This window comes from Hibiscus syriacus, unplaced genomic scaffold (assembly GCF_006381635.1).
Source record: "Hibiscus syriacus cultivar Baekdansim isolate YM2019G1 unplaced genomic scaffold, ASM638163v2 tig00110122_pilon, whole genome shotgun sequence".
Classification (NCBI taxonomy): domain Eukaryota; kingdom Viridiplantae; phylum Streptophyta; class Magnoliopsida; order Malvales; family Malvaceae; genus Hibiscus; species Hibiscus syriacus.
The window spans coordinates 588,557-660,645 of record NW_024062598.1 but is presented as its reverse complement, the minus strand read 5'-3'; the positions used below and the strand labels follow the sequence as shown (position 1 = coordinate 660,645).

Here is a 72,089-nt window from a genome sequence, read left to right as displayed (position 1 = left end):
CGCCGCAATAATGATAATAAATAGTGGTGTTTTTAGATAAACGCCGCAATAGTGATAATCAATAGTGGCATTTGTAGAAAAACGCCGCAATAGTTTAAATCAATAGTGGCGTTTTTTAACAAACGCCACAATAGTGTAATCAATAGTGGCCTTTTTTTGTATAAACGCCGCAAAATGTTAAATATATAGTACTCATTTTCTCCTACCCAAACCCTAAAATCAATTAAACTCTTCTTCCCTCAAAGCTTCTTCTCTAGAACAACAATATCTCTCAAACGATTCCTACCGACGTCGTCGTTTGTATGTCCCGGTGACCAAATCGGGCCTCTCACCGATGAACTATAACACAACTGCACGGTTTGATCTCTCTTATCATTAATGATCTTTTTCATTTTTTTTGGTCTTCTGAAAATGGGGAAAACCCAAAAAGCTAACGTATTTGAGAAAAAGAGAGCAGGTGTTGCCTTGAGTAAGAGAAATTATCGTCGACGGAATGTCTAAGTGGCGTATTTGCTCTAATGATAGATGGAATTATCGTTGGGAGGATGTCGGTCCGGTCTCGCCGTCGAAACTGGATGATGACCCGAAAGGAACTCCTATTGCTCCATACCCTTCCATAGCCGATCTCCTTCTTGAAGGTAATAATCTATGAATCTTTCAGCAGCTATAATTTGTTTTTCTATGCTCAGTCAAATTTCATAGATTGTATGCATATAGGATCTTCGAAGCTTATTGAGAACGATGATAGAGGAGTGGATAAATACCCGATGTTTAGAACTGAATTTGGTAACTCTGTGGCGTTGAAAGAATCTTCAATTGCAAAAGCAGTATCTATCCTCAATGAAGATGAAGTTGCCTCTACTGTTACTCCAAGTAAACATTTATATCATCTATTTTAATTTATTTTAATTTTTATTTAGTTCCAAACCACCTACAATCAAGTTTAATACTGTAGGTGAAAGGTCGTTATATGTTTCAAGTGAAGCACTGAAGCGCGCAAGGACTCTTCTTGGTGAATTGGAGGTAGGAGATTTATTTGGTGAAATGAATGAAGAGTTTCTCCATGTAGAGTTTACACGGAGGAAAAACTTAACGATACGTCGTCAAACAAGGAAAACAGATTTCCTACGTCATTTCCCCACGAATGAGAACAACTAAATTATACTGAACAATATGGTGAAGACTGTTTATGCATAACTTTAATGTTTCTAAACTGTAATGTATTTTGTTGCTAAGTATTTTTATCCATAACTTATGTCTTAATTAAAATGTATTGTTGTTGTTAATATGTAAAATCAACTAATGTTTCTCCATATACTGTTTATACATATATTAGTCAATTCAGTTGATGTACATTAGAAATGAAATATGTAAAATAACTAATATGTTATTTGTTCATGTGTTTGATATGTTCATAGTTGTATTAGGTGGTGGAAAATGCATCATCAGCCTCTTCTTTATGTTTAATGATTTAAAGGTCTGTTCGAGTAGAGCTTCCACCTTGTCTTTTTCAGCGTGTATGTTGTCTGCAAGGTTTGGTTGCTTTCAGATATATAGTACATCAAAGGATTGCTCTTTATTTTCTCGATCTTACATCGATTTGTAAGAGAGCGTGTGTGTTGTATGTTATTTGTTCATGTGTATGCTGTTTTTTTTATTCTAGCGAACAATGTTTTTTTTAATTGAAAGAGAAATATAAAATAACTTCAGTGACCGAAAATGCCTTATAATATACGATTTTAACCAATTTTTTTGGATTTGCGAAAATGACCAACAAATTCACAACGCGAACTCCAATTTCGCAACACATGTTCCAAAATCGCAACGTGAATATGTAAATCACAACGATAATATGTAAATCGCAAAGCAAATATGTAAATCGCAACGCGAATTTGTAAATCGCAACACAGAAGTCAATTTCGCAACACGAAATTTCAAATTGGCAACGCGAATTTATTTTTCATAACACAAGTTTCCTTTTCGCAACAAGATTTTCTAAATCGCAACATGAATTTTGATTTCACAACTCGATTTTCGAATTCACAACACAAATTTTAATTTCGCAACAGCTTTTATTTTTGCAACACAAATGTTTTGGGTATATAAACTACGCATCAGCAGCAACTCATAACCTAAATCCCTAAATCGTAACTCATTCCATCTCCATCTATCACTCTCTCTGGCGACATCCGTTCCAATATCCAACGACATTATTCCCCATCTCTAATTTTTTTTTACATAATTTTATTTCTATATAATTTTTCAATGATTTCTCTCCTAAATTATCAACTATCAATTTAATAAAGGTATGTTTTTTTCTCAAAGTTAGTGATGATATCTAGTTTATAGCTCGTTTGTTTAGTAAATTAATTTACAATTTGTAGAATGAAATCACCTAATATTGATCATGTTTGGATAGATTTGTGTTTTGGAGGGTCATGGGAGAATTTTCATGGTGTTTTACAATATATGCCTTTACACATGAATCTTCAACTAAAACTATCATTAAAAAAGTTAACTTATGAAACTCTTATGTTACGTGTTGCAAAGAAATTGAATTTAGAGACTCTAAGTGGATTTAGGCTATCTTATCAGAGAAAAGGTAAATTTTATTTGTTAACCGACAATAAAGATGTTGAACGATTCATTGCTTACATTAGTGTTTCACAAGATGATGTTACATTGTATGTTGTTGAACCTAAAAGTAGTGAAGTTGGGTCACTAGCGGGTAGTAATAACTAAGTGCTTCAACCCCAGTTTATGGTGCTCACAATGTATAACGTTGTTATCAACCTCAAAATTTAATAGTTCCACCACAATTTCATCACCAAGAAAATTTTGTTTCACCACATTTCCAATACCAAACACAATATCAAACACAATCTCAAAACCCACAACCTTTCCCTAATCTAAATCCTAATCAACTTTCAGCACCAAATTCCGGTTTTCGTATTGACCAGTTAGACGATGATGAGCCAATAGAAAAAATTGTGAGTACTAGTCAGTATTCGAAATTTGATCTTGGTCAATACCCAGACTTTGATCTTGGTCAATACTCGGGTTTTGATGATGTTTCAGAAGAAGAAACAGACATTGCATGTAATGATTTTGATATTGGTCAATACCCACATTTTGATGATGAAACAGTTGCTGTCTTCGAAGATGTTGGTTATGATAATGAGGAGGAAGTTACGACTGTGAATGAACATGTTGAACATCCATTCTGTAATTCATATAACCCTGAATAAGAAGAAGAAGAATAAGAAGTCCCCGGAGAAAAGAAAAAGAAGAAAATACCACGGGAGTATATCTTGAATATGCCATAATTTCTTCAGATACCGGAAGAAGAGTTGGTAAAGATAGCAGTTGATTGTTACACAAAAGTTATTCGTATCAAGAAAGATGATTGTTTTGATACAAAGGAAGACTTGAAGATAACTTTGTATATGAAATGTGTGGAAGATGGCTATCAACTAAAAGTTAACAAATCAAGCAAAGATCATTTCGAAACAACGTGTATGATTGACAAAAACTGTACGTGGCGTATGATTGCAAATATGATAAAAGATTGTGAAATGTTTCAAGTTAGGACTTTTATTGATAAACATACATGTTCAAGAACTCAAGTTTTTCCTCACCATAGACAGGCAAACAAAAAGGTGTTGGGTGATTTTCTGTCTGAGTTAATGTTTTTGAATGACAGGGTATATCGGGGACATGAAATTATGACAGACATGAATGCTCGGTTCAAGATTAGTATCTCATATTCTCAAGCTTGGAGAGCCAAATGTTATGCCTTGGAATTGTTGAGGGGGTCGCCAGAAGCATCGTTTGCCCAACTGTCGGCTTATTATCACAATTTAAAGCTGAAAAATCCTAGATCGGTAACTCATATCAAAACAGATAGAGATAGACGCTTTGAGTTGCTGTTTATCACCATTGGTGTTGCGGTTAGTAAATCAATATAATTTTGTTGACTCATTTTTGTTAGTTACATACATTTCACATTTAAATGATTATATTTCTTGTTTATATTATTTTGTAGATTCGTTCGTTTATTACTTGCATGCACCCAGTTATTATAGTTGACGCAACACATTTGAAAGGTCGATACCTTGGAGTAAACTTATTAGCAGTAGCAATGGATGCTAACAATGAGATACTGCCAATAGCTTACGGGGTTGGCAAATCTGAAACCTCTGATTCATAGACATGGTTTATGGGGCATCTTAGGGATTGCATAGGTTCTACTAGAAATCTAATAATCATATCCGATAGGGCAAACTCAATTGACAACGTTGTTAGAAGTTGTTTCCCAGATGCTTTTCATGGACTTTGTGGTGTTCATTTGTACAGAAATCTAAAATCAAGGTCTGCTGGTATAAAAAATCACAAATGGACATACTGGAAGGCTGTAAAAGCTTATCGGGAAGTGGATTTTAATAAGCATATAAATTGTTTAAGACGTGTTTTGCCTCAATGTGCTCAAACACTAGAAGATTTTGGGTTTGAAATATGGTCAAGAGTACATCAACTTGGAGCAAGGTATGGTTTCATGACGTCTAAAAGTGCATAATCAATCAACGCTCTAAGTCGGCATTCCCGAAAATTACCCATTAATATATTAATGGAGTTTTTTCGAACCTCTATTCAACAGTGGTATTACAAGTAAAGAAACCATGCAGGTATTATTTCTTTAAATTCGTAACTTATCATATTTAATTTAAATATTTTACTAAGTATTATTTATTTAAATTTACAGGAACATTTCGTGCTACACCATGGACTAAAAAAAAGATAACGAAACGTGTTGTGAAGTCAACGTCATGGAGAGTTAAACCATGTTCAAACACTTTGTTTGAAGTATTGGATAATAACTTAAATGGGCTTGTCGATCTAAATGCAAAGACGTGTAGTTGTATGAAATGGCAAACATCTGGTTATCCGTGTGGCCATGTTATAAAAGTTGCTTTTCATCTAAACCAAGATGATTCAAGCGCATACGCTATGGATTGCTACACTACAGAAGTATATCGACAGACTTATGCCGAGATTGTCTACCCTATTCTACATCCTTCTGAGTGGGACATACCAGATGACTTACAAACAGTTTTGCCACCATTCATGGACATCAGGCTACCTGGCCGACCAAAAAATCACGATCGTATACCGTCTAAGGGTGAAGAGAAGAGGATATCAACATGTAGTCGGTGCAAGGAAAGTGGTCATAAAAGGTTGACATGTGGATCACCAGTGCCATCACAATCATCTTTTCCTCTAGCAAAATATGGATCCTCATCAAAATCCAAAGCTCATATGGTACCAAGCAAAAGGAAATCAAAATCGTAATCAAAATCAAAATCCCAATCACAACCGACTTCACCTTTTGAGACTTATTAACTTAGGTGATTTTTAAAAGCAAACGTTGTATTATGTGTATTTTATGTGTGAATGCATACATTTTCAGTTAGACATGCATTAGTAACTTGAGTTTGAACATTGCTATGATCTGTTCAGTTGTTATCACTTATCAGATTGTTGTCTGTTATCTTTTTGAAGGTGTTTTCCTTGAATTCGCAACGCGAAAGTGTACCTTCTGGTCTTTTTTGCCTTCAACATAATGCATATTGAAATTAAACAACAAATCAATTAAACAAAAAAAAAAACAATTCTTATTTACACTTATCAGATTGTTGTCTGTTATCTTTTTGAAGTTGTCTTCCTTGAATTCGCAACACAAATGTCAAATTCGCATTGCGATTGTTGCGAAAGTGTACCTTTAACAGGTCTTTTTTGCCTTCAACATAATGCATATTGAAATTTTCTTAAACAACAAATCAACTTTTACAAATCAATTAAACAAGCAAAAAACAATTCTTATTTACACATCTAAAAAAACAAATCAACAGCACATTTAACCCCAGACAACTGGTTGTTTATGCACAAATACATCAATTTCACGCAGCTCACTTCAGGATCAGGATTAACCTGCAGAAACCAAACATTTGCTCAAACAACACTTTATACACATCTAAAACCAATAAACAACAAATTATTGAATTCTAGGTACTTAACCAAACATTTTCAAACCAACAAAGAGTATATATGTTAACAACACTTGCTCAAACTTACCATTGTTTATGCACACTTTCAGCAGGCGGATGCAGGTAGACAACGTCTCGCATATATTGCTCTAGCCATAAAATACCAAAACCACAACCCTACTGCACCTCTATCTCTATCTACAGGAGGTAGAAAATATTTACTTCCTGTCGTCAAACGTTCCAAGCACATGCATACAAGAGGACCACAATCCTCTTTGTCTCCCTCCATTTATTGTGGCGCTGTCTCGTCTCTGATCATTGTAACTTTGAACTTTTTTGGCTTTTTGTTTCCAGATTTAGTCCAATAATCAATCGCATCCAAGTATTTATCCAAATGAGCGCTTCATCTCTTACAAATAATATCTCTCAAATCAGACAATGGTATGTAATTCAACATGCTATCATATACAATCGTCTTCAGGGATGGGAGCTGAAGCTCGATGACAAGCCAATGACGACGTTCCATAACAGGGATAAACACTGCAATCATAAATAATAATTCAATTGTGCACATCAAATAAAATTTATGAACACCTTTAAAATATTCAAACATAAATACTAACCTTATCGACCTCCTACCAAGCAAGATAAAGTTTAGCTTTTCTATTACCCAACACATATGAAGCGTCTCTCTGGTTCTTCAAGTGAGCTACGTGAAAAGAAGAAGGCATAATAGTCCATCGCGCATTTTTTATTTTCTTCAATTTCCTTATTATCAGAAGATATGACACTCATGCATCAATATGTTGTTTTATAAAAAATACATATATTAGTGAATTTAATAAATAAATTTAAAAAAAATTAATCAAAATGCAATATAAGAAGAATATAAGACGTACCTCCCATTCGAAATAGCCATTGTCTTCAACCCCTAATAACACACCCCACCAAGACCGATCAAGAAACAAATGCATATCATCGTCGAGTTTGCATATGTCAGCGTAAAACCCTTGGCTCCGCTCATGTAGATAAAAATCAACTACGGTCTTAGCCCAAAGGGTAATATCCAGAATTGTGTCCGGTAGTATTCTCCTCTCCACTTCAGATACCGGAATGGTACTGACCGATAACTCATACAAAAATCAACTCTCATTCATCATGTCGGGCACGTGAGGGGGTTTATCAATATGTCGATATATTATGCCATGTGAATCGGGCTCTTGAACGGTGGGAATGACCTATTGAACGATGGCAGGGGCCTCTTGAACGGTGGGAGGGGCCTCTTGAATGATGATAGGGGCCTCTTGAATGATAGGAGAGGCCTCTTGAACGATGACAGGTGAATCGGGCTTCTTCTTACGGAGTCTTGGCACTATTGGGGTGAACGGAGACGTAATGGCACGTGTACGATGTCTAATATGTGAACCCCGTCGTGCAAGAAAAACCCGACGTAAATCATCTACCTTATCAGGCCACTAAAAATAAATTAATACATAAATCAGTAAATAAACAAATAAATAATGCCGAAAAATTGTTATTTGCATTTTTAGTATAATATTAAACAAACTTACCTCATTGCATAGAGTATGAACCTCATTCTGCAACGATGCAACAATCTCACGTAGAGCGGCTACCTGATCACGTAAAGTAGATACCTCACCACGTAAAGCACCATTGTCATCACATAAAACCTCTACCTCACCACGTAAAGACCGTACCTCATCACGCCATGCACCATTATCGTCACGTAAAGTACCGACCTCCTCACGCAAAGCACTGACCTCATCACGTAACTTCCCTAACTCATCCGGTAGAGGTGGAGAACAGGGAGATAAATGTCGTGGCATCTTTTTCGGTTGCCTATCATGAGGTGACGGTGGAGAAAAGGCTCGATGATGTGATGGAATAGGTGATGGCTCTCGTTGTGGAGGTGTATAATCGGCTCGATCATGTGATGGCTCTAGGTGTCGAGCTGTAGAATCGGGTCGATCAGGTGATGGCTCTCGAAGTGGGGGTGCTCATCATCATACCCATAAAAAATGCTTACTAGCTTGCCACCAATCAGTGGCAAGCTCAGCCTCTGTGGGTGTCAGCCTCTGTAATGGATAGTTAGCCTCCTAACAATATAAAAGCTCAAACAAAGTTAAACGTCTACTAGTAATAACTTGTTTATATATGGTAGTATTTGTGTTAACTTACATCATTCATCGTCGTATATGGTAGTAACTCTTCCCAATCCAACAGTTGGATCCTCATCCAAGAAATAGCCCTAGGAATATCATTTGAATTTTTGATTGCATATGTCCGCATGTTGGGAAAAGCCTCAAATATCCAAATCTACAAACAATATAATACACAAACATTAGTAATTGTTAAATAATTAATTATAATTTTGGAAACAATATATAGAAATTCTTACCTTAAAGGCCCAAATAAAGCCTGCCAAAGTGTATTTGGAACCATGGCCACGTAAACTTTTTCGGTCCTCAAAGGCAGACGAATAATATTAGGTCCTCAGAAATAGGTTGTCTGCCTCTTTGCCTAAAAAGTCGGCATGCAAAAGTAATAAAAGGCATACTCGGACAACATCGAGGTCATCCATCCGAGTAAAACCATCTTTAAGAAGTAATCTTTTCAAGTCGTCGACGTGTAAACTGGGCTTCACCTTTGCCAGCTCAGGAAAAACCTGAGATAACCATGATGGGCGGGCGATATGACTAGTGTACCAACCTACTTCATCGTGTCCGAAGCATAGACCAGTGATTAAGCAAAACTACTCCCGCCCAAAACAAGTATACACCAGTGGAAAATGAAACCATATCTCTTCATCACCACGTTGTATCCTCTCGGGTAGATCGTTAGTCATGGTCTGAAGAAACAAATGGGTCAACATAGCATCTCCACTTGGATGTTGTACTTTCATCCATGGCCCGAAGCAAGTATCCTCAAACAATTTTCTTTGTACATGTGTAAGTGTCGACGCAATTGTAGTGGCTAGGCTTAATTTATTCCTTAGAGTCAATGAAGCCGAAAAAAATTTCTAACAAAAACAATAAACATACCAAGTTAGATATACCAAAAACTACAAATTATACACTATAAACAGATATGATATTAAACATTGAAAACAAAGCCAAATATATTTCAAACTAGCACGGTATTCACCCAAGTCATTATTCTATCATAGTGAACAAAATGCATCAGATAACATTCTAGAAGTAAGCACTTATATAAACATTTAAAAGGACAACATATAGGTTTAGTGCAGGTTCAAGGACAATATAAAGAGTAGTAGTTTATTCTTGAAACTTAAATTCACAACACTGTGAAGTTAGTATTTGTCTTTGTTTTTTGGTTGAAGTAATGCAATTCATTCAAGTTTCAATTTGCAGAAGAAAAGTAGTTTATGAAACTTAAAATCGCAACGCGAAACTAAAATCGGGTTGCGATTTTCATTTTTGCGTTGCGATTTTCATTTTCGTGTTGCGAATTTAAGTTTCAAAAACTATTCTTCTTCAAATTGAAACTTGAATGAATTGCATTACTTCAACCAAAAGACAAAACAAAGGCAAATACTAACTTCAAAGGGTTAAAGACTAAACAGTTTAGCAGTATTGGCAGCAACCGAATGAATTTACTAAGCAATCTAAGTGAAATGGTTAATCTATTATTGAAATTACCAGTAAATTTATCATCAATTTAAATATGAAAAATCTAATAATAATACAAAATTTTCAAAATAAAAATAATTAAAAAAAATAACCCTCGGTGGTTGATGTGGCCGTGAATGGTTGTGAGGGTGGCTCAAAGAGATGGAGATAGAGGGGGGTCGCCAGATATGTGGATGGATTTCGTTGGAGATGGGAACGGATGTCGTCGTAGAGAGTGAGAGATGGAGATGAGATTGAGTTATGATTTAAAGGTTTTAGGTTATGATTTGTGATTATATTGTTTACATTTGTGTTGCGAAATTAATATTGTGTTTCGAATTCGAAAATAAAATTCGAGTTGCAAAAATAAACGCGTTTTGCGAATTTGACTTATGTGTTGCGAATTTGACTTCTGTGTTGCGATTTACAAATTTGCGTTGCGATTTACAAATTTGCGTTGCGATTTACATATTCGCATTGCGATTTTGGAAAATTGCGTTGCGATTTACCTATTATCGTTGCGATTTACATATTCGCATTGCGAAATTGGAGTTCGCGTTGCAAATTTGTTAGTCATTTTCGCAAGTCCAAAAAAATTGGTTAAAATCATAAATTATAAGGCATTTTCGGTCACTGAAGTTATTTTCTCTACATTTTAATTTAATTTTATAAATTTTGATTTATTTTTCTACATAATTTGTGTCGTAATTAAATTTTTTAAGTTTATTGTTATTAGATAATGCTATATAATATTAAATTTGCGTAATATAAAGTAGAAAATGATATATACGAAATCAGTTAACTATAGTGGCGTTTATAAATAAAAGCCACCAGAAGTCAGGTTCTTTTGCGGCGTTTTGTGAAGAAAATGCCACTAATGACCACACATTTGCGGCGTTTATAAAAAAACGACACTATATACATAGTTAATAGTGGCATTTTTACCACAACGCCGCTAAATATCATAACATGTAGCAATATTTTTCTTAAAATGTCGCTATAGATCTTGACCTTTTACGGCATTTTTTGTTCATAAACGCCACTATATTTTGCGCCGTTAGTTTTAGCGGCGCTTCTTGTGGTGTTTTTACATATGTCGGGAAAGTTTTTAGCGACGCTTAAAAATGCCACTAAAAACCTATATTGATGTAGTGTTATAGCGAAGAAGAAGAAGAAGAAGAAGAAGAAAAGTTAAAGGGCCAGTCAAACGTGCTGAGCTAGCTGATTTAACATACCACGTCAGTATTCCGTAACGATTGTTAACGGTTGTTAAGGTCGAGTGACCATTTTGTAACAAACGATAACGTTAGTGATCGATTTGTAATTTTTAAAACATTTGTGCTGAAAATGAACATTAAACTAAACATTAGTGATCATTGACGTAGTTTACCTATTTTTGTTGCTTTTCAAGTCGGTTTGTGACAGACGTCAATGTTATAAAATGTAATAAATATTTAGATAGAAGCATTAAGGTATGAACCAAAATGATCTAAATGGTAGACAAATTTTTGTTATTTCTTGAGGTATTGAGTTTGAGCATAAAAATACTAAAGGTGTAAGTGTTAAATGTCAAGTGGTACTTCAATAGTTAAAAGATGATTGTTATCTCTAGAGGTCTCACGTTCGAGCATTAGAGATTGTAAGAATGTTTGAACTTTCATTATCAAACGTTTAGAATATTTAGAAAACAAGATTGTCAAAATCAATCATGAACTTGAATTTTGGAAGAGATCAACCACGAGGGGTGTGTGTATATATATATATATATATATATATATATATATATATATATCGAAGTCAAAACATCATCATCTTTTTCTTTGTTAGATTTATTAATAGTTTATTCTGAGTTGAAATTATATAAATCCAACCATTGTAAATAGGCACTGCAGCATGATGAATTGTAATATATTATCATTCTGAATATAATTCACTATTCTACTTGTGTTATATTCCTCCTAAGAAATAATACAATTGTTGTTCGCCATCCTATTATCTTTCGATCATCATGCCTATTTTTTCACACATATATATTTATTAATTTATAATGAATTATATTTTCTACACTCATATATTAATGACAATATTTTATCATTTATCAAGAATTTTATCATTGTGAGTTTGGATAATAATAATATGTTAATATTAATGTGTATTTGATTTATGACAAAATGTTGTTATTGATATAAGAATGTCAAAATCAATACATGGGTATGTGTTAGAGAACAACATATCAGACTCATGCACTGTGAATATATTTTTTTGTATTCTTATGTAATAATCACAACGTTACTCATAAAGATAACTATTTATACAGTCCTTCGACTTGAAATCATTATGCCAGCATCATGAGTCGTATAATTTTATTCAATAAACAATTTATCATAATTGATTGTACTATAAAGATTGATATTGTATATACTATAATTTATATAGTGGGATATAATTATTATATGGTTTACTTTTAGGGAATTATATCTTTAATCACTTGATATAGTAACAAATATGTCTCCAACATTTTCGGGCCCCTGAGCGAAAACTCAAAAATAGATCATTGTAGAACGAAAGTATATTCTATTGCTTTAAACAATTAATTTAATTTCGTAGAAAAATGATTAAACTTTTTCGAACATTAGATCCTTTTGTTACGAAAACACCTTAACTACGACTAAGAGAATAGAAAATCGAATGTGGGTATGAATTATGTTACTGATCTTGATTTTGAATAATAAATTAAAAAAAATCAAGAATAATGTATTATTTTATCGTTAGATTGAGATTGGAGAAGACTAAGAGTTAAAAATTATTTGGTAAATTGAAAAATAATTTTTTTTAAAAAAAAGAGACAAATGTGATTAGATTTAGTTCAAAATTAAATGAATTAACAAGAGAGATGGATAAAGGATGAGAAATTGAGAATTTTATTAAATTGAAAAAAAAATAGAGGCCTTAATTATAAAGGTAGAAATTGAGATTGAAAAAATAGTGGCCTCAATTATAAAAGTATAATTGAGATTGAAAAAATAGGGGAATCAATTATAAAAGTATAATTGAGATTGAAAAACTTAGGGGCATCAACTATAAAGGTAAAGATTAAGATTTAAAAACCTTAAGGGCCTCAATTATAAAGGTAGAGAGTGAGATTGAAAAAACTTAAGAGTCTCAATTATAAACTTAAAGAGCGGGGTTAAAAAATTAGGGGCCTAAATTATAAAGGTAGAAATTGAGATTGAAAAAACTTAGGGGCCTCAATTATAAAGGTAGAAAGTGAGATTGAAAGAACTTAAGGGTCTCAATTATAAAGGTAGAAAATATAGAAAGTGAGGTTGAAAAAAAAAACCTTAAGAGCCTCAATTTTAAAGTTAAGAAGTGGGATAAAAAAATTATGGGCTCAATTATAAAAGTAGAAAGTGAAATTGAAAAAAATTGATATCCTCAATTATAGAGTTAAAAAGTGAGATTACAAAAATAAGAGCCTCAATTATAAAAGGTAAAAATTTAGATTAAAAATAGATACTTCAATTATAAAGATAAAATGTGACATCGCATAAAATTAAGACCTCAATTATAAAGATATAAAGTAAGATTTAAAAAAATATGGGTCTAATTATAAAGATTAAAAAAATAAAAACTTAATCACAAAGATAAAAAATAGGGTCCTAAGCAATCGCTCAAGGCGCTTCTCCAAATAGTCGGCTCTGTATAATGAGACTAAATATACATAGTCATATACAAATAAATTAATATATCATAACATATTTATTTATATGTTGTAGTCTATTTGAAATATACAAAACATATTATAACTATATAGATATAGTATTATACAATTTTTATTTAAATTTCATAAAAAAATGAATAATGATAGGAAAATTGCATAAATTATATTATATGTCATCAAATAGAGATAAAAATTGAATTTAACTCGATTTTTTTTATTTTAAATTATTCAAGTTAACTCAAATTATCAATTCAATTTTTTAGTACAATTTGAAGTTTAAAAATTTCAAGCCACTCAAAAAATTTAAAAAAAATAACTTAGTATTTTGATAATTTTACAATTTAGTCATTAATTTCCTTGTTCCTTCAATTCTTCATTCATTTAAAGTCTACTTTTACCAATTTAAGCCATGTATTCTTAAACCATAGTAGATATCTATGTACTTTTAATTACTCTCTTTTATAACAATTTTTACATTTTTATTTTAGTAGCTCAATTTTTCATGATTTATTTATTTATTTATTTAATCCATCATGATTTATTTATTTAATCCATCATGATTTATTTATTTATTCAATCCATCATTCATTTGAAATATGTTTCAATCAAATTTGAATCACATGATGATATATTACTATAGAATATATGTGTAATTTTAATCTCTGTTTTTTTATTAAAAATGTATTTTTCTTTGATTTAGTCTCTTAATTTTGGATTTCACTCCATTGTTCTTTCCATCAATTTATTGACTCATTTATGTTCTAGTCAATTCTTTATCTTCAAAAAACATTCTTTAAAATGAAATATTATAAAATATATTTTATAATCTAAAATTATATTGAATATAATAAATAATATTATAATATAAAAGAATATAAAAAATATTTTTTATATGATTAGAAAAAATCAAAAAAAATTAAAACTAATTTGTATTATAATACTATAAATAATTATAATTAAATGTATATACAACGTCAAACAACTCAACTTGAATTACTATAAATAATCATAATTAAATTTGTATACTATAAATAATTATAATTAGATTTGTATACCACGTCAAATTTAATTTCATAAATTGAAAAAAATTGAAGTTAAATTCAAATCACAAAATACAAAAACCTCAAAATGTTTAACTCAAACTCGGTCAAATGGATTCCTATGATCAAACATTTATTTTACTTTTAAAGAAGTAACTCGATTATAACTTTTAAAATTAAATTACTCATTTGCAATATAATTAATAATTGAGTGGTTTTAAGTATAATTTACTCCTTATAAAAATAAATTTACTCAACTTACAAAAATTAAGTTAAATGTGTTCTTTTGATTTGTTTGTAACCTTGGCTAGTGGTTTGACATGTGTTTTCGAAATCAATTTTGTTTGATAATCTAATTTCGTATTGTTATTATTTTTTAGACTTTATCTTCTTCTTGGCTGCCACCACGCCCAACTGGCTATGGCTCTGTTGTTGGAGTTTTAATGGGAGATAAGGTATGTGCATCTGGTTTCTCTTGGATGAGCTTTTTTGAGACTGGTTATATAATATTTGACATGTAAGGTTCCAGTCATTATATTGAAGCAGATACAAGGTCCATCCAGAAGGTATGGTTACCTTTCTAGTTTATTTCTAGCTTCCACAGGCATACGAATCAGAAGATGCGATTTGGTATATGTATGTTATTTGTTCATGTGTTTGATATGTTCATAGCTGTATTAGGTGGTGGAAAATGCATCATCAGCCTCTTCTTTATGTTTAATGATTTAAAGGTCTGTTCGAGTAGAGCTTCCACCTTGTCTTTTTCAGCGTGTATGTTGTCTGCAAGATTTGGTTGCTTTTCAGATATATAGTACATCAAAGGATTGATCTTTATTTTCTCGATCTTACATCGATTTGTAAGAGAGCGTGTGTGTTGTATGTTATTTGTTCATGTGTATGCTGTCTTTTTTATTCTAGTGAACAATGTTTTTTTTAATTTAATTTTATAAATTTTGATTTATTTTTCTACATAATTTGTGTCGTAATTAAATTTTTTAAGTTTATTGCTATTAGATAATGCTATATAATATTAAATTTGCGTAATATAAAGTAAAAAATGATATATACGAAATCAGTTAACTATAGTGGCGTTTATAAATAAAAGCCACCAGAAGTGAGGTTCTTTTGCGGCGTTTTGTGAAGAAAATGCCACTAATGATCACACATTTGCGGCGTTTGTAAAAAACGCCACTATATACATAATTAATAGTGGCATTTTTACCACAAACGCATATCATAACATGTAGCGACATTTTTCTTAAAATGTCGCTATAGATCTTGACATTTTGCGGCGTTTTTTGTTCATAAACGCCACTACCTTTTGTGCCGTTAGTTTTAGCGGCGCTTCTTGTGGTGTTTTTACATACGCCGGGAGAGTTTTTAGCGACGCTTAAAAATGCCGCTATAGAGCTAAAAATGTCACTAAAAACATGCTGAGTGAGCTGATTTAACATACCACGTCAGTATTCCGTAACGATTGTTAACGGTTGTTAAGGTCGAGTGATCATTTTGTAACAAACGATAATGTTAGTGATCGGTTTATAATTTTTAAAATATTTGTTCTGAAAACGAACATTAAACCAAACATTAGTGATCATTGACATAGTTTACCCATTTTGTTGCTTTTCAAGTTGGCTTGTGACAGACGTCAATGTTATAAAATGTAATAAATATTTACTTTTAGGGAATTATATCTTTATTCACTTGATATAGTAACATATATGTCTCCAACATTTTCGGGCCCCTGACCGAAAACTCAAAAATAGATCATTGTAGAATAAAAGTATATTCTATTGCTTTAAACAATTAATTTAATTTCGTAGAAAATGATTAAACTTTTTCGAACATTAGTTCCTTTTGTTACGAAAATACGTTAACTACGACAAAGAGAATAGAAAATCGAATGTGGGTATGAATTATGTTATGGATCTTGATTTTGAATAATAAATTAAAAAAATAAAGAATAATGTATTATTTTATCGTTAGATTGAGATTGGAGAATACTAAGAGTTAAAGATTATTTGGTAAATTGAAAAATGACTTTTTTTTTATAAAAAAAAGAGACAAATGTGATTAGATTTAGTTCAAAATTAAATGAATTAACGAGAGAGATGAATAAAGGATAAGAAATTGAGAATTTTATTAAATTGAAAAAAATAGAGACCTTAATTATAAAGGTAGAAATTGAAATTGAAAAAAAATATGGGCCTCAATTATAAAAGTATAATTCAATTATAAAAGTATAATTGAGATTGAAAAACTTAGGGGCATCAATTACCTTAAGGGCCTCAATTATAAAGGTAGAGAGTGGGATTGAAAAAACTTAAGGGCCTCAATTATAAACTTAAAGAGTGGGATTAAAAAATTAGGGGCCTAAATTATAAAGGAAGAAATTGAGATTGAAAAAACTTAGGGGCCTCAATTATAAAGGTAGAAAGTGAGATTGAAAGAACTTAAGGGTCTCAATTATAAAGGTAGAAAATGTAGAAAGTGAGATTGAAAAAAAAAACTTAAGGGCCTCAATTTAAAGTTAAGAAGTGGGATAAAAAAATTATGGGCCTCAATTATAAAAGTAGAAAGTGAGATTGAAAAAACTTGATGGCCTCAATTATAAAGTTAAAAAGTGAGATTAAAAAAATAGGAGCCTCAATTATAAAGGTAAAAAATAGATTAAAAAATAGATACTTTAATTATAAAGATAAAATGTGACATCGCAAAAAATTAAGATCTCAATTATAAAGATATAAAATAAGATTTAAAAAAATTATGGGCCTAATTATAAAGATTAAAAAAATAAAACCCTAATCACAGATAAAAATATAGGGTCCTAAACAATCGCTCAAGGCGCTTTTCCTAATAGTCGGCTCTGTATACAACAACAACAACAACAAAACCTTATTCCCATATGCAATGGGGTAAGGGGGAGGTGGGGTGGTAGGCTGCCCCCAACGCCAGGTTGAGAGCAGCTTCCATGGAAGACCTCCGGCAGTAAGAAAATTATAAATAAAGATAAAATATAATGCATAGATAAATAAGTCAATAAATACATAGTTAAAATAGTTGAACAATTTTCATACGTTGTCTCCATATGCGTGTATGTTATTTGAAGTAATCCAGATTAAAACTGGTACTTCATAAGAAACGGAGTTGAGGTTTTCAGATCTGAGAATCCAGTGAAGAGATCAGCTTAGTATCAATATGGTATTTAACAGTTAACAAAATTTCTGAAGCTTAAAGAAGAAAATTCCTTCGGGTAAAAGCATCCTTCGGATCTGAAACACACACACAGAGGGAGAAATCAAGCTACTTGCTATGATCGAGTCAGAAACCTGCAAGACAGGAGAAGGAGAAAAGCAACACCAGAAAATGACGTGATTGCCTGAAAATCAAAACAAAGCAAGCTTTTACTATCAGATCTGAAAGATAAAACAAATTATAAATTATAAAAATTTAAAATCAGTGTTGGATTTGAAAGAAAAGAAAGAAAATTGATGAGATGACGGCTTCCAGCCTTCTTTCCAATCGTCGGCTCTGTATAATGAGACTAAAAATACATAGTCATATACAAATAAATTGATATAACATAACATATTTATTTATTTGTTGTAGTCTATTTGAAATATACAAAACATATTATAACTATATGGATATAGTGTTATACAATTTTTATTTAAATTTCATAAAAATGATTAATGATAGGAAAATTGCATAAAATTATATTATATGTCATCAAATAGAGATGAAAATTGAATTTAACTCGAATTTTTTTTATTTTGAATTAATCGAGTTAACTCAAATTATCAATTCAATTTTTGAGTACAATTTGAAGTTTAAAAATTTCAAGCCACTCAAAAAAATTAACTTAGTATTTTGATAATTTTACAATTTAGTCACTAATTTCCTTGTTCCTTCAATTCTTCATTCATTTAAAGTCTATTTTTACCAATTTAAACCGTATTCCTAAACCATAGTAGATATCTATGTACTTTCAATTACTCTATTTTATAACAATTTTTACATTTTTTTATTTTAGTAGTTCAATTTTTCATGATTTATTTATTTATTTATTCAATCCATCATGATTTATTTATTTATTCAATCCATCATTCATTTGAAATATGTTTCAATCAAATTTGAATCACATGATGATATATTACTATAGAATATATGTGTAATTTTAATCTCTGCTTTTTTTATTAAAAATGCATTTTTCTTTGATTTAGTCTCTAAATTTTGGATTTCACTCAATTGTTCTTTCCATCAATTTATTGACTCATTTATGTTCTAGTCAATTCTTTATCTTCAAAATACATTCTTTAAAATAAAATATAACTAAAATTATATTTAATATAATAATAATATCATAATCTGAAAGAATATAAATATATATATTTTATATGATTAGAAAAAATAAAAAATAGAACTAATTTGTATTATAATACTATAAATAATTGAATCAAATGAATATACAACGTCAAACAACTCAACTTGAATTACTATAAATAATCATAATTAAATTTGTATACCATAAATAATTATAATTAAATTTGTATACAACATCAAATTTAATTTCATAAATTGAAAAAATTGAAGTTAAATTCAAATCATAAAATACAAAAACCTCAAAATGATTCACTCAAACTCGGTCAAATGGATTCCTATTATCAAACATTTATTTTACTTTTATAGAAGTAACTCGATTATAACTTTTAAAATTAAATTACTCATTTGCAATATAATTACTAATTGAGTAGTTTTAAGTAAACTTTACTCCTTATAAAAATAAATTTACTCAACTTACAAGTTCTTGAGATCAATAATAAAAGCTGAAGTCTTGGAATTGAAATCTTATGTTCGATTGAATGTTTTTATATTTTATTTAGGTTTAAACTTAGGGTAAACTACACTGGAGATCACAAAACTATGGTAAAAATCAATGTGACCACTGAACTTTCAATAGAATCAATGAGACCACCCAACTATTTAATTGATTCAATCAAACCACTGATTGTTAATTTTTAACAGACGTATCCGTTAATAAAATTAGCATAATTATATATTTAGTCCTTAATATTTATATATTCTATCAATTTAATCACTATTTTAATTCAATTAACTAAATTTAACTATCCAATTAAAACATGACACATGTTAATACATGATTGGAAGGTTAGTTTATGAATTTTAAATTATTTAATTAAATAATTTATTGAAATGAAAATAAATGGAAAAAATTACATGCAAGAGGAATCGAACCAATGACAAGGGAGTAATGCAACTTGGCGCCCAAACCATTGGGACAATGGTTTAAACTTACAACAATTTGTATTTCACTAGTAAAGGTTTGTTAATGATAAAAAAAAAATTATACAAATTATTTATTTAAAAATATTATTAAAATTAATTGTAAATTATTTTTTTGAATTAAAAATATTCAATTGTTATATAAATTAGAAAATTTAAAAAAACTGGTTAATTCGAAAATTGAGCGAATTAACCAAAATTTGTTCGGTTCGGTTAATGATTTTCAAATAAATTTCGGTTTGATTAATGATTAAAGAAAAAAACTGTTTAATTCGGTTCGATTAATAATTTTCAAATAAATTTCGGTTTGAATAACGGTTAAAGAAAAAAATTCAGTTCGCTTAATCGAACCAAAATTTATTTGAAAATTATTATCCGAACCGAATTAATTTTAAAATTATTAACCAAATTAATTGAAGCAAAAATTCGGTTAATTTGGTTCGGTTAATTGAACTAAAATTTATTTGAAAATTATTAGTCGAACCAAATTAATTTGAACATTATTAACTAAACTGAATTAACCAATTTTTTTAATTATTAACCGAATTAATCGAAGAAAAAATTCAGTCGGTTCGGTTAATCGAACCAAAATTTATTTGAAAATTACTAACTGAACCGAATTAATTTGAAAATTATTAACCGAACCGAATTAACCAAATTTTTTTCTTTAACCATTAATCAAACCAAAAATTATTTGAAAATTATTAACCGAACTGAACAAATTTTGGTTAATTCGATCAATTTTCGAATTAACAAAAAAAAATTAAAATTTTCTAATTTATATAAAAATTGAATATTTTTAATTCAAAAAAACATTTTACAATTAATTTAAATAATAAATTGTTTAAACAAACAATTTGTTTAATTTTTATTATTTATAAAATCCGACCCAAACTAATGGTGCACGTTAAGGGATTTCTCCGGTTTCAAGTTAGCAGGACTAATGGCGCCCGAGTTTTCTGTTGATTTGTCGTCGACTGTGTTTCGATTGCCTTCCCTAATCTTCGCTGTTGTTGGCTTTTTTCTCTCACGGTTTTGTTGTACTCTTGATGGATTGGAGAAAATTATTCAAGTTCTCTGAATCTCAAGACCTAGAATATTTTCCCCCAAAAGTTCGTGATAGAACTCTGATCATTCTTCCCCCTCCAGAGATTTTCGATGCTGGAATTTCTGAATGGAAATTGTCACTTGTGGGTCAGTTCCTTGGAGTTACACCGAGCTTCGGCTTTAAGGCTTCGAGATCTTCGATTTGGTGTGTTTTGGTATTTTTCGGTCACCGTGAATAGTGACCGACGGTGACCGAAATAGTGATCGGAGGTGGTCGAAATAGTGACCGACCGGTGACTAGAGCTCCCTTCGTGAAAGAGCTTAGAGAGAAGCTGAAAAGAGAAAATGAAGGCTTAAAACCATTTAAGGCCAGTTTTGACCTATTTATACCTAACTCAAAACTACGTCGTTTTGAGGAGGGGTCTTTGTGTGATTTTGCGCATGTTTAAACTATACCCGTAGTCCTTGTATGATGTATTCTTTGCAATTTGGCCACTAAAATCAAGTTTCTACACCTTTTAATTTTATCTTCAAATTTCACTATATTTATAATTTAGTCACTAATTAATATATATATATAAGGTAAAATACACTGTTTAGCCTCTATAATTATAATTTTTTTATTTTAATCACGAATTAATTAATTAAGGCTAAATTACATTAAAAGTACCTATATTTTATAATATTTATACTGAAGGATATTAATTTATATATTTTGCAATTTAATCCTATAATTTTAATTTTCTTTATTTTGGTCACTATTTAATGGTAATTTTATTTTATTTTTATTATTACCCTTTAAGTTTCAATATTTTTAATTTAATACTCTAATTATTATTCTTCATTTTATCTTTATTTAATTTTAATTACATTAATATATATATATATATATATATATAATTATTATTCTTCATTTTATCTTTATTTAATTTTAGTCACATTAATATATATATATATATATATATATTAAAAATTAATAAGTATTATTTGATTAATTTCACAAATTGATTAAATAATAATATTTATTTATTTTTAGATGGTAAGAAAGGGTTGTCTTAAAATAACTAGATGTCATATTCTGATATTTAAAATAAATTAAAATCTTGCTTATAAAAACCTAAAAAATATATTTATTTTATTTTTGGTTCTATCAAATTATTTTAATATGATTTCTTGAGAAGAATTATTATGTTCTTATTATTTCAGACGGAAAGAGAAATATTCGTCCTAAAGTAATTTAGGGATTAGTTTCTCTTCAATTAGAAATATTGGAATATTTTATATTTTCCTTAGAATTATGCGATTGAATCTGAAATAATAGATCGTAAATTAAATTTATATTTGAATTCTTAAATTTCTATTACCAGAGTCAATTTATAATCGACGGTACCAATCTTGGGCGTTGTGGGGGTACTAATCATTCCCCAAACGTAACTGACCACAAATCCTTTTTTATTACTAAAAGAATAAATTTTTGGTTATACGCAGACCGATTTATATTTTAAATAGTTTTTTTCTTCTTAAAAACTCTTTTAAAAGATGATTTTTAGGTATTCGACCTACCAAACCCAAAAGGGTCGATGACGACTCCAAAACATTTCATTAAAAACCATTTTCATTTATTCACTCGCTTTTCCGCCAAGAAACATTTGTGCCCGAGTGAAAACCAGTTACGACAGTTATCATAAAATAATGTAATTATCATTTCACCAACATTTCATTTTATTTAAGGCATTCGATTATTTCCAAGTTCGTTTTCGTTCGAACTTCGTATTAGATTGTATTATCTCGATAAGTTGCACTTTCCACGCCCATTCAATGAAATTCGTTCTTGAAGATGGATACGAGTGCATTAGTGATCACAATTATTTAATCTAAAGGCATTTGACCATTTTAACATGATGTTTACATCATGTGTATCAACATATACAAATAAAATTAATACAATAAATCAAAATTTAACTAGAACTAAAAGGACTCATCAGTAAATAATTCACATTTAATTTCATGGTAATAATGTTAATTGGTGGCCAAAATAAGCATTCAACAAAACTTGAGGGATTCAGGCTATAAATTACTCATCTTTTACACATGATAATCTTAAGGACTAAAAGGTGATGAATATAAAATTTAAAGAATCAAAACAGAAATTCAAACAAAACATATTAAAGACTGGATAGTGACTCGAGCGAAACATAATGAAAATTCAAAACTTAAATTCAAAATAAACCAATCATGCATTCAGTGACTAGATTGCAATTTTACGAAACCCGAGACCCTCCCTGCACGATTGAACCATCGCTAAACACATGGTTCTAAAGCCCCAAAACAGAACCGTTTGGGCCACCATATATATATATATATATATATATATATAGAGAGAGAGAGAGAGAGAGAGAGAGAAAATAACCTCAGTGACCAAAAATGCCTTATAATATACGAATTTAACCAACTTTTTTTTGAATTTGCCAAAATGACAACCAAATTCGCAACACAAACTCTAATTTCGCAACCCAGTTTCCAATTTCGTAACGCGAATATGTGTTTTACAAATATGTGCCTTTACCCATGAATCTTCAACTAAAACTGTCATTAAAAAAGTAACTTATGAAACTCTAATGTTACGTGTTGCAAAGAAATTGAATTTAGAGCCTCTAAGTGGATTTAGCCTATCTTATCAGAGAAAAGGTAAAGTTTATTTGTTAACCGACAATGAAGATGTTGAAAGATTCATTGCTTACATTAGTGTTTCGCAAGAAGATGATGTTACATTGTATGTTGTTGAACCTAGAAGTAGTGAAGTTGGGTCACTAGCGGGTAGTAATCAACTAAGTTCTTCAACCCAAAATTTAATGGTTCCACCCCAATTTCATCACCAAACAAATTTTGTTTCACCACATTTCCAATACCAAACACAATATCAAACACAATCTCAAAACCCACAACCTTTTCCTAATCCAAATCCCAATAAACTTTCAGCACCAAATTCCGGTTTTCGTATTGACCAGTTAGACGATTATGAGCCAACAGAAAAAATTGTGAGTACTAGTCAGTATTCAAAATTTGATCTTGGTCAATACCCAAACTTTTATCTTGGGGAATACTCGGATTTTGATGATGTGATGGAAGAAGAAACAGACCTTGCATGTAATGATTTTGATATTGGTCAATACCCGAATTTTGATGATGAAACAGCCGCTGCCGAGGAAGATGTTGTTGATGATAATGAGGAGGAAGTTACGACTGTGAATGAACATGTTGAACATCCATTCTGTAATGCATATAACCCTGAAGAAGAAAAATAAGAAGAAAAATAAGAAGAAAAAGTCCCCGAAGAAAGGAAAAAGAAGAAAATGCCACGAGAGTATAACTGGAATATGCCAGAATTACTTCAGATACCGGAAGAAGAGTTGGTAAAGATAGCAGTTGATTGTTACACAAAAGTTATTCGTATCAAGAAAGATGATTGTTTTGATACAAAAGAAGACTTAAAGATAGCTTTGTATACGAAATGTGTCGAAGATGGCTATCAACTAAAAGTTAACAAATCAAGCAAAGATCATTTCGAAACAAGGTGTATGATTGACAAAAACTGTACGTGGCGTATGATTGCAAAGAGGATAAAAGATTGAGAACTGTTTCAAGTTAGGACTTTTATTGATAAACATACATGTTCAAGAACCCAAGTTTTTCCTCACCATAGACAGGCAAACAAAAAGGTGTTGGGTGGTTTTCTGGCTGAGTTAATATTTTTGAATGGAAGGGTATATCGGGGACATGAAATTATGACTGACACGAATGCTCGGTTCAAGATTAGTATCTCATATTCTCAAGCTTGGAGAGCCAAATGTTATGCCTTGGAATTGTTAAGGGGGTCGCCAGAAGCATCGTTTGCCCAACTGGCGGCTTATTGTCACAATTTAAAGCTGAAAATTCTTGGGTCGGTAACTCATATCAAAACAGATAGAGATGGATGATTTGAGTTGTTGTTTATCGCCATTAGTGCTACAGTTAGTAAATAATTATAATTTTGTTGACTCATTTTTGTTAGTTGCATGCATTTCACATTTAAATGATTATATTTCTTATGTATATGATTTTATAGATTCGTTCGTTTATTACTTGCATGCGCCCAGTTATTATAGTTGACGGAGCACATTTGAAAGGTCGATACCTTGGAGTAAACTTATTAGCAGTAGCCATGGATGCTAACAATGGGATACTGCCAATAGCTTACGGGGTTGGCAAATCTGAAACCTCTGATTCATGGACATGGTTTATGGGGCGTCTTAGGGATTGCATACGTCCTATTAGTAATCTGACAATCATATCTGATAGGGCAAACTCAATTGATAATGCTGTTAGAAGGTGTTTCCCATATGCTTTTCATGGACTTTGTGGTGTTCATTTGTACAGAAATCTAAAATCAAGGTCTGCTGGTATAAAAAATCACAAATGGAAATATTGGAAGGCTGTAAAAGCTTATCGGGAAGTGGATTTTAATAAGCATATAAATTGTTTAAGACGTGTTTTACCTCAATATATTCAAACACTAGAAGATGTCAGGTTTGAAAGATGGTCAAGAGTACATCAACTTGGAGCAAGATATGGTTTCATGACGTCTAATAGTGCAGAATCAATCAACGCTCTAAGTCGTCATTCCCGGAAATTACCCATTACTATGTTAATGGAGTTTTTTTGAGCCTCTATTCAATAGTGGTACTACAAGAAAAGAAACCATGCAGGTATTATTTCTTTAAATTCGTAACTTATCATATATTTTACTAAGTATTATTTATTTAAATTTACAGGAACATTGGAACGTCGTGTTACACCATGGACAGAAAAAAAATATAACGAAACGTGTTGTGAAGTCAACGTTATGGAGAGTTGAACCATGTTCAAACACTTTGTTTAAAGTATTGGATAATAACTTAAATGGGCTTATCGATCTAAATGCAAAGACGTGTAGTTGTAAGAAATGGCAAACATCTGGTTATCCGTGTGGTCATGTTATAAAAGTTGCTCTTCATCTAAACCAAGATGATTCAAGCGCATACGCTATGGATTGCTACACTACAGAAGTATATCGATAGACTTATGCCGAGATTGTCTACCCATGTCCACATCCTTCTGAGTGGGACATACCAGATGACTTACAAACAGTTTTGCCACCAGTCATGGACAACAGGCTACCTGGCCGACCAAAAAATCACGATCGTATACCGTCTAAGGGTGAAGAGAAGAGGATATCGACATGTAGTCGGTGCAAGGAAAGTGGTCATACAAGGTTGACTTGTGGATCACCAGTGCAATCACAATTATCTTTTCCACTACCAAAAAATAGATCCTCATCAAAATCCAAAGCTCATGTGGTGCCAAGTAAAAGGAAATCAAAATCGCAATCAAAATCAAAATCCCAATCACAACCGGCTTCACCTTTTGGGACTTATTAACTTAGGTGATTTTTAAATGCAAACGTTGTATTATGTGTATTTTTTGTGTGAATGCATACATTTTCAGTTAGACATTCATTAGTAACTTGAGTTTAAACACTGTTATGATCTGTTCAGTTGTTATCATGTTGGGATTTTCTCTTGTGTTTGATTGCTTGGATAGTTGTTCTCTTGCTTCTTCAAGTGTCCTTAGCTAGTATTTATAGCTTAGAATGTGTTTGATGTTGTATATAACTTGATGTTGTATGTTGCAATCAACGCGAAAGTCAAATTCGCAACGCAAAAGTCAAATTCGTAAACAAATCAACTTTTACAAATCAATTAATCAAAAAATAAATCTTATTTCCTCATCAATCAACTTTCAATGTAAAATTCAATTAAACAAAGTAAAAAAAGTGTACCCCATATTGTTGTTTATGCACAAATACATCAATTTCACGCAGCTCACTTCAAGATTAACCTGCAGAAACCAAACATTTGCTCAAACAACACTTTCTACACATCTAAAACCAACAAACAACAAATTACTGAATTCTAGGTACTTAACCAAATATTTTCAAACCAATTAAAGAGTATATATGTTAACACTTGCTCAAACTTACCAATTGTTTATGCACACTTTCAGCATGCGGATGCAGGTAGGCAGCGTCTCGTATATATCTATCTGGCCATATAATGCTGAAACCACAAGCCTACTGCACCTCTATCTCTATCTGTGGGAGGTAGATACTGTTTACTTCCTGTCGTCAAACGTTCCAAGCACAAGCATACGAGAGGACCACAATCCCCTATGGCTCCCTGCATTTATTGTGGTGCAGTCTCGTCTCTGATCATTGTAATTTTGAACTTTTTTGGCTTCTTGTTTCTAGAATTTGTCCAATAATCAATCGCATCCAAGTATTTAGCCAAATGATCGCTCCATCCCTTTGTAATAATATCTCTCAAATCAGACAATGGTATGTAATTCAACATGCTGTCATATACCATTATCTTCAGGGATGGGAGCTGAAGCTCGACGAGAAGCCAATGAAGATGTTCTAAAACAGGGATAAACACCTGTAATCATAAATAATTGCACACATCAAATAAAATTTATGAAAACCTTTAAAATATTCAAAAAAAAAATACTAACCTTATCGACCTCCCACCACGCAGGATAAAGTTTAGGTTTTCCATTACCCAACGTATATGAAGCATCTCTCTGATCCTTCAAGTGAGCTACGTGAAAAGACGTCGGCATAATAGTCCATCGAGTATTTCTTTTCCTCAATTTTCTTATTATTAGAAGACGTGACACACATGCATCAATATGTTGTTTTATAAAAAAAAAATATTAGTGAATTTATTAATAATTTTAAAAAATTAATCAAAATGCAATATAAGAAGAATATAAGACTTTCCACCCCTTCGAGATAGCCATTATCTTCAACCCCTAATAAAATACCCCACCAAGACCGTTCAAGAAACAAATGAATAACATCGTCGATTTGGCATAGGTCAGAATAACACCCCTTGCTCCGCTCATGTAGATAAAAATCAACTGCGGTCTTAGCCCAAAGAGTATTATTCGTAATTGTTTCCGGTAGTGTTTCCCTCTCCTCCTGAGGAATGGTACTGGCCGATAGCACATACGAAAGCCAACTCGCATCTATCATATCGGGCACGGGATGGGGTTTATCAATATGTCAACTTATGACGCCATGTGAATCGGGCTCTTGAATGGCGGGTAGGACCTCTTGAACGATGACAGGGGCCTCTTGAACGGTGGGAGGGGCTTCTTCGATGATGAGAGGGCCTCTTGAACGATAAGAGGCGCCTCTTGAATGATGATAGGTGCATCAGGCTTATTCTTACAGAGTCTTGGCACTAGTGGGTTGAACATAGACGTAATGGCACATCCACGACGTCTGATTCATGAACCCCGTCGTGCAAGAAAAACCTGACATAAAGCATATACCTTATCGGGCCGCTGAAAATAAATTAATACATAAATCAGTAAATAAATAAATAAATAAATAATGCCGAAAAAAGGTTATTTGCATTTTTAGTATAATATTAAACAAATTTACCTCATTGCGTAGAGTATAAACCTCATTCTGCAACAATAAAATAATCTCGCGTAGAGCGGCAACCTCATCACGTAAAGTAGATACCTCACCGTGTAGCGCACCATTGTCATCGCGTAAAAAATCTACCTCACCATGTAAAGATCGAACCTCATCACGTCATGCACCATTATCTTCACGTAAAGTACCGACCTTATGACACAAAGCACCGACCTCATCACGTAATTCCCCTAACTCATCCCATGGAGGTGGAGAACAGGGAGATAAATGTCGTGGCCTCTTTGCCGGACGCCTATCATGAGGTGATGGTGGAGAAGAGGCTCGATGATGTGATGGAATAGGTGATGGTAGAGGTGGAGGTAGGGGGTGCTCATCATCCGTCCCATCAAAAAACCGCTTACTAGCGCGCCACCAATCAGTGGCAAGCTCAGCCTCTGTAATGGATAGTTGGCCTCCTAATAATATAAAAGCTCAAACAAAGTTAAACTTGTACTAGTAATAACTTGTTTATATATGGTATTATTTGTGTGTTAACTTACATCATTCATCATCGTATATGGGAGTAACTCTTCCCAATCCAACATGCGGATCCTCTTCCAGGTAATAGCCCTAGGAATATCATTTGATCTTATTATCGCATATGTCCACATGCTGGGGAAAGCCTCAAATATCCAAATCTACAAACAATATAATACACAAACATTAGTAATTGTTAAATAATTAATTATAATTTTGGAAACATTATATAGAAATTCTTACCTTAAAGGCCCAAGTAAAGCCTGTCAAAGTGTATTTAGAACTATCACCCCGCAAACTTTTTCGGTCCTCAAAGGCAGACGACAACTTCTTCCAGGTACTTTCCATAGATATGAACCCAACGGAAACATGTTCCATGCATTTAGGTCCTCTACCATTAATATTAGGTCCTCGAAGATAGGTTGTCTGCCCTCTTTGCCTAAAAAGCCGCCATGCAAAAGTAATAAATGGCATACTCGGACAACATCAAGGTCATCCATCCGAGTAAAACCATCTTTATCAAATAATCTCTTCAAGTCGTCGACGTGTAAACTCGACTTCGAATTTGCCAGCTCAGGAAAAACCCGAGATAACCATGAAGGGCGGGCGATATGACTAGTGTACCGACCTACATCATCGTGTCCGAAGCGTAGACCAGTGATTAAGTAAAACTCCTCCCGTCCAAAACAAGTATGTGCTGGAGGAAAATGAAACCATATCTCCTCATCACCACGTTGTATCCTCTTGGGTAGATCGTTAGTCATGGTTTGAAGAAACAAATGTGTCAACATAGCATCTCCACCCGTATGTTGCACTTTCAGCCATGGCCCGAAGGAAGTATCTTCAAACAAATTTCTTTGTAGAGGTGTAAGCGTCGACGCAATTTTAGTGGCTAGGCTTAATTTATTCCTTAAGGTCAATGCAGCCGAAAAAATTTTCTACAAAAACAATAAACATACAGTTAGATATACCAAAAACTCCTTATTATACACTATAAACAGACATGATATTAAACAGTGAAAATAAAGCCAAATATGTTTCAAACTAGCACGGTATTCAACCAAGTCATTATTCCATCATAGTTCACAAAATGCATCAGATAACATTCCAGAAGTAAGCACTTATATAAACATTTAAAAGGACAACATATAGGTTTAGTGCAGGTTCAAGGACAACATAAAGAGTAGTAGTTTATTCTTGAAACTTAAATTAGCAACACTGTGAAGTTAGTATTTGTCTTTGTTTTTTGGTTGAAGTAATGCAATTCATTCAAGTTTCAATTTGCAGAATAAAAGAAGTTTCTGAAACTTAAATTCGCAACGCACGATTTTCATTTTCGCGTTGCGATTTTTGTGTTGTGATTTAGGGTTTCTTCAACAAAAAGACAAAACAAAAACAAATACTAAGCAGTTTAGCAGTATTGGCAGCAACCGAATGAATTTACTATGCAATCTCAGTGAAATGGTTAATCTATATATATTGAAATTACCAGTAAATTTATCATCAATATAAGAAAAATATAATAATAATACAAAAATTTCAAAATAAAAATAAGAGATTAAAAAAACTAACCCTCGGTGGTTGATTTTCCATTTCTGACCGTGAATGGTTGTGAGGGTTGCTCTGAGAGATGGAGATAGACGGATTTCGTTGGAGATGGGGACGGATGTCGCTGTAGGGAGTGAGAGATGGAGATGGGATTGAGTTGTGATTTAGGGTTTTAGGTTAGAGATGATTTGCGATAATACTGTTTACATTTGTGTTGCGAAATTAATATTGTGTTTCGCGTAAAAACATTTGACTTTCGCGTTGGGAATTTGACTTCTGTGTTGTGATTTACAAATTCGCGTTGCGAAATTGGAAACTGGGTTGCGAAATTGAGATCGTGTTGCGAATTTGTTGGTCATTTTGGCAAATCCAAAAAAAATTGATTAAATTCGTATATTATAATGTATTTTTGGTCACTGAGGTTATTTTCTCATATATATATATATCTAAGACTTAGGCCAAAAATAGACCATTTCTCTCATTTATCTCATTTATCTCATTTCACTCTATTCTACCCAAAAGGAGAAAGGAGAGTTCTCTCAACTCTCTCCTCTCCTCGTCAAGGGAGGGTCAAAAGGTGTCCGGTCGCCGTACATGACGATTCCGTCGCCGAGACCATCACAAAACATCTCCCCGTGACCTCCCAAACCTCAACAACGAAGTTTTTTTAGTCTAAAATGGCTCCTAACCATCTTGAAATCCCCAAAAATATAACCTTAAATTGTGTACGTCACACCAAAATTCGGAGCTTTAAGGATCTCTAGAATTTAGACACATGATGAAGGTGCACACCTTTCATAGGCGAAGTGTATTTTCTGTGCTAAAAGAACCTATAAACACATTTTTTTTATCGAATTTATATTAATATCTTGATTTTAAAAGGTGTAAGGTGCACCAAATTCGAAGGATCTCTAAAGTTTAGACACATGATGAAGGTGTGCAACTTTCGTAGGCGAACTACACTTTTTGTACTAAAAACTTATAAATCATTTTGGAACATAGCTCCATCCATTATCAACTAACTCACTCTTCATAGGCGAACTGCATTTTTTGTACTAAAAACCTATAAATCATTTTGGAACATAGCTCCACCCATTATCAACTAACTCACTCTTCAAGCACTTAATCTCATCACACACTATGTTCCTTCGCTATTACTTGTCCCCTCCTCAATACTCATTTCTGCTAATTACATACCTCCAATATTCAAATTATTTCACCATAGATCGTTAGGATTATACGATAATAAATCAATGTCATTTTATAAATTCAAACCATTATCACATTAACACTTCAAAGTCCTCCTCACACGTGTGTATTCACTCCATAAGGACTAAATCAATTCGCATAATCAAACATCATAGATAAACTGAACCAACCAACAAAGTTGACACAACTACTTCAAGCTAGTGTTTAGAAACTATATGCCAATAGTCACACGTTTTCCTTTTCTATCTATCCCTTAAACTAGTGGTTAAAAACTATATATATATACTAAGTTGATCTACTTCAACCAACTCACAATCTTATTTATAAAAGATTATTCTTAAGCACACACTATATCATTTTATATTACAATGTGAATATATAAAAATTTAAAAAGAGACAAATTTATAAAATTTTAGATAGAATTTTTTTAATTAAATATACAGAGAAAATTTCCAATCTATATAAATTTTGAAATTTTCAGGAAACGACGATCCCCACCCGCCCCTCTCGGTCAATCTTTGTTCATAAGTTAATGGAATCCATGTAAACATCTATAGTAAAGACGATTATTTATGCAAATAGAAGTTATTAGTTTTATTATAAAAAAGGAAAAATTCTAAAATTACAATAATACAAATATTTACCATCATAAATGTGAACTAAACACATCATTAGGACATTTTTTATAATCATTGACACAAGGAATTAATCACTTAAGATCATATAAGAAAAAATTAAAAATTCATCCAAAAAATTAGAACAAAATAAAATTACGAATAGATCTAACTCTATCGACAAGCTAACCACAATATGAGATCAAGCTACTCAAAGACCATCAACAATCGTGAATCAGAATCGAGCATTGTGAGAAAACTATCTTTGAAGTTCGAATGTAAACCACAAATCTAAATTCAATCTAATGGTCTAAAGCATGACAGATCAACATGATAACAAATAAGTATCATATTGATCAGATGAGGCAACATCAATCCAAATCTGATAAAATTAGACAATGAAATCGGTCAAACTAATGATAAAAAGACCAAAACATGCTAAAAGATTGATAGAAACGTGTCATAAAACAGAGAAAATTGTATCATAAAGATAAAATTATTAAAAATTAAAGAAAAAGAAAATAAAATACGTAATACAAAAATATAAAAAGAATAAGGAATAATAGTGGTTGATAATAAACACCAAAACTAATATTGTCACATGCCAACCAAGTCAAAGAAAATGACAATCAACACCAAAAGTTTAGGTTAGAGGTGACTCCCCAGTCTAAGGGGAGAGCACAAATAAGATCCAACTGAATTTTACAGATTGTCCACCAAAAGTACTGGTGGTATGATTTGAACTTGGTTTTACAAATTTAAATTCATAAATCCCAACCACTTATACTAACATTCGTTGGCAATGATGATTTTTATTATCAAAGGTAATAATTAAATTATAATAAATTTATTTTTACGATGATCAAAGGCAATAAAATGTAACGCCTTAAATTCAATTATAAAGTTTTGATCGAATCTAAAATATTATATCGATCATCCAAATAATCCCGATCAGTGTTATCGAAAATAATTGTATAATTAATTATTAATATTAAAGATTAATTATAATATCTCGTAATTAGATGAAATCAATCATTAAATCATTATAACATACTCGAGAAACATATGAAGGATTTTATTCACACATATGCACTTCAACATAATTTTTAAAGTCAAATTTAAAAGTAAAATAGGATAATTTCACATTAACTTCATATTTAGTTTTAATTACCAAATCATTTAATCGTATTTAACTAAACACACGACATTTCTTAAAAGTGTCCGAATCCATCTACTTAGAAACAAAATGAATTAATCCTTAAACAAATTTTTTGTCCAAATTTTAAGAGAAAAGATAGATTTTTTAAAAAAATATTATAAAAAAAGAGTCGAATATATTTTAGATTCGATCGATTGATCCAACTGATCTTATTTATTTAACGGTTGTTTTTTTCTTAAATATAGAATTTATAAATTGTCACGTGATGAGATCGATATCTGATAATATAATATTATGTTCTTCGATTAATATATATATGATTTAATTTTTTTTATTGTAGTACATGAATGGTGAAAATAATTTAGGTTTATTAATTAAGTTCAACAATTTAAAGAACGAATATTGCATTAGACTAATGAGCAATCACATTTGAATAGCGAAAGAATTGTACAATACAATTACTGTTTAGTATGGTAAAAATATTTGAATTATTTTAATCATGTTCAATCGTTTAAGTAACGGATATTAGATTATAGTAATTAAAAATAGATAACTTAATTAAGTTGAATTTTTATCCAGAAGAACGTGACGAGTGTGGAAAATCAAGAGACGAGATCACCAACCCGAGAAACACAACGTAGACTGCGGTTTAAAAAGAGAAAATACACTCTTAGGATTTTGGACACAAAAGGAAAAGGGGAAAAAATCGGATTGTCTTACCTTTTTCGACGCCTCCTTTCCTTAAAGTTTCCATCTTTCCCAAATTTCTTGTTTTCATTCACTTTCCTTTGAAGTTCTTCACCTGGTGAGCTTCTTCTTCTTCTTCTCTACTGTACTATACCCACATTTATTTTTGGGTTGATCATCGGTTTAGTGATTAACCCATCTCAATTGTGATTAGTTTTACTGTTTTCTGCTTTTGCTTTAGCTGGTTTTGACTAGATTTTTCTGGCTGCGAGGTAACTTTGCTTTGACTGGCTTCCTATTTTTCATTTCTAGGGTTTTAAGCTTGTTTGATTAATTTATTTGTTCTTTGAATATAGCCGTGGAAGTAAACTTTAGACTTTTTTTGTTGTTGATGTTTTAGCTTTCTGGTAAGAATTGTTTTTGGTTTTTTTTAGCTTTTGGTAACTCCTCTTCACTTCATAGTTTTTTTTTATTGGATTTTTAGGACCATATTTGGCTAGAATACTGGGCAATCTTTTTGATTCACTTTGCATATTTAGTTACCTTATTTTCATTCATTGTACTGCATAAAATCTAGGGCTCTGTTAACCAGGTATATATTAATACAATTACTTTGGTTTTTTTTCTCGTTTCTTTTCATTTTCATTTGATTTTCTTTTTTCATGCAGTTGAGAAACCTATGAAATAAAATGGATGGTACGAATTCAATTCCAAAGCCTCAAAGCAATTTAGATATACCCGCTTTCAGTGCCTCACAAATGGCTTCTCCTTCATCTTCCCTGTCGTATATGCGTTTGAGTCCTGAGAGCAACAGTAACAAGAGACCTGGGATACCTCCTTCACACCCCAACAACCCTACTGCTTCATTGCCTTATTCACCACAGATGGTCGGTTCGCGTCCTAATGCTCAACAAGGGGCAACGAGCCATTTGAGGTCTTTATCTCAGCCAACATTCTTTTCCCTTGATCGATTGCCCCCATGGTGTCCTCCCCCTTATCGAGAACCTTTCGTCCCGTTTCTCTCTGATCCTGCTTCTAATGATGTTTCTATGGAAGAAAGGGTTGTCAATTCTAATGTAAGGTCCTCACTCCCTTCACCTGTTGCCGGAGGAAGTAATGAGTTCCGTGTCGGTGAGAGTTCAAGCCTACCTCCGCGGAAAGGACATAGGCGGTCTAGTAGCGATGTTCCATTAGGGTTTTCTACTATGATTCAGTCTTCGCCTCAATTGGTTCCTATAGGGAGTTGTGGCATGTTGGATAGGTCAGTTTCAGGTAGGGAAAGTTCTTTTGGTTCAGAGAAACCGATTCAGTTGGTGAAACGAGAATCAGAATGGAAAAAGAATTGTGGCAGTAATGTAGAAGTGATGGGTGAGAAGAAATCTGACGGGGATGCTGCGGATGACTTGTTTAATTCGTACATGAATTTGGAAAATCTTGAGACATTGAACTCGTCTGGTACCGAGGACAAGGATTTGGACAGCAAAGCTAGTGGCACAAAGACATATGGTGGCGAAAGTAGTGACAATGAAGTTGATAGTAGAGTAAATAAGCATCCATTCACTTCAAATGGAATTAGTTTTGGCGTTTCTAATGAGAGGAGGGAAGCCAACAAGAGGAGAGCTGCTGGAGATATTTCACCGACTGTTCGACATTACAGAAGCGTCTCAATGGACAGTTACATGGGAAGTCTGCAATTTGATGAGGATACACCAAAGATTCCTCCTTTGGGAAATCATGGCAATCATCACTCTCCTGGTAGCTCAGCTGATGCAAATTCAAGTAAATTCAATTTTGAGATTGGGACTAGGAGTAGTGAGTTCAATGAATCTGAGATTAAAAAGATCATGGAAAATGAGAATCTTGCTGAGATGGCATCTGTAGATCCAAAACGCGTCAAAAGGTTTTGCACATCGCTTATGCTTCTCCTTGCTTTTCTATTATATTTTTGCTTTTGGTGTTGTGCGTAATTGGGCATGATTGATGTTTCTGATGTATTCATGACAGGATTTTGGCTAACCGTCAGTCAGCTGCTCGTTCCAAGCAGCGGAAGATGCAGTACATTGCAGAACTAGAACAAAAGGTGCAAACTTTGCAAACAGAGGCAACCACATTATCTGCAGAGTTAACAATGTTACAGGTGGGTACAAAATTGTATGACCATGCTATGCAAACAGAGGCAACCACATAGGGCTCATAATGGTTTTTTTTTTGGGTGAAAAACTAAATTAAGCTATATGACCATGCTATGGAAGGCATGATTATAAATACTTCCTTAGATTTTTCTTAGGAATTGTGCTATTTTTGTTATTAAAAGGTTCTGAATCCATCTAGTTGGGAATAAAAGGGATTGATCTTTATTTAAACAAATTTTTTATCCAGTCTCTAAGAAAAAGGATCGATCATTTTTTTTTTTTTTTACAGAAAATAGAGTTGTTATGTAATCTTTTTAGATTCGATTGACCGGATTAATCTTATTTACATAAATAAATTATTTAACAACATTTTTTTATCTTTTAAATATAAAGTTTATGAATTGCCACGTGATATGATCTACGTATGATAATAAATATTGTGTTCCCGTTTGAAAATTCTTTATTATTGTAATGCATGGATTATTAAAATAATTTATGTTTATTAATTATGTTCAACCATTTAAAGAAAGAATGTTACATTAGACTAATCATATTTGAATACCGAAAAGTATTGTACAATACAATCACTTTTTTTTATAGGAATACAATCACTTTTTAATATGGTATGAAGTATTGAAGTAATATTTGAATTATTTTAATCATGTTCGACCGTTTAAGTAACAAATATTATATTACTATAATTATAATTAGATGATTTAATTAAGTTGAGTTTTGTTCCTTTGGTTGGTCTGTCCTTTTTCAGAGAGATTCTACTGGGCTTTCAAGCCAGAACAATGAGCTAAAGTTTCGTCTTCAGGCCATGGAGCAACAGGCCCAACTGAAAGACGGTATACTTCTTTGTTATTAAATCTTTCGTAACCTTTTTTTTCTTCCAGAAGTTTCACAATTGGCATACATTTTTCAATTTCACTTGAAAATCTTTATATCTGATATGATATTAAATATTTGGTATGCCCTAGGATTTCCCACAGATCTAATATGTTATATTGATGGCTTTATGGAATTGCACCACTTTTGGATTTTACCATTCTTTGATATTCAAACGCGATCAGCTATCCGGTTGAAGCACTTGTATTTAACCACCTAAGTTCCGAATACTATTCTTATTTATTTTGCAATTTGGAATATTGAGTATCCGCTACATTTCTAGCAAAGCAACTAGTTTACCTTATTTAAATGTCTCTGCATTTTGAATACATGTTGCTGGATCTGAAATCCTGGTTGGTGTTGCTTTCTATGTGTAGTTCTCTGATATTGGGTTTCTTGGGACGAGTTACAGTTATAGATGCTCGTATGGTTTATTTAAGATCAGCTTGTACCCATAACTAGTCGTGGATTGAAGAGGTTTAGGCTTATTAAACATAGGGCTCATAATGGTTTTTCTGGGTGAAAACTTTATCAAGCTATATGACCATGCTATGTAAGGCATGATTATAAATTCTTAGATATATTTTGGAAATATGCGCTATAATTTTTGTTATTATGATGATGTTATCATAACAAAGCCTAAATGAAATATGATTGAATGGGACCAAAGTGTTCATTTTGATTGTTAAGGTAATATTGATATGGCTGCTGATTAGTTGGGTTGCCTTTAACTTCCCTTTTTATTTGTTTTTATGACTTAACTATGCTAATTATAAATTTGTATCTAAACGAGAACAATACTCCTTTATGGGTTTGGTGTCGTAGCGCTAAATGACGCATTAACTGCTGAAGTCCAACGACTGAAGCACACCGCAGCAGAGTTCGGTGGGGAGGCTCATCTTTCAAACCGTATGGCTCAGCAACTTTCCATCAATCATCCAATGCTCCAGGTACAGCCTCGGCAACACCAGAGGCTAAATGCTTATCAGATGCAGCAACAAAACCAACAAGCACAGGAAAGTCGCAATGACCCATCCCAGACCCAGCAACAAAATGGTGATGCTGCTGCAAACAAAACCAAGTGATGATGACCGGCAAAAGTACAACTTCAGTCAGGCATATTATCATATCCGAACTAGATTCAAAATAACAGTGATGGTTTAGAGGTTTCTACAGATACCATATACATATATTTTCTAGTAAACTTTAACCAATTTTTTATTCGTGTGATGCCTTGTGGTGCAAAGGCATTGGAGGATTGAAGCTAAAAACTACAGTTGTGCTGGTTCATTTATGGTAGACCCGAACCATCTTAAACTTCTTTTTTTCCCATATTTAATGGAGTTATATTTTGCATTCCTCAGCTTGTAAGGCATGATGACTACATATTTTGCTTCATCTTACATCCTTCAGGATTCAGATGTGCACCAAAAGAGTATATTGTTTAGCTGCTTGTAATTCATTTATAAAAAATGGTTAAGATTACTTTTTGAGTCATTTTTATCCTACTTTAGTTTTTTTTTACCGAATGCCTTTGAGGAGGTTGAAATGTAGGGATGGAAATGTGAATTTTTGGTCGTCCAATTTGATCTCTCTGAACTTTGGTGAGTTCTACTTTTAATCTGACTAAACAAAATAAAGTCTTCAGAAAATAATCAAAAGGATGAATGAAAATGCAAAGAATCAAAGAGATTTAACGAAAACATGCAAAGAATAAAAATAGAAAAATTGTAAGTTCATAGATAATTTCCAGTATAAAAATTTGAAGATTTTCATATAATTTTTAAACGAAATATTGTATTATTTTTTCTGAAAAAACACTACATTAGGATCCGTTTGTTTCACGTAGAAAATTTTTTTCTTCATTTTCCAGTGTTTGGTCGGAGGAAAACTGGTTGGTCAACGTAAAACATTTTCCTGGTCAACAGAATTTCCTTTGTGTTTTCTAGAAAATGACTTACGGTCTGATTTTTCGTAAGTCATTTTTCAAACTTTGCACTTCAAAGAATAAATACTCAAAATAATTTTATTTTATGAATTTAATATTAATAAAATATTTAATATCATTTTAATCAAAATATTAATTATTAAAATATTTAAAATATATTTATTAATATTTCTAATAATATATATTTTTAATATTATAATAAAATAATCAATTATATTATAATAATATAAAATATTATATTTTTATTTTAATAATATATAATAAATTATTAATAAAATTTATATTTATTAAGTTAATATAAATAATATTAAATTATTAATAATGAATAATATTATATATTTAATATTAATTTAATAATCTAATAATATTGTAATAAAGATATTTAAATATACTAATTAATATTTTAAAATATATAACACTATTACTTAATAAATAATTAATATAATTTATAATATTTTTATTTCAATAAATATACTATTAATATTTTTATTAATAAAATTATAAAAATTTAATAAGAAATAAATTATTTTAATATTTTAAAAATAATAATATTAAATTTTATGATAAATAATATTATTTATTGTATTTAATATTTGTAATAAATAATTTTAAAAAATATCATCAATTAGTAAAAAAAAATTAAAATAACATCTTTTAAACATAGTAAAATATTTTTCAGATTTTCTTTTTAATTATAATTTAACGAAAAATATTTTCCTTAATCGTTTTCCGTGTCCTAAATTCAGACTTTATAAACTCAATCTCCAATGATAACCGATTAATAAATTTTAAACGAAAGATGAGGATGGAAATTGATGTTGCTCAAAAGCATGACCTGACTCAAATTCTCAATCCCAGTTTGCATTTACAGCGCGTGCAAATACACGACGAGCATCCCTCCACTTCGACGTGTGAATAAGACACCCGGCAAAGCCTTGAGAAACCGTTTTAGGGTTACCATCCTCTTTGGAATATGTAGGGCTCCCCCCCCCCCATTTTTCTACAAATTAGGGTTTTCGATACAGGCATGTTGATTCAACGGTTGAGACTCGTTTTTTAATTCGGGGAACTGGACTTCGACATTTTTGCCGAGAACCGGAGCTGGAAAAAGGACCCTTTTTTTCTTAGTATACTATTTTGTGTTTTTTTTTTTTTGCGATGCGAGGGCTGCACAAATCAAACAAGGTTACTTGGGCATCGGACCTTCACCTTTGTCAGGTAAAATTGCAAATTTACTTTGGAACTTCTTAAATTTTGAGGCCCATTTCAAGTGAAACAGAGAAGAGAAAAGGAGAATGCAAAATTTCAAGTCAAAGTGTTGGAGAATGGAGCGATGTGAACCTTCTTGTTATATTGTTTTTGGGGGTTTTTCAGTAATATTTTATCTGATATTCTTTCTCTTGAACTGCATTTGAACCTTTCTGGTGGTCCATTTTAGTTCCTTTTGTGTGTGCGTGCGTGTGTTCTTGTAATGCATGATTTCGGATGACTTTTTCAATTTGGTGACGCCATTGTTGCATTTAGGGGTATGAATAACGGGCTGTCCCCCCCCCCTTATCTGTGGCATTTATGTCAAATTTAGTTTAACAACATGTTTTTATGGGAAAAAATCTGTAATAGAAATGGGAAGTTTGTCATGCTAGTTAGACTCAGAAATGAGGGAATGAAAATGGTGAAAGACTACCACTGTTAGCTTATTAAAAAATGATAGTAATGATAACAATATGCTGCCATTGATTAGCTTCCCTGGTGTGTCCATTCATGATGTTTTCCTTCATATAGTGTTCATCTTTGCAGAACTCAATAATATAACCAGAATACAACTGTAAAATATCCATGGAGTTTGATTAGGATGCATGTTAAGTTAATAAATGCTTCTTGTATTGTTTTATTTCTGATGTCTTAACTTTATATTTTTGCATGTTAAGTATTTGACATTTGTCTCAAGTCCTAAACATTTTGAAAGGATCATTGGTTTCCTTTGGAGAAGTTCCAGTTTTAGAATCTCTAATTCTTGGATGCATGTTTTCCTTTACAAATTGAAAGGTTATGTCCCTATATAGCCACCACAGCCTACAACAGGTCCATGAAGAGTCTTTTCTGTATCATCCTAAGATTTTCATGTGGTAGTCTGAAGTAATTTGAATTGAATTTGTACTCTTGTTTGATGTAAGATTTCAGAAATGCTATCTGCCAAAGGTTTTGTGACCAAAAAGGGGCTATCCAATGCTGTCATGCTAGCAAGAGAGTAGGTCCAACTTTCTCTCTATCGATTTTTGTGAGAGTGAAGAAAGCAGTTTTTTTCTCAATATTTTAGGCTGAGTTATTCTCACAAAAATGACAAATAGCTGATCTCATTTTCTTATCCCAGCCTTACAGTTATAGCAACGAGACCAATCTATCTGTTGATTGGTTAACTGCATCTAAATCTACTAGGCTCGATTAGATGATTGGTTTCATAGTATCTCATTTTTGACAAAACACATTCTTGCTGCCACTAGGGGCAAGTACTTCTCTGTCTCATTTTACTAAGTTTATATAGGTTGCTTATACAACTGATCTATGGCATCCATTTCCAACAAGGGGAGTTTACTCAAACTAGAGTAGTAGCTAATACTAGATTTTATGCCACTTCCAATTGTAACAGTATAGGTGAAGTTTTCTAGGGTAAGCAATTGAAATCCACCTTGAAATTTTATTACTCTCAGCTGATCCTTAGTGAGAGTTAAACTATTTGTAATAATTCAGTGAAAAATGACTGATTCGCTGGCACATATCAGCATCATGGATGCCGTAGTTAATTCCGCTTGCACTTCAATTTTGTTGTTACTAAAAAGTTCTTATATCTATATATGAGTAATTTTTTTATGTATAGGCTCCCTACCTATCTGAACCCCAAAATCTAAAACGCTAACCCATAAATCCTAAATAGGACACATGACATTAAAATAGGCAGGCTCGTGTAAACTAAAGTTTACACAGCCTGTGTATCAGATACTTTTCCCTTATATAAAACCATCCCTGTTTATGCAACCTCTCTTCATTTAGTTGCTGGAGGGTGTTTGGACGATAAAATGATGTTTGAGCATTTCACAATAATGTTTTATCGAAGATGATAAACAGAATATATAAAGGCTTCTTCACTTAACAGGTAAGGCTGTTTTTATCAGAGGATTCACCATCACAAGTTGGGCTGGGCGGTCAAGATCACCTCCAAGCAAAAACCTTCTCGGTATCACATCTAATTGGGACAACTGTGGATGACTTTCTGCCTCCTGGATTTGAAGAAGCTCATTCTACAAGTCATCTGCTGATTAACTTGTTTGAAATTCCTGTCATTAAATGGAGATATCCTCTCATAGAAACATGTCTGAAAAATTATTTTCTGGCCATTTCTATTTTAGTTTGATTTGTGATTATTGTTCCCCAACATTTACATTGAAGTTGAATACCCATTTTCACAGTTTGTTTTGGACTTGAATTGGCAAGTTGTTGCCAGAGACGAAAGTAAAGAGGTGGAGATTCAAAATCTGAGAGAAGTGAGAATGCTTGAAGCTGTTTATCCACGCCTATCTGCAATTCCTACAAAGTTTGATACTTTCCTTTTTTCACTTTTTGACGGATTATGGGGTGGGTTTTTCTAGAACCTGCTTACCTTGGGTTTTACTTTTCCATGAGACAATTTTCTTCTCGTTGTGCAGCCCTTCGGTTTTATCAGACAGAAAGTTGTGAATATAACGAAACAGCAAACTCCTCAAATACCCATCACTCCCATCGAAGATGAGGATGCAGCAATTGAAACTCCACTTAATTCACATTCCCAGTTGTTGCCTCCTGGTATTTTACATACTCTGCATTGCAGTATGCCGAGTGTTTCAATTGCCTCAGCTGATGAAAAACCAGATGCTGGAATGGTTCTTAATGTTGAACCTTGTGGAGTAGCTGCTGCCTTTGCAGCAATTAATCAAAGCAATGACCCCGCAAACGTGATTGATCCTGACTTTCTTGTTAAAGTTCTCAGCAACCCGAGATTGATTGAGAAATTAATTGCTGATTATGGAGCAGCTTCAGGTGCTCAAAACTTAACTGAATCATCATCCCCTTTGGTACCTTCTCCTGATCTACCCCCACCTGCAAATCACTCCAACCCACTTCCTGCCCACATCAACAGAACAGAAAATTGTACTGCATTCTTATCAGCTACATCTGGTGGAGCATTTTATGCTACCCCAAATGGGGTCGGAGTTGGACAATCAAATAAACAAGGTCCTATTCCCAGTGTCCATCCACCTTCAGCTTCACCTGCACCTGCTGTTGGACTTCCCCAGAAGAAGGGTCTAAACTATTACAAAAACTTGATTCAGCAGCATGGAGGAGAAAGACAAAAACCTGCCCAGAAGTTAAAGAGCCGATACAATCAGAACCTAAAACCAAACCTAGAGCTAATAAACAACCCCAAACCGAGAGACTCAAGGCCAAAGATAATGAAGCCTTGCATGACAGTTCCAGGGGATGCAAGAATGGAGCCAACTGTGCATACCAGCATGATGCATAGTCCCGCCTGAACAGTGGAAATAGTGTTGCAGAGGCGCCGAATGAAAATGGATAGAGAGATAAGCAGTTAGAAAATACTGGAGCAGGTATGCCTTTTACAAATGCTGCAGCTCTACTTTTCTATTCCTTTTATATACTGGCTTGCATAGGATCTTTTTGCAAATAGTATAATTTTAGTGCTACGCCCCCCCCCCCCCCCGGCACGAATGAAGCATTAAGATTCATCGGGCTAGAGCCTTGGTTATCACAATCAATTGCGGATGTTCATCTCTAAGACTGCACTCTTTTTGCTTTTTGCTTTTTGCATACATGTCGGCTTTGTTTGGGAATGTTTCTTCAAACGAGCTTTTACAATGAGTTTTTTTAACATAAAACACCGTTTTTCAGTTTTTTTTTTAATAATTACATTTCAAACGCCATTTTTTGGCTGAAAATGAGTTGTCTGGGAATGGTTTTGCATTTCAAGCGGAATTTTGAACTAGAGTCACTTTCTCCCCATGGAATTCAAGTATGACAAGGATTGGTTGGAGTTTGATTAAATATTATACAAAGTATTGTATGCATTTTGTTTAGAAAAGAACCACAAACCAAAAATCAATCAATAAATATATTTAACCCGAGTATATTTAATATTCACGTTATAGATATATTTATATAATAATATATTTGTCAAATATGTTACTACATGGTATAAACATGTTCAAAGATAATCCTCAATCTTTTGACAATGAAAGTTTACACTTATGGCATCTATAGTACTCTAATTCGGGTCTTCAAGGAATAATAATAATTCTTTTATCACAGTGGCCACTCGGTTTGTGCCCCCTTGTAAGATCTCGTGACTATTTTATTATATCAGTAGTTATAAAAATATACTAATAATGTCATTATGTGATTAGTTTACAAACTTTATTATAATTAAAATATTTTCTTTCTTAATAAATTAACAACTCAAGTTTATCATGAGCGTTATTTAATTTCTTATCTTTTCCGTGAAATGATACATATTATTTGATAAAATTACTTTAATAAAAAATTAAATAGTATTCATTTAATAAATAAAAATAAATATTTTTATAACGTAATACTATAATACTATTGTTATCATGTTATCACTTTAGAATGTGATACACATCAGACACGGGATATGTGCTACATAATTGATTATATACACATATCAATAACACATCAAAACTTTGAACACATAATACCGTTAATCGTTAGTTAATTAATGATTTTCATTCAATAAAGTGTTATTTTGGCCTAAAATATAATTTTAGAGGTTAAACTATGACGGTGGTCTTTTTATACTAGTTATCTTATTTTAATTATTTTTATTTTTGATCTATTTTATTTTGATCATTATGTCGTTAGTTCATGTTAGTTTGAATGTATGATGATGTGACGACAACAATAACAACAACAACAACCCTATTTCCCTATGTAATATGGTAATGAGGAGGTAGGGTAGTAGGTTGCCCAAACGCTAGGTTGAGATCAGCTTCCATGGAAGACCTCTGGCAGTTAGAAAATTAAAAAAAATAAAAATAAAATACAATGCATGTATAAATAAATAAATAAATATATAGGTGAACAATCTTCATATGCATTCTATATATGCGTGTCTGTAATGAGAAGTAATCCCTGCAAATAAATCCCTGCGTAAAAATCACTGCATATAGACAGAAACGTAAGTCCGTGCTAAATTTAAAAAGAGGAAACATGAAGAGAATGATATACAGTAGTCAGTGATAGCAAGTTACGATAAGGAATAAAGTCAAATGGGTTAAAACCTAAACTAAGGCAACACTACTCCGTTACCCTAGTTCTAAGCCTTCATAAATTTCAATGACAGAAACGTATAAAAAGTAAAAGTCATGGAAATTACTACAAAGGCATTAAAAAGAAGACAGAGATGCTACACCCTATTGCTGTGACCCACACTACTCGACTACCCTGGTCTTAAGTCTCCATACTTTCCTGTCAGAGGTCATGTCATCAGTAAGGGCTAAATCCTTCAAATCATATCTCAAGCAGTCTACCCACTTCCTCCTTGGTCGTCATCTCCTTCTGGCACCGTCGACTGTAATTGACTCTACCCTCCTGACTAAATCCGTCGATTGTCGCCTAAGGACATGCCCAAACCACCGTAGTCTTCCATCCATCAACTTTTCGGATACATGCACCACCCCAAGGACATCCTAATTGCAGAGTTTGGTGTCATGTCCCACAGAGTCCTACCACATGCCCATCGAATAATTATTTGACTCTTGAATTTTGGATAGAATAATAATTTGTCTCTTGTAATTATCTTAGCTTAATAAAAAAATATCAATTTGATCTATGAACAAATCAAAGCTCTCATTATAGGTCATCGCTCATCACCGTCATCAGTCATTACTAGTTGTCATCAGTAATCACCATTGATTGATGTTATCAATGATCTTTAGACCCCAAAATTTTTAATTCACTCAATTTTGACCTCCTGAATGCAAAAATGATATTTATTTCATCGAAAAATACCTTAAACTTCGCAAACTTAATCTACCATCTTTCAAATTCCTTTAAAAATAAATGATAATAATAAATGTTCCACTTTATTCCTTTAAAAATAAAGAAACTAAATATCTAAATCTATATCATAATATATATTTATAATAATAATAATAATAATTTAATTTGTATAAATTTCAATAAATTATATTATAATTTATATATTTTAATTCAAATAAAAGTATATTTTAGTTTTGATAAAATAATAAAATACAATTTATCAAAATCTACTATAAGATTAATATTTTTTTGAGTAATATGAAATAAATATAAAATAATATTTATTCAAAAATAATTAAATTATTTGACATTTAAAACTTTCGCACTTAAAAATATTAATTTTGTGATGGGCTATTGAACTTTTTTCAATTGCTTAAATTAAACAAGGAGGTCAGAGAAAGCCCAAACGAGCCTAACTATATATATCAGTAAATGACATGCGTTCGAACTTCTCCTTTCCCTTGGAACTGAGTGCTTTCAAAAGGCAGAGCCAGCTCTGTATTCCCGTACAAGGAAATACTGAAGGAAGAAGATGTTGAAGTTTCTATCTAAAGTGAAGATCGAGTTCAATGCATTGGACCCACGCATAGCTTCATGCATGGAGTTCTTAGCCCAGTGCAACGCTCCCAAAGCCAAAGAGTCCAATCCCGCCTGCCAACTCCAGGTCAAGCGCCGTACGGACGATCACCCTCCCCAAATCACCGTTACTTTCGTCAACGGAGTGGAAGAAGTTTTCGATGCCACATCCACTCCTGGTCAAACCATAAGGACCATGATCCTCGAAAAGGGCCAGTTCCTTGAGACCGAGCAAATGTTCCGTGAAGCAGGCGAGAAGTGGCCCGTTATTATACCCGAAGAGGAACTTCACCAATCGTTTCCTGGAACCAAGGTATGGGCATTTTCTCTTCTGGGTTGATTTTCAGTTGGTAGAGGCATTTTGTCGAACAATTGGTATGTCTCGGTAGGATTTGAAATTTTCATATAATGGGGTATGAGCTTGATTACCGTTTGCTCTATTAACATCCTTCTTGCTTAAAATGATTAGCTTGAGCATATTAAACATGTTGATTTATAGTTTTTCCTAATATTTGTCTTTTGCTTATATTTTTCTTCTTATATGCTTAGTTCTGGCAAACTGTTTCAAAATACGAAAATGGTTTCTAAACTGCTGTTATTTTGTCTAATCTCTCCAAACCTTTTTCCTTTTTGCTTCAGCCCAGGAAAGCAGAAGAGAAGAAGCAGTAAATCCACTCCGTCTTTACCTCAACCATTTTACTTGATGTCACTTTGGAAGATAATAAATTGTTCCATTGTATGATGAAACCTGGGAAAGTACTCCTATATGAACATTTTGGATACTGATTTACGCTGCTAGACTTCTTACTTTTTTTTTTTTTTTTAATTCTGGTTCAATTGAACACTTGTCTGTTTGAGTTAATATTTAGAACCCCATTTGGGTGCTCTGATTTCATCTGTTTAATGTTATAAGAGAACTTTCTTTGCTGCATCTGGCTGCAAATAATAGCAACGTTTGCTGTGATATGACTTTGTCTCTGCTTGAATTGACTGTGACATGCCATTTGCACACTATTGCTGGGGGAAAATGGTTGAAACAGCCAACACAGCATAAAAAAGTAGTATTCTGAATTGACTCAATCTCTTCCAAAAGCTTCACATATATTAAGCAAGAAAAGTACATTCTTGCAATGTTGGTTTTTATTTGCATTTAATTGCTCGGCCATCGTCTTGATAAATTCTGTTGGGATCACCAATCATATGCATCATCTTCTTCTGAGGTGAACCATCCCAGTTTGCAAATGTTTTTTAGTCAACTTGGCCAAGGGCAAATGCCTCTTTTCTTGCATTAATGCCTTAAATGGTTTTGGTTATGCCCAGGGAGAAATTATATTTTTCATGTATGATTCTGAACTTGTTTTGCAGTCTTACCACCAAGTTCCCAAATTTCCCCTCCTGATATCTATGTTTTCATTCACCAATAAATGTTATGAGTTTTAGCATGGCTTGTTGTGTCTTATTTCTAGAAGAAGAAACCATACCTTGTGCATTCCTAGCATGCCTGATTTTCCATGCAATTTTCTGATAGAATGACATTAACTTCTTGTCTTGTTTCTTAGTCCTTTCATTGACTAATAAAAACCCAAGTCACTTTATTAATTTATTCCACGTATCTCCATGTTCCCATTATCAAAACTTAGGTGAATCCTTAGGTTTTGGTTACTATGAACATTGGTTGTTATGTATTATCAGCATGATAAAAATTTACGATATGTCAAAGAGGCCGTGGGAGAAAGATTCTATAGTTTCACTATCAATTGAGAAAAAATTAGTTGAGAAGGCTACTTGCCATCTTAAATATCATTACAGCAGTGAAAAGAGCAGCTAACATTACATTGGATATTGATTCTGCAATGACATACTTGGAAATTGATCGCAACAGTTGTAGATCAAGTGATAAAGATAAATCCGATAAATATCAATATGAGATTCAAATGATGAACTAATACTATTGGGGTACGATATCACATCGCTTGTCATATACTGATGTTATGAATGTGATGTATCTTGGAAAGATCTTAGCTCATCAGTCATCAGCGATATATATGCACTAAGTTCTGGTTTCTGATCTAGCATTTGCTAAAAGACCGTTTCCTGCTGAAAATTGTATTTTGTTAAAATCCCACCAAGAATATATCTGGTTTCAGCAGCTGAATTTCTTCCATTTTTTGACACCTCCAACAAATAAACAATGGAATAGCGGAAATGCCAATTCAGATGATGGAATCTTTAAGCATTGCAACCTTGGCCATTAATGCCGTGCATTGCGTCTCTGTTGAGAAGCTTCATCCCCTCTTCACTCATCTGTTGTTCTTCTGTAGTGTATAGGATTCTACTGCAGTGGACACACCCGACAAACTCTCCGCATGGGCATCAAATTATAGTTCATTAGAAGCTGGATCAGCTGATTACATGGTGAAATGTGAACTTGGGCCTATAAAATACTTGCCGACACTCCAAAGCCTGCATAGACATCAAATATACATGTAGACGTACGTGTACATGTATAGTGTGTATGTTATGAATACTTACTCCCAAGTCATCCCCAACAAGTAGAACATCATTCTCATAATCCACATGTACTAATTTCCATCCTGAACTTCTTGCAGCGTCAAGCAGCCCCTTCAGTCCGAACATGCATTCAACTGCAGAGATTAGGTCGTCTTAGTTCTTAAAACTTGTGACATCAACTGACCTTCCAACTGATCCTACAACTGATCCTACAAGAATCAATAAAAATCAGACCGTGGATGAAACTAATTGGTCGGATTGAGATGAAGACCTACAACCATTCAACTGGTGATTTCATGTGTCCTGACCCCCTGTAGTAAAAGGGTTAGTTACTTCAGAAAAGGCAGCTGAAAGGTCTTGTAACCCACACAAGGGCGTATCGTCAGGTGATCTATAAATCCCGGCAAGAGGTTGGCAAGGAGAGAGGTCTGATGTCCATTCATTGATGTCTAAGAAAGGAAGAAGGCTACTTGAAGAACTAATATCAGCTTGAGGTACCTTTACTTGATGAGTTTGGACAACTGATGATTCCGATTGTGACAGAAAGGGCCATGGAGTATTTTGCAACTGGAATGGAACCAGGCTCTGGTTAGGGAAAGAAAGTTAGTTTAAAATAGTTGATGAATTTACAACATTTGCAGCTGATTCTTCCTCGTTGGCGTTGCATTTGGATGTTGAAGTCAATTGACTTAAGTGTTCAGTTGAATGCTCAGATTCCAACTTCAGTTTTTCATCATTGGTCCTAGCCTGCGTTTGGTTTTCCAATTTGTTTACAGGTTGTAGGCTTCCATTACCATTTATGTTGGGCAAATCTGTATTATTGGGATCAGGTTGGGAAGGTACTAATTGGGAAAGATTTTGGTTTTCTATCAACAGATTTTCTGCTTCGAAAAGTTGAGATTTATGATTGCTTTGTAGACTGCATAGTCCTCATCTCTTTTAATAGAGATCCCTTTGCAGCAGAAGTTTGGCAGATGCTAACATTTGGGAGGGTTAATAAGCCTGAGAGTCCACGAATGTTGCTGGTTTGCTCCATATCAACTTTGCAACTACTCATGATTTCCTCCAAGCTGTGTTGTTGGTGGATTTAACATGGTTTGCAAATGATCTTTTGCAGAATAAAAGAAAGATTTTGACTTAATCCATTTAAACATGAACCCCATCAAAACCCAGCAACCTCAGAGGAAACCCACCATCAAAGCTTAAACTTGTTACAGTAGTGGCCTTCTACGACCAAGCTTTCCTTGTTCTTCAAGAGGAACCCTCTCCACCCCTTTGTAAATCGAAGCTCACTTCCATGGATTCACATATGGGAGAGACACAATACAATGTAGCTCTATTGCTCCCTCTGTAATAAACTAAGCCAACTCCTTTACCCATTAAGGCAGACAAGATGGAGCCAGGCAAATATAAATGCTATGTACACGTATATGTTTTCTTTCTTTTAGGTTTTCTTGGGGGTTTTGTGTCTTTCTCTTTCTTTGATGAGATTTTAAAGGTGGAGCACACATTGAAATGCAGAGGAAGAAGACAATGGGATTGAGAAACAGTTTTCACGATGGTGATGTACTTTTTCCCCCCCAATTTTTCATACACTGTCTTTTCTTGTATATTTTTTTTTGTATTTCATTGCTATATAGAAAATCAATTGCAGAATCACTTCATTTGTATACGATCCATGCATATAATAGGCTTTGATATGATCACTGTTGGTGGATTCTTCCTCCGGCCATTACAGATGGATTCTTCGACCTCTATTTTTCAGCTGTTCATAAAGATTACCCATCAATGAAGATCAGTTTGGCCTTCTCAACATTGCGTAATTGCAATTTGCAAAGTTGAGATGAAACAACATCCCTTCACTTGGTGGTGGAGAAGATGCTGATAGTCAAGACAATACAAAATGTGATGAAATTATGGGGATGACAATTGGAACGAGGATAATATGAGATGCGGAGGGAAAATGTAAAATAAATAAATAAAACACGTGTCCAGTTAATTACCGTGAGATGATTTCGTTAAATGATCTACTGGATATTACAATAGCTGCGTTGATAATCATTCCATTACACCAACTATTTTCTTTAAATAAAGAACAATTTAATTTTTATTGTTAATATGTGATATTGATTATAACAAAAGACTTATAGAATATGTGTTTATAATAAATTGAAAAATAAGTGCTGCAAAAAATATTTATAATATTTTATCTATCGAGCCTCAACTTGATATAGTTGTTACGATAACATCTAGAAGATTGCATGAACATTAAATTTGTATCTTAAATATTTTCTAAAATATAAAATTTTAATTATTTAACATGTATAATGACTTCTATTAATGATAATTAAATTTTTGTAAAGAAATATTTGAATGAAATAAACATATACTTTTATATTTTACTAAAAAAACATTTGAGTTATGGTATGAACACAAGGATTACATATATATTAAACTCAGAATAACAGCCCAAAAAATTCTACAAAGGATTTAAATTGTATAGGCCCAAACATATATTTCAAATGTGGACGTAGAGCTTTAAGGTCCAAACTAAAGCTGTTCAAACTTCAAATACTCAATAGTTATATGGTGGTCATTAGGGTTTTTCATGTTCAGGGTTTTCTCTTGGCCCCCCCCTCCGAAGAAAAACCCAGACTTGATATTTTGAATCCCTCAAGTTTCAGTTTTGGGAATTGATTGCAACTTCAAATGGAAGGATTAAGCGTAGCAGATGCTAATTTGGTGATGTACTTACACCCCTCTAAGAGCAGGAATGTTTCCCAGGCGATCCTCCGTGAGCTTGGCTCTTGGCTCTTCAAGTTCGTTTTTTTATTACTCGAATCCTTTATTTTTATTTATTATGTTCCCATTCACCAAAAGCTGTTGTCTTGTGTTGATTTTGTTTGTGGATTAGTTAAATCACCCTTGGTTTGGTTAGTGCAGAGCTCAGCTCTCTATTCTAGCTGAAAATTTAACATATTAGGATGAATCGTATGATTTAAAACAGCTTATGTTATCTAAAATCTAAATGATACCGTGTCATAATGCACTTCACTTGTAATGTTGATAATAATAATCCAATGATATTTGAATATTTGCTTCCTTTTGTCCTGTTATGAAGTCTTCCTTCCTTCTTGCAGGTTCAATGAAACATTTGATGGTGTTTTATTGGCTTATGATGTTAATATTATTGATAAAAAGACTAAAATTCTTTCCGGTGTTCATCCCTATTTTGCTCTCAAACTAAAAGCAAATCTCCTCCTGTTTTCACCGAAACCAGATATGCTCATAGGTACTTTTTCATGATCTTTCAGGTTATTTATTTAGTTTTTTTTTGGTAGTGGATATCACACTGCTTGTATGTATTTATGAATCTGCATGGCCTATGATACTGTCTAAACTAATTTTCTTTTCCTTGTTCAGAGGGGAAGGTAGTAAAGCTTTGTCAAGAATCTATTCATGTCATTGTTCTTGGTTTTTCATCTGCTATCATAACAGCTGAAAACATCCGCGGAGAATTTAAATATAGAAATGTAACACATCTGTATCTTGTTTTTTCTCTCTTTTTTTTTCTGCGTTTATGGAAAGATACCATGTTTATTACTGTAACAACTTACTTTAGTGGCTTATTGCATCATAGAAAGACGGAGAGGAACTATTTACCAGCAAATCTCACAAGCGGCATGTCATAAAAGTTGGAACCATGATTCGTTTTTTAGTCAAGAGGTGCAATCTCCTTTCAAAAGAAAGCTATCCTTTTAATTTAAGAATGGCATATGTTTTTCATTATTGTTCTGTTCTGGTTAATTTCTTCTACTATCTTAAGATTGTAAATTGATATTGTGGAGTTGTTTATTTGCTCTGCTCATGGATCAAATATGTATAGATTTGTAATTAAGGCCTAGTCGTTATTCTTTGGTTCTACTTTTTTTTTTTGATAAGACTTTGGTTCTACTTGCGTTTCCTTTCAATAATGTTTCGTTGTAGTTTATCAAGGCAAGTTGATATTCATTGGAGACTAACTTATTTTAAGTTTTGGTTTCTTGTTTTTCCCCCTTGGAGAAAGGGAACGTGTGGACCATGTGGTCAAATGCGCATTGATCACATGATTTTTGACACTGATTCCGCTGCAGTTTTGACGAGGAAATACTTCACATCACTGGATCTCTGATGCCAGCTCACACTGGAAGCATTCGTTGGTTAGATAGGAATTCGGAGGAAGTTTCAGAAATTGATAGGTCTTTAAATAAACTCAAAAAAGTTTTTTTATAGCAACATTTCTATAAATCAGCTTGCAAAGGTTTTAATGTAAATGCTGTATAATTATGTAGGAGTGCTACAAAGGGTAGAGATAGAGAATCGCTGGGGGATAAAACTGTTGGTGAGGGAGAAACTCCCTTGAGCTACAATAATCACATTAAAAAGTCAAAGAAGCGTAGAATCGCAGAATGATAATGACATTGCTTCCGTTTACTAATTGTATAAGGAGATATCTTGTTCTCAGGTAATACATTGTCCCATTCATGTGCTCACTATGACTATTTGCTAATATCTCTTATTAACGCTTCCTGATAGAATATTGAATCTGCTAAGTAACTTTACCGTGTCATAGTGCCAGATAGGAAATGAGCATAATATGTTTTTCTTTACATTCATATATTTGCTTTTCTTGCATCTCGTATCGAAACCTTTGACATTGTTGAATTTGTTGGCTACTTATATGTAGTCTGGTATATTAATTCCTTATAATCCAAGTGCCCTGCAACTGCAAAGTTAACAATTTCTGTGTTAGTGCAGGTAGCGGGGAGTGTTGCGGCTGAAGGGTCATGTAGATGATGGTATAGTGCTTCCCATAGATTATGTCGGTAAGGAATCGTGCTTTACTGCGGAAGCTTGCTGACATATGATATCTTCCCTTGATCCTTTTCTCGTGGTGGTCGTCTTGTTTTTGCGCTAAAATTGAAAATTCGGAATTCCCAAATTTAGATAGATTGCTGAGAAATGGGTGATTTTTGTTTCTTGATGCTGTATGTCGATCGACATTTTTGTACGTTGTATTACTATGGAATTGATCTTACCTATACACATGATAGCATTACTCTTAGTGAATGGAAATGCTTTGCTTCTTGTTTCGTGATGACTTAATGTCATTTCTGTTGATCTTTTTAATGTCAAAGTTTACTGATGGAATCGGTTTTGCGTATTTTAAGGTTTCGTAGACATGGCAAACTTGACCGCAACTTTAATTAAACATCATTTAGACAGAAAACTATAGCTTAACTTTTAAAAGAAATTTTTTCATTATTTTTTACAAACACAAATTATCATGAAACATGTCTCAAATGAAAGGTTCTCATTTAAAAGTGTTATGTAACTATGAATTAAATCAAATATCTACACTCGACTACTCTTTCATATCAAACTCGAATATATTTAGTTTTTTTAATAAAGTGTTTCTTAATAAAACTTAAAAAATCAATCACGTGTTCTTAGAAAATCAAATTCCATCCTCTTAAATCATATAATATTAATAGACACATAATATATCCATCAACTGTTTGATTTTATTATTGTCCCATCCTATGATGACAAGAAGTAAAACTGGGGCTTTTAAGGTTTTACTCGCTCAGGCCAACAATAATGATGATGAACCGAGTTAATATATATGATGCTCTCTCATCTCCCAAATGGAACGAGATTGTTATAAAAGAGTTGAGAAAAAAGATGAACATCAACTAGCTATTGATTGCCACATCTTTGAATGTTGTGTTGACAATCGTTCTCTATATATTTTAGTTTACGTTGATGACATAGTCATCATTGGCCAAGACAATATGGAAATTGAGCGTGTGGTGCGTCTACTGGGACAACTATTTGCGTTGAAAGACTTGGGAGAACTACATCACTTCTTAGGTCTTGAAGTCCAACGAACTGCCGACTTGATCACCCTTAGACAAAGAAAGTTTATTTTGGAACTCCTTGATCGAGCTAATATGCGGGGTTCAAACCCTGTTCCAACTCTGATGGTCGTTTCTCCTCGCCTTGGTACTAATGGTGGTGACTTAGTAATGCTCAAATGTATCGAAGTATTGTGGTGGTGGTGTTTTGGGGTGGTGGGGAGCTTTCTCTATCTTAGTCATACGCGACCAGATATTTCTTTTAGTGTCAGTCGCCTTGCTTAGTCCATGCATCGTTCTTGCACTCAACAGATATTTCTTTTTTTGTTTCGAGACTTGACAAGTGACAACAGGTTAATCGGGTTCGCGGATGCCGATTGGGCCAGTGATGTTGGTGATAAACACTTAGTTTCTGGGTTCTGTGTATACTTGGGTGACAACTTGGTGTCTTGGAAGTCTCAACGTCAACGATTGAGGTAGAATATCAGAGCATTGCCGATACTGTTTCGGAGGTTGTTTGGTTGACATCCTTACTGACTGTGACATGGGGGTCTCAGAAGCTATGTTCCTGCCATGTATCAGAAGGCTGATGGTCTGACCAAACCATTGGTTCGGTCGTACTTCACGTTGTTTCGACAGAGCGTTAACGTTCTCCTGGCTGGTGAAGAATCGGTGAAGAACCCTGGGACAACAGGGTGCATGTTAGCAAGAAGGCTGTTATGCCAACTGTTATGGGTAACAGCTGAAGGTAATGATAGCCGGAAATTTGTTAAGAAACTAAGGTGTAACGTTAGTTTTGCTAAGTTGTAATCATCGAGAATGTTCATTGCTTTACGTTGCATGGCTATAAATTCTGTAGCTCTCCAAAAAAGAGAGAACATTGAATAAAATAAAGTTTCTTTAAAAATAGTTAAGATTTCAACAAGCTTACACAAATAATAACAATAAATTACTAATATTTTTACCAGTGAAATAAGAAATTAAACAATACAAATTTTAAATTAAAATAAGCAAATGCAAGAAGATGGTGTAGGAAATTAAAAACAAATTTAAGAGATAATAAAAAAAGTTTACATTCATGATCCAACAATACTCTACAAAATTTTATCAAAGTCTTCACATTTTTGCAGTTCAAGGGCTATAAAATCATCTTCACTTATTTAAAATCAAAATATTATCAAGCTATAATACAATTTATAAAATAATTTAAACCAATACTATTTAAATATAATTATTGTGTTAATTTTTAAAAATAATATATTAATAATTAGACATTTTACATAGCTGAAAATTCTAATTGAGAATAGAATTTATAAATTTATTCTTCACTAACCGGGTCACATCGTTAATTTTTTAGAACGGGTCAATACAAAATTTAGGTCATAAACTTTAACAAATTTTATAGCATTAGGTTTGGATCAAATTGGCACTTCTAAATGATGGTTGAATTCGGAAGATAAAATAAATAGGAGTTGAAATTGAACTTAAATGATAAAATTGACGAGATACAGTTTTTGAATATATAAATAATTATATACATATTGCGTACCAAAACACACCATTAACGTAATATACCAAAAAACTTGAAGCCCACAGGAAAATCAAAGCTCGAGTTTTTTGTCAATATCGGTGGCGACGGCACCAGCCCTCATGGCTGGTTGCTGGCCTCCGATTCTTTTCTTCCTTTTGTAGCTTTTTCTCTTTAATAAGTTTGCTTTTAATAGCAAGGTCGGGTTTCGTTGCCTTTGTTTCCTTTCTTCGTTTTAGCCTTTTTTTAATGTTCTTGGGTGTTGCTTTTTGTTGCTGTTCACTGCCCGCTCCTGTGTTTTGTGTTTAGCATTGTGTGGTCCTTGTTGGCACTCCGACCGTTGGTAGAGAGGCGTTTTCAGTGTTATCGGTGTTGAGTTGTGTCCTAGGTTGAAGGAGGATTATGCTGCAGTTGCATATCTCGTGTTCTGGTTGTGGAAATGAGGTGCGTTTCCATTGGAAGTTCAACATGTTTGTGTGGCTCGTGTTTGCATTGTCGTATCTTTGGTCAATGGCAGAGCGTGGTTTGCAGTCGCCGGTGTATTGGCGGAGGATTTGGGTTTCTTAGAGGCTTGTGCAGATGATTCTGGTTTGAGTCAGAGGTTTCTTTTTGTTAGTGGATTGTCAGGTTTTCGTTAGAGAAAGAAGGCGTTAGTCTCGAGGGTGGTTTGGATGGGTAGGAGCTGAATGTGTCAAGTAGTCAGAGGTGTGAAATTTTTATGGTTTCTTGAAAGGTGGTGCGATGCATGTAGGAGTTATAGTGGATGTTTCGGGTGTCTATGAAGAAGGGGTGTTCGATGTTCCCATCTTTTTGAGTTCTGGGTTAGTGGAGCAGCTCGTTTCTGTCGAGAGTTTGTGCTTTGCCAATGTCTACGGAATAGGTTTATAGTTGGGCGTCTTTTTCTATATTCAAGTGCTCAAGGTTCTTGTGGTTACTTTTGCTGAGGTCTCAAAATTCAAGTTCGAGGGGGTGATTCGTTTCAGTCTTGTGAATAAGAAGTAGCACGGGTTCCAGGGTTGAGAAACAAGTGTTTGTGTTTTTAGTTGTGGTGAACAGATTGGATTTAGAGGTGGGAACTTCCTGGGTGGCATGGAGGAGGGCGTTTTTCCTTTGGTGCATTGATGGCTCGTGTTGTTGCAAAGGCTTTGTGGTGCTTTTGTGTTGTTTGTTCCAGCTTAGGGTGGTCCTTTCCGGGTTGTGTTTTCTGATTTGAGAACAGAGTTAAAGCTGGTTTTCTTGTTTGGTTTATTGATGCTTGTACGGTTCGGTGCTTACTTGGTGCAGTGTTTCTGATTCGTTTTGCTTGGTCTTCGAACTTGTTTTTTTCTGGCCCATACTGGGGTAAGCCAGTGTTGCAGTGTGGTGTTCTAGGGTTTAGTGTTATGCAGTGGGTTATGTTTATCATTCTCTCTAGGTTGCTTAGTTCCTTTGATAGGCATATGTTCTTTGTCTTATGTCTCCTAGATTGTAGCATGGTGTTTCTTTGTTTCAGTTGTGTGTGGTTCCTTTGTGATTTCATTCAGGGGCAGTGTGAAGCTACATTGATGTAGTATGTTTCTGGCGGTTATAGTGGTGTAGTTCCCAGCTGTTGTTCTTGTTATTCTTGGGTTCATGTTGGACCTTCTTCCATCCCAAGGTTCACTCTTTTTCCTCTACTTAGGGTTAGAGAGGTTTTTTAATGAGGTCCTTGGGGTGTTGTACTTTGTGATTTCAAATACAAAGTAACCATTTTACAAAAAAAATAATAATTATATACATATTTGATTGTACTCATACCTAACTCAACTTGAATTGATTCGAAAATCTAAAGATTGATTCAAATAAAAATGATCGATATGTTATTGATCAAATCCAAAAATTGACCAATTTAATATTGATCTGACCCCACTTACCATAAACTCGAACTAAACTTGAAGCTAATTGGATGTATTAAAATTGAACTTAAATGGAATGCAGTCTAAAATTAAAATGAAACTAGATTCGAAGGAGGCAATTGCCACCGCTACGGCTTCCTACATGTGTTGGTAGATGGACGATGGAGGTGATTACATGAATGATTCGAAGTGTATGAGCTGAGCAGAATTGTGTAAATCCAATCCTTGTTGATTGGGGTATGGAAATGGAATCATACCATGCAATGAAGTGGAGATCTGTGCTGGTGGCCAATCATATTATGGTGGATTTTCTGACTTTTAGTGTTCCAACTAAATGCATTCATTATATGATTGGAACTGCAGCTGCATTACAAAATCCTTGGGCGGCTTCAAGATAACAAAATACTCAAATCAAATTGAAAATTGAAAAATCTGCATCTGTGCATGCTCCATTGTTAACCACATTCATCGTTATAAGGTATGGAGTTTCTCAACAATATAAATGCACCCCGGGGGCAATCTTTTAGCTTCCATAAATCAATGGTTGAAAGGGGAGAGGAAGGAGGTCCATCTCATGATTCTAACTTTTCATCAAACACCCATTTGATCTCTGTTTTTCTTTTTAATTTGCAGAAATAAGATGAACGCAATCTTACCTGTATAATCCCACCCTTGTCTTGATTAGGGATGATAATTGTAATTAATGTTTAGATGTGTTTGATTTTATAAGGTAGTTTTGTATTAGTAAGGATTGTTCTCTTAATTAAATGATGACATTGTTAAAAGAGACTCACATAAATCTCAAACCAAATTATTTTTATATTTTCTATTTTTGTTGGTGTCCTATTCTTGATGTGAGGTAAATGGAAGGTTAAGTCATGGAAAAGGGAGGGTTAAACAAAGGGAAGACAAAAAAACCATGAGTTTGTTCCCTAATCTATGGTTATAGCGGAGTATTAGTTGTTGGTTTAAGCTTCCACTATCACCACCTTTTATCTAAAAATTGATTGTTAGAGAATCGCCCAAATGCTAAGAACAGCTAGTCATTATTAGGATAAAGTACACAAATAGTCCCTTGATTATGTGATACTGTTTTATTAAGTTCTTGACTATTAAAAGTTACAAAATGGTACCTCTACTATAGGATATTGTTTTGTTGAGTCCCTCGACTATTAAAAGTTACAAAATGGTCACTCAACTATTCATTATGTTCCAAACTAGTCCTTTTTCATTAAAAATTAACGGTCATCTGAGTTGGACGTTAACATGTTAATAGAGTTATGAGATCAAATTTTATCATATCTCAGTTAGGAAGTTAAAGTACATCTCAGACTGCCGTCAAATTTTTAACGGAAAATGACGAGTTTGGAACATAATGAATAGTTAAGTGATTATTTTGTAACTTTTAATAGTCAAGGGACTCAATAAAGCAACTCTCTATAGTTGGAGGATCATTTTGTAACTTTTAATAGTTAGAGGACTTAATAAAATAATATCCTATAGTCAGGGGACCATTTATATACTTTACCCTTTACTATGCTTTAAAAACTCGAGCTAAAATTCAGTTTGAGGGTAGTTTTGTACTGCTGTCGGATTGTGGCTTTAGATTTTGATAAAGATTGTTGAAAGCGGAACAAAGGGTTTGCAAATCAACTTTAGTCCAAAACCTTCGATAGAGTTCTTACGACTCTTGTCCATATCAATCGGTGAACCATTATAACGGTTCGTCACATGATATAACTTACGATAAATATGACACGATCATTAAGGGTTCTGACATATTACGCAATCAGGAGACAACTCAACAAAATTCACATACTTTATTAGCAAAAAAAAAGTATTATTTATCATCAGTGACGGATTTAAAATTATTTTTTAAGGTGGACCATATGTTTTAATAATTGTATTTGGTACACTTATAATATACATTATACTTTCAAAGAGAAAAATCAAATTTAAATACTAAAAACGGTATTATTGATAAATACAAGAATAATAATTCATCATATAACAGACATAGAATATAATAAAAAGAAGAAGAAAATCTTTAACAACAATTCAGTACAATGTCATATCCTTCAGGCATATGTTTCCTGGCATCCTAATTAAGCCAAGGTCCAATATTTTTGGTTGGTGTCTGAAAAGGTGGAACAAAGGAGAGAAAACCATAGGTTTAGTTGAATGTTGACGTAATAAAGGGTAAATGTAAGATTCTCTGTGATTAATAAAAAAAGTGATCATCATTATTAAAAGAGAAAATAGCCTCAGTGATCAAAAATGCCTTATAATATACGATTTTAACCAATTTTTTTTGGATTTGCCAAAATGACCAACAAAATCGCAACGCGATCCCCAGAATCGCAAATCAGTTTCCAAAATCGCAACGCGATTCTTGAAAATCGCAATGCGATAGTACAAATTCGCATTGCGATTTTTCAGAATCGCAACGCGAATATGAAAATCGCAACGCGAACACATAAATCGCAACGCGTATCCGTAAATCGCAACGTGTATCCGTAAATCGCAACGCGTATCCGTAAATCGCAATGCGTATTCGTATATCGCAACGCGTATCCGTAAATCGCAACGACAATACGTAAAATCGCAACGCGTATCCGTAAATCGCAACGCGATTTTTAAAGCGCCATTATAATCGCTACGCGTATTTTTATTTTCAAATTACAAAAACGAATATTAAGACAAAATCCCGTAATCGCAACTCATAACCTAAAACCTAAAATCACAACTCAGTCCCATCTCCATCTCTCACTCTCTACGGCGAAATCCGTCCCCATCTCCGAAGATTTCCGTCCCATCTCGGCGAAATCCCTCACAACCATTCACGGTCAGAAATCCTCACAATATTCAGAAATGGAAAATCAACCTCCGAGGGTTAGTTTTTTTAATTATTTTATTTTGAAAATTTTGCATTATTGTAGGTTTTTCATATTGAAACTGATGATAAGTTTACTGGTCATTTCAATAATAGATTAACCATTTCACTTAGATTTCATTTCGCGTTGCGATTCTCGTTGCGATTCATTTCGCGTTGCTATTCTCTCGTTGCGATTTCAAGTTAGTATTTGTCTTTGTCTTTGTTCTGTCTTTTGGTTGAAGTAATGCAATCCATTCAAGTTTCAATTTGCAGAGAGTCGCAACGAGAGAAATGAAAATCGCAACGTGAAAATGACTATCTGCAACGAGAAAAATGAAAATCGCAACGAGAGAATCGCAACGCGAAATGAAAATCGCAACGCGAAACCAAAATCGCATTGCGATTTTCATTTCGCGTTGCAATTCTCTCGTTGCGATTTTCATTTCGCGTTGCGATTTTCATTTCTCTCGTTGCGACAGTCATTCTCTCGTTGCGATTTTCATTTCAACCAAAGACAAAACAGTGTTGCAAATTTTAGTTTCAAGAATAAACTACTACTTTTTATGTTTATTGTTTTTGATATATCTTCACAGTGTAGTTTTTGGTATATCTAACTTGGTATGTTTATTGTTTTTGTAGAAATTTTTTTCGGCTTCATTGACATTAAGGAATAAAGTTAGCCTAGCCACTACAATTGCTTCGAAGCTTTCACCTGCACAAAGACAATTGTTTGAGGAAACCTGCTTCGGGCCATGGCTGAGAGTACAGCATCCGGGTGGAGATGCTAATTTGACCCATTTGTGGCTTCAGACCATGACATCAAATCTACCCGACAGTATACAACGTGGTGAGGAAGAGATATGGTTTCATTTTCCACCAGCGTATACTTGTTTTGGGCGGAAGGAGTTCTGCTTAATCACTGGTCTACGATTCGGACACGATGATGTAGGCCGGTACACTCGTCATATCGCCGCCCATCATGGTTATCCCGGGTTTTTTCGGATGAGTCAATGGAGAAGCCGAACCTACACGTCGACGACCTGAAGAAATTGTTTAATAAGAAAGATGGTTTCACTCGGATGGATGACGTCGATGTTGTCGAGTATGCCTTCTACTACTTGTGTATGCCGACTTTTAGGTAGAGAGGCCAGACAACCTATTCCTCGGGAGCTAATAATATTGGTAGAGGACCTGAATGCATGGAATCTATTTCCGTGGGGTTCGTATATATGGAAAGCTACCTGGACTAAGTTGTCTACTGCCTTTGATGACCGCAAAAGTTTGCGTGGCGATGGGTCAAAATACACTTTGTCAGGCTTTGTTTGGGCCTTTAAGGTAAGAATTCTATATAATGTTTCTAAAATATAATTAATTATTTAACAATTACTAATTTTGTTATTATATTGTTTGTAGATTTGGATATTCGAGGCTTTCCCCAGCATGCGTACATATGCAATGAAAACGTCAAATGATATTCCCAGGGCTATTTCCTGGAAGAGGAAAAAATCTGTTGGATTGGGAAGACTTAATACCATATGCGACAATAATAATGTAAGTTAACACAAATACTTTATATAATATATAAAACAAGTATTAATAGTAGACGTTTAACTTTGTTTGAGTTTTTATATTGTTAGGAGGCCAACATTCCATTACAAAGACTGCCACTGATTGGTGGCAAGCTAGTCAGAGTTTTTTTGATGGCACGGATGATGAGCAGCATCCACTTCCTCCAATTCGAGAGCCATCACCTCACCCAGAGCCATCACCCGATCGACCCGACTATACACCTCTAGAACGAGAGCCATCACCTATCCCGTCACATCATCGAGCCTCTTCTCCACCATCACCTCATGATAGGCGACTGGTAAAGAGGCCACGACATTTATCTCCTTGTTCTCCACCTCCACGGGATGAGATACGTGATGAGGTCAATGCCTTGCGTGAGGAGATCGGTACTCTACGCGATAACGATGGTGCATGGCGTGTGGAGGTGTCAACTTTACGTGGTGAGGTTGCCGCTCTACGTGAGATGATAGTATCGTTGCAGAATGAGGTTCATACTCTACGCAACGAGGTAAGTTTAAGATTTTCCATATTAACTTGATGATAAATTTACTCGTAATTTCACTTAGATTAGCCATTTCACTTAGATTGCTTAGTAAATTTATTCGGTTGCTGCCAATTCTGCTAAACTGTGTATTCTTTAACACTGTGAAATAGTATTTGTCTTTGTTTTGTCTTTTGGTTGAAAGTAAATTTTCGGTTGCTGCCAATTCTGCTAAACTAATACCCTGAAGTCAATATTGTCTTTGTTTTGTCTATTGGTGAAGTAATGCAATCCATTCAAGTTTCAATTTGCAGAAGAAGAAATAGTTTACTTTCGCAACACGAAACTTAAAATCGCAACGAGAGAATCGCAACGCGAAATGAAAATCGCAACGACAGAATCGCAACGCGAAACCAAAATCGCAACGACAAAATCGCAACGCGAAACCAAAAATCGCATTGCGATTTTCATTTCGCGTTGCGATTCTGTCGTTGCGATTTTCATTTCGCATTGCGATTCTGTCGTTGCGATTTTCATTTCGCGTTGCGATTTTGGTTTCGCGTTGCGATTTTGGTTTCTCGTTGCGATTCTCATTTCGCGTTGCGATTTTAAGTTTCGTGTTGCGAAAGTAAACTATTTCTTCTTCTGCAAATTGAAACTGAATGGATTGCATTACTTCAACCAATAGACAAAACAAAGACAAATACTAACTTCAGGGTATTAGTTTGAAACATATTTTTCTTTGTTATCTGATGCATTTTGTGAACTATGATAGAATAATGACTTGGGTGAATACAATGCAAGTTTGAAACATATTTGTCTTTGTTTTCACTGTTTAAATATCATGTCTGTTTATTTACTGATTTTGTATTAATTATTTAGCGGCCCGATAAAGTGGATGCTTTGCGTCGGGTATGCTTGCACGACGGAGTTCACGCATCAGACAGCGTGCACGTGCTATTAAGTCTCGTACACCCCAATAGTGCGAAGACACCGCAAGAAGAAGCCCGACTCGCCTGTCATCCCTCAGGAGTCCACTCCTATCATTGAAGAGGCCCCCCTATCATTCCTCGAGAGTCCCTCCCACCGTTCAAGAGGCCACTGTCATCATTGAAGAGGTCCCTCCACCATTCAAGAGCCCGATTCACATGGCGTCATATGTAGGCTTCTTAAGAAAACCCTCTGACGTGCGGACATAATGGATGAGAGTTGGCTCTCGTATAAGTTACCGGCCAGTACCATTCCGGTACGGAAGTGGAGAGGAGACAAATACCAGACACAATTCTGGATAACACCCTTGGGCTAAGACCGCAGTGATTTTTATCTACATGAGCGGAGCTAGGGGTGTTTCACTGACATATGCAAGCTCACCGATGATATCTATTTGTTGCTTGATCGGTCTTGGTGGGGGCGTATTATTAGGGGTCGAAGACAATGGCTATTTCGATGGGGGGGTAAGTCTATATTTTTCTTATATTTCAATTTGATTAATTTTTTTTAAATTTATGTAAGTCACTAATATATGTCTTTTTTATAAAACAACATATCGATGCGTGGGTGACACGTCTTATAATAATAAGAAAACTAAGAAAATAAAAATATACGATATACAATTATGCCGACGTCTTTTAACGCCGTTCACTTGAAGAATCAACGAGATGAATCATTTGATTTGGGCAATGGACAAGCTAAACTTTATCCTGCATGGTGGGAGGTCGATAAGGTTAGTATTATTTAGATTGAGTTAAAGGTTTTATGAAATAAGTGCGCAAATGAATGAATTATTACTTATGATTGCAGGTGTTTATCCCTGTTTTGGAACGTAAACATTGGATTTCGTCGAGCTTCAGCCCATCCCTTAAGACAATAGTGTATGACAGCATGATAAATTACATATCATTGGCTGATTTAAGAGATATTATTAAGGGATGGAGCTCTCATTTGGCTAAATTCTTGGATGCGATCAATTATTGGACTCGTTCTGGAAACAAGAAGCCAAAGAAGCTCAATATTACAGTTATTAGAGACGAGACCACGCCAAACAAACGGAAGGAGCCAGAGGAGATTGTGGTCCTCTCGTATGCTTGGCGTTGGAGCGTTTGACGACGGGAAGCACCAAGTATCTACCTCCCACCGATAGAGATAGAGCTGCAGTAGGCTTGTGGTTTCGGCATATATGGCTAAATCGATATATACGAGACGCTGCCTACCTGCATCCGCGTTATAAAAATGTCCATAAACAATTGGTAAGTTTATAGACTTTTGGTTTGAAAATGTTTGGTTAAGTACCTAGAATTCAATAATTTGCCGTTGTAGGTTTTAGATGTGTAGAAAGTGTTGTTTGAGCAAATGTTTGGTTCTGCAGGTTAATCTCAGAAGTGAATTGCGTGAAAATGATGTATGGCTGCAAAAGTTGATTCAATAGTTTAATTGATGTTTTTTGATTGTTTAATTGATTTGTAAAAGTTGATTCAATAGTAGATGAATGGAAATAAGAATTATTGCTTATTTTTTGATGTTTAATTGATTTGTAAAAGATGATTTGTAAAAGTTGATTTGTGTATTGATGCGAACATAATTCTTATTGTGCTTGTTTAATTGATTGAAATGTAATGGTTGATTTTGTTGATTTCAATCTGCATTATGTTGAAGCAAAAATGACTATCGCAATGCGGAAATGAAAATCGCAATGCGAAATGAAAATCGCAACGAGAGAATCGCAATGCGAAATGAAAATCGCAATGCGGAAATGAAAATCGCAACGAGAGAATCGCAATGCGATTTTCATTTCGCATTGCGATTTTCATTTCCGCATTGCGATTCTCTCGTTGCGATTTCATTTCGCATTGCGATTTTCATTTCCGCATTGCGATTTCTCGTTGCGATTTTCATTTCGCATTGCGATTTTCATTTCGCATTGCGATTTTCATTTCCGCATTGTGATTTTCATGTTGGGATTTTCATTTCGCATTGCGATTCTCTCGTTGCGATTGTAATTTCCGTGTTGCGATAGTCAAATGCATGCTAATAAGTGATAACAACTGAATAACAAGAGTTGGTTAAGTCAAATGGTTGGCCTGAGTCATTAATTCAACTGAAATGTTAAAAGTTCACACAAAAATCCATAATACAACGTTTGCATTTAAAAATCACCTAAGTTAACAGTCCCAAAAGGTGAAGCCAGTTGTGATTGGGATTTTAAAGATGATTGCCTTTTGCTTGACACCATATGAGCTTTGGATTTTGATGAGGATCCATATTTTGGTAGAGGAAAAGATGATTGTGATGGCACTGGTGATCCACATGTCAACCTTGTATGACCACTTTCCTTGCACCGACTACATATCGATCTCTTCTTCTCTTCACCCTTAGACGGTATACGATCGTGACTTTTTGGTCGGCCAGGTAGCCTTCTGTCCATGGCTGGTGGCAAAACTGTTTGTAAGTCATCTGGTATGTCCCACTCAGAAGGATGTGGAATAGGGTAGACAATCTCGGCATAAGTCTGTCGATAAACTTCTGTAGTTGATTACTACCGCTACTGACCAACATACTTCTTCTAGGTCACAACATACAATGTAACATCATCTTGTGAAACACTAATGTAAGCAATGAATCGTTCAACATCTTCATTGTCAGTTAACAAATAACTTTACCATTTCTCTGATAAGATAGCCTAAATCCACTTAGGGGCTCTAAATTCAATTTCTTTGAAACACGTAGCATTAGAGTTTCATAAGTTAACTTTTGTAAAGACAATTTTAGTTGAAGATTCATGGGTAAAGGCATATATTGTAAAACACCATGAACATTATCCCATGACCCTCCAAAACACAAATCTATCCAAACATGATCAACATTAGATGATTTCATGGTTGTAAATTAATTTACTAAACAGACGAGCTACGAAACTAAAACCTGTTGCCGGATTGGGAAGGATGTCGTTGGATATAGGAACGGATGTCGCCGGAGAGAGTGATAGATGGAGATGGAATGAGTTGCGATTTAGGGATTTAGTTTATGATTTGCTGCTGTTGCGTAGTTATATACCCAAAATTTCAGTGTTGTGATTTACAGATTCTCGTTGCGATTTACGGATTATCGTTGCGATTTACAGATTCTCGTTGCGATTTACGGATTATCGTTGCGATTTACGGATACGCGTTGCGATTTACGGATACGCATTGCGATTTACGGATATGCGTTGCTATTTACGGATACACGTTGCGGTTTACGGATACGCGTTGCGATTTATGTGTTCGCGTTGCGATTTTCATATTCGCGTTGCGATTCTGGAAAATCGCAATGCGAATTTGTACTATCGCATTGTGATTTTCAAGAATCGCGTTGCGATTTTGGAAACTGATTTGCGATTCTGGGGATCGCGTTGCGATTTTTATTTCGCGTTGCGATTTTGTTGGTCATTTTGGCAAATCCATAAAAAGTTGATTAAAATCGTATATTATAAGGCATTTTTGGTCACTGAGGCGATTTTCTCTTATTAAAAATGCTAAGTCACAAAGTGCTTTTGCTTATGGGATTAACTTTTCACTGAATGGACTATATATAGTACATGTTAGTGCAACTCCATCTGTGCTGTCTTGTTCTTTGGGTCGCATGGTTCCGACTTTATGTCATCTAGTGTTGGGTTGCATGTTGCCCCAATCATGATGTCTATGCACGTACATTGTCGTATGATTTAATTAAATTCATTAATTTAATATTTATGAAAATGAATAAATACATAAGTGGGGCAACCACTTAACCAATTGATAAAATCAAAGGACAAATTGAATTTATTCTAACTCACTAAACCCAAAGTTGCAACGTGGGATTGTTCAAAGTTGCAACATATTGTCTCACTCAGGTATTTAAAACGCCGAAAGGACATGAAGCGAAACATATAGAAAGCTAAAGCGTTGCATTTTTTAATAGTTTTGAGTGATTATAAAATAATATATGTTTAAATTCTTTTAATAATTATTAATTCATACACCATGCCGATAAAACCGTTCAAACTCGAAATCTCCAAGAAAAAAAGAACTTCCATTTCGTCAGTTTATGAGTTCAAAAAGTGCTGTAATTAAAACATGATAATGACGTTGTCCTGTATCCATTCCTAATCTAAGCTTGCATGTGAGGTAAGCCACCTAAAAGTGGATAAATACTTTAGCAATTTTTCCTAATCCTGTTTAGTTACCCATAATTAAAGCTTTAATGAATGTGGGGAAATTTACAATATGCAATATAAATTAATAAGAAAAAATGAGGGAGATTCCTTGTCTTAAATATCATGTTAGGAGGTTCCACCTTCCAAAGTGTAATCTAGCTAACTCATCGTTGTAAAGGAGAAAGAAAGAATTTGATATTTTTGGTCTTCAAATTCTATTAGTTCAATTATTTTAATTTTTTAATTTTTAATTATATTCTTTTTAACCTTTAAATTATTATATGATGGATGATTAAGATATTTGAAGGGGGACAGTGTCATCTTCTTTTTTCAACGAAGGATTTGTTTAATCAATAGTGTCTATAAAAATATTAAAAACATTTATTGTTTCAAAAGAATAACTTATATTTTATACGTTATTTTGTATTAAATTTAAAAAAATACATATCACACTCGTTCCAAAAAATGTATATATTATACTTTTATTTTTATATATATCATTGTTAACATTAGAACCATACTCCATTTGCAGGTTTTCTGTAAGTTGGGAAGGGTGAGTCAAGGTAAATGGGAGAAAGAAAAAAATGAAGACAGAAAAAGAATTTGAAAAAGATTGAAGTCAAGAGGCGCTGTTGTGTCGTCTTGAATTAGAACATCGTGAAGAACCCAATCTTAAACGTTTAAATAGTAATTCATTATAATATCAAAAATGTTAAAAATATATTTAAACATATAAATATTTATGGAAGAATATTATCTTTGAGCATTTCTTGGTCTAAAATTATTGGTGTAAAATATATTTAAGCATATAAATGCTTATAATGTAACATTTGGAAATATATAAAAGTCAAAAGAAAAATTTTTGAAAACATGATATACCTAGAATTTTAAGAAGAATCTTCAATATGATTCAAACACCACAATTGATGATAAACAATTGTGACTCTGTGTTTGTGAGAAATATGATAAATTAAAAAGTAAGAGTAATAAATTTTGGAAGAATTGTGAAATATGGAAGAGAAAATAACATGCTAATTATACTTCACCTTTTTTTTTCTTTCATTGAGTTTTCAGAGAAAAAAATAGCATTAATAAAATTTTTCATTGATATAGAAAATCGGAAAAAAATATTTGGTGAATTGATGGGAGAATTTGGAAAGATCGAAATTAAAGAGATTCAATTGGGCTTATTATTGAATTTTGGAAAAGAAATATTGAATTAGAGTTTTATGAGAAATTGAACAATTTATTAACGTTAATATAAAAAATTCAATAATGAAAATTGATATTTTAATAAATTCATGGACCTAACTATTTTATTTTATGTTTTTTAAATTTATTATAAAAATAAAGAAAATACTATACTAAGATTTTTTTTTTAATTTATGCACCCTGGACGAGCATCCCTCCTGCCTTGGCCCTAGTCGGCCCTGCACTGATGCTTGTTAATTGGTTGAAGAGAACAAAATTATATAAGTTTTCTTTAATTTATATATGCAACACCATAATCTCGTCCGACCTGAAGACCTGATGATTAAAGTGTCACACAAAACCACCGAAGTTGCTAACCCAATTTTTTTCTCTTTAAAACATGTAGAAGTTACGATTAAAACCATTCATCGAAGTGATAACATAAAAAAATGAAATATTTAGTTTACAAAAAGCAGGGAGTTCTTAATACATACAAAATAATAATATTGAGTTTAAGCAAAATAGAGTACAACATAATATAAAAGGTTCTACGAAAAGTACATGCCCTCGAAGTATAACTCAAGACGTACTCTAAAGCCTTTGATTGTCTAAAATCTGTTGATGAAAATAATGCTGCTCAATTGGTCACCTAGGAACTTGCGCATGGAAACACATTCCGAACGCTCAGTGTCATATTAATAATTGTACTATAATACATGTATTCGCTACATATGCATGATAGTGGCATAGGCATGAATATATAAAGATGTTGACATACAACTGAAGTAGGCATCATGGTGTGGCTGAGCATTATGCATCTCGAAGTGCACACATCTCTAGCCTACCAAAGATACCCTCAGGTATTTGGGGTGAGATTGAGAACTGCATAAAAAAAATGTACACCCGATCACCTTACTCTGTCGATCTTGGGCATATACACCTAGTATGCAACTGAAGTGTCTTGGCATTAGCTGAGGTATCCGAAAATTCTACATGTAAGATGATCGTCATACTACAAAAGTAGCCCGAGTGTACTGTCTGTTTCTCGAGTGTCACATAAAGGCTAGTTTCATGTTATCCTAACTGGTATCATTTCTAGCTGTAACTGCATTGATTATTAATGTTGCCACTTGTAGTTTTTTCCCCGATAACATTATGGTGTTATTGCCCCCTTAAGTCTATCCCTTTAATCATTAGGGGTTCTTACCCAAAACTGTACGCTGGTGCCGATACTGTGCTCTATAGTATTGGTATTGATCCTTGAGTATCGATACCTACCATTGGTACGATACGATACCTACCATTGGTACTGATACTAAAATGGATATTGGAACCTAAGAAGATGGGTAGTATCGATACTCACAACCATAGTATCGATACTTCTAAACTAGGGTATCGATACTATCTTGCGTATTGATATCAAAATTAGCTTTGATGTTTTGAAAATTAGCTCAGTATCGATACTCCCATGAGTACCAATACAAAAATTGGCTAGTAGAATATGAAAAATGAGCTCGGTATCGATAACCCTCTTGTAAATATCGATACCTAACCAGTTGTATCGGTACTCGATGAACAAGTATCGATACTCCTAACCCAAAATCCTTTTATTTTAGACCATATGACAAATAATATCAGTATTGTTCTTCTAATACTGATACTTAAACCCAGAAATACCCTGTTTATACACGAAAATAACTTTCTTTTCCCCCCAAAATCTCCACTAAGTTTCCCAAGTGTTATTTCAGTTTTATGTAAGATAGAAAGGGTCAATAGGCCAATAAAATTCTAAGAAGCACCAAATACTAAAATCTACCATGAACATGCTTATATGCTTTATAGTTCATGCAAGCTAACAACATACATCTAGTAATCTACAGGTGGTAGAGATGAGTTATAAGTGTGTTACCTTGAATCATAAGCTACTGAAAGTGTCCAAGGCTCAACCAAGTGCTACTTTTTCCTTTCCCTTGCTCTTGAAGCTTTCTCACACTTTTCTCATTAGAAAAAGATGAACCACGAGAATTACTAACTGTTTTGGAAGTTTGTAAAAATATTAAAACTCGTCCTAAGGCATTAAATTTCTTAAACACATGAATATTACATATTGGTTTCTAAACCCCCATAAACCCATATTTGGTTACCATGACCAAAACTTGTGCTTGAGGCTTGAATTGAAGCTATAAGGATGTATATTACAACTCTTATCTTTATAAACACGGATTAGAAGTGATGATCAGTAAAACTCCCTTCTTTGCTCAACATATATTGGAAAAGAAAG

At 33.5% G+C, this 72,089-nt stretch overlaps 3 protein-coding genes and 1 pseudogene across 4 annotated transcripts; all 4 read left to right on the top strand.

Moving 5' to 3' along the window:
- Positions 1 to 33,993: 33,993 nt before the first annotated feature.
- LOC120215492 lies at positions 33,994 to 38,426 on the top strand. Its single transcript, XM_039213166.1, has 5 exons — positions 33,994 to 34,179; positions 34,730 to 35,961; positions 36,066 to 36,198; positions 36,957 to 37,041; positions 37,907 to 38,426. The coding sequence occupies exons 2-5, from the start codon at positions 34,751 to 34,753 to the stop codon at positions 38,164 to 38,166; spliced, it is 1,689 nt and encodes a 562-aa protein (XP_039069097.1). The 5' UTR covers positions 33,994 to 34,179; positions 34,730 to 34,750; the 3' UTR covers positions 38,167 to 38,426.
- A 1,415-nt stretch (positions 38,427 to 39,841) lies between these two features.
- Positions 39,842 to 43,787, top strand: LOC120215512 (annotated as a pseudogene).
- A 2,815-nt stretch (positions 43,788 to 46,602) lies between these two features.
- LOC120215488 lies at positions 46,603 to 47,534 on the top strand. Its single transcript, XM_039213162.1, has 2 exons — positions 46,603 to 47,025; positions 47,352 to 47,534. The coding sequence occupies exons 1-2, from the start codon at positions 46,669 to 46,671 to the stop codon at positions 47,379 to 47,381; spliced, it is 387 nt and encodes a 128-aa protein (XP_039069093.1). The 5' UTR covers positions 46,603 to 46,668; the 3' UTR covers positions 47,382 to 47,534.
- A 4,318-nt stretch (positions 47,535 to 51,852) lies between these two features.
- Positions 51,853 to 54,360, top strand: LOC120215511. Of its 2 annotated transcripts, none has more exons than XM_039213181.1 (7): positions 51,853 to 52,042; positions 52,364 to 52,515; positions 52,647 to 52,756; positions 52,864 to 52,949; positions 53,357 to 53,461; positions 53,555 to 53,727; positions 54,021 to 54,360. In XM_039213181.1, the coding sequence occupies exons 1-6, from the start codon at positions 51,933 to 51,935 to the stop codon at positions 53,673 to 53,675; spliced, it is 684 nt and encodes a 227-aa protein (XP_039069112.1). In that variant the 5' UTR covers positions 51,853 to 51,932; the 3' UTR covers positions 53,676 to 53,727; positions 54,021 to 54,360. The 2 variants fall into 2 exon arrangements, with proteins under 2 accessions (XP_039069112.1, XP_039069113.1); XM_039213182.1 differs by having other exon boundaries at positions 54,016 to 54,360.
- The last annotated feature ends 17,729 nt before the right edge of the window (positions 54,361 to 72,089 follow it).

Excerpts from the sequence above, each read along its gene's own strand:
- LOC120215492 (XM_039213166.1), top strand. The coding sequence starts at position 34,751 with ATGGATGGTACGAATTCAATTCCAAAGCCTCAAAGCAATTTAGATATA. Across the intron at positions 35,962-36,065 it reads GATCCAAAACGCGTCAAAAG|GATTTTGGCTAACCGTCAGT; the intron begins GTTTTGCACATC and ends TATTCATGACAG. Across the intron at positions 37,042-37,906 it reads ACAGGCCCAACTGAAAGACG|CGCTAAATGACGCATTAACT; the intron begins GTATACTTCTTT and ends TTGGTGTCGTAG.
- LOC120215488 (XM_039213162.1), top strand. The coding sequence starts at position 46,669 with ATGTTGAAGTTTCTATCTAAAGTGAAGATCGAGTTCAATGCATTGGAC. Across the intron at positions 47,026-47,351 it reads AATCGTTTCCTGGAACCAAG|CCCAGGAAAGCAGAAGAGAA; the intron begins GTATGGGCATTT and ends TTTTTGCTTCAG.
- LOC120215511 (XM_039213181.1), top strand. The coding sequence starts at position 51,933 with ATGGAAGGATTAAGCGTAGCAGATGCTAATTTGGTGATGTACTTACAC. Across the intron at positions 52,757-52,863 it reads GAGAATTTAAATATAGAAAT|AAAGACGGAGAGGAACTATT; the intron begins GTAACACATCTG and ends ATTGCATCATAG. Across the intron at positions 53,462-53,554 it reads GAAGTTTCAGAAATTGATAG|GAGTGCTACAAAGGGTAGAG; the intron begins GTCTTTAAATAA and ends ATAATTATGTAG.